This window comes from Zootoca vivipara, chromosome 10, assembly GCF_963506605.1.
Source record: "Zootoca vivipara chromosome 10, rZooViv1.1, whole genome shotgun sequence".
Taxonomy (NCBI): domain Eukaryota; kingdom Metazoa; phylum Chordata; class Lepidosauria; order Squamata; family Lacertidae; genus Zootoca; species Zootoca vivipara.
Window position 1 is genome coordinate 25910162 of NC_083285.1, and position 65902 is coordinate 25976063.

At 41.4% G+C, this 65902-nt stretch overlaps 1 protein-coding gene across 4 annotated transcripts; it reads left to right on the forward strand.

Moving 5' to 3' along the window:
• Nucleotides 1-4974: 4974 nt before the first annotated feature.
• USP15 (ubiquitin specific peptidase 15) lies at nucleotides 4975-59728 on the forward strand. Of its 4 annotated transcripts, none has more exons than XM_060279632.1 (22): nucleotides 4975-5275; nucleotides 14074-14201; nucleotides 14986-15116; nucleotides 17410-17536; nucleotides 18042-18187; nucleotides 28823-28884; nucleotides 37920-38003; nucleotides 43940-44084; nucleotides 44485-44658; nucleotides 45104-45262; nucleotides 46892-47116; nucleotides 49073-49156; nucleotides 49249-49343; nucleotides 49468-49659; nucleotides 50721-50836; nucleotides 52081-52380; nucleotides 54469-54539; nucleotides 55079-55194; nucleotides 57001-57150; nucleotides 58199-58302; nucleotides 58394-58482; nucleotides 59273-59728. In XM_060279632.1, the coding sequence occupies exons 1-22, from the start codon at nucleotides 4995-4997 to the stop codon at nucleotides 59456-59458; spliced, it is 3165 nt and encodes a 1054-aa protein (XP_060135615.1). In that variant the 5' UTR covers nucleotides 4975-4994; the 3' UTR covers nucleotides 59459-59728. The 4 variants fall into 4 exon arrangements, with proteins under 4 accessions (XP_060135615.1, XP_034982750.2, XP_060135616.1 ...); XM_035126859.2 differs by having other exon boundaries at nucleotides 4976-5275; nucleotides 52108-52380; XM_060279633.1 differs by lacking the exon at nucleotides 37920-38003 and having other exon boundaries at nucleotides 4976-5275.
• The last annotated feature ends 6174 nt before the right edge of the window (nucleotides 59729-65902 follow it).

Genomic DNA, 65902 nt, shown 5'->3' on the forward strand with positions numbered 1-65902 from the left:
AAGAAATAATGTATATAAGCAGACATTTTGGGGAAAGAGGCATTCTTCTCTTCTTCTTCTGTTGCTACTACAAGCCTAATAAAGAGCATGAAATTCACTCTCGACTCCGAGTATATTTCACCCCGTTTAAAATCATTTTTGTTGCTGCACCAGAGCTCTTCTCTCCCCTTGCTCTGAGGAAGGGTTATTCTGGGTGATACGGCCTCGAAGAGTGCTTGTGGCCACGATGCTTTAGCACAGCAGGTAGAAAACCTTAAAACAAAAAGCTACTTAAAACTGTTGCTCTAAACTTGAATGTTTTCTACTTCTTAAACTAAAATGTGGGGAAATCAGCCACGGCTGGTGCCACCCCGTATTTGCAGGCCTGGCCAGTCTGGCTTGAGGTAAACATAAGCCGCCTGGAAGCAGTATTGTGCAGTGGTAGCTGGCTCCACAAGGGGGAAGGTGTGAGGGCAGCCACAGCAGCACACCCACGAATCATCTCCATGTTTGCCATTGCACAAGAGAGGATCGAGCAGACTTAGGAGATGAGGGCAGGAAAACCTTTATGGATCAAATAACCCAGAAAGCAGTAATCATAACTGCAGCTACAGGTAGCAGGGAGAACGGAAGGGGGGAGGGCATTAGGGTATATGCAGAACAACAAGACGGAGAATCCAAAGATGAGAAAAATCCTGATCCTCACACAGGAAAAATGTGTCCTTTTGAAACGTAGAGGTTGGGGAGCTGCTGTGAAGGCAAGAAGCATCTTGGAGAACCGGCTAGAGGCAGGCTTGGAGAGAGGGAATCCAAGGCTGGCCTGCTGCAAAGAATGGGCTCTTCCTGAGATGTGGATGCTGTGAAATCCCTCTCCACTGAAAGCTTCTGGTGTAAAGTGTTGTTGGCAGATGTCTGTCTCAAGAGACAGTGGAGTGTGTCTCCACTGGAGAATCACAGCACCTGCTGCGACTGCAGAGACTGGTAATTGCTGCCTCCCATGTTGTTTTTGCTGCATTAGCAGTTCCGAAGTGATCTTGGTGGGGCTTAAACCTAGGTTGGCCAGAGACAACAAAACTGGCTGATGTGGACCAAAGGAAAGCAGATCAATACATTTGGCACCAGCTTGGCTCTATGAATTGCCGGAAGGAGATGTTCAAGACAATACCCAACCATCTATGGGGCTCCACTCTGGATTTGTGTAGGGTTTACACCTTAGGCTTTTCTCCTCCCGAAGATATCCCACAAGGCAGCAGAGGTTTAGCATCAGAGTTTTCCTTCTCTGATGCAAATATGTGTAAATAAATCATATTTCAAAGACACCGCAAACTCTGCCATGCATCACTTCCCCCAAAGGTACACAGACCCTGGTTCAGTTCCTGCAAAATGCACCCCTAATCAAAACATTTTGCGCTTTCTATCTCAGGGCATGGGTCCTTAGTCACATAATGCAGGTCACTTTGCTGAACCTAAGCAGCTCCAACTATGGTCAGCATCTGTATAGAGACCTTGTGGGCATCTCATGTGCTGTGCCTTAAATTCCATGCTGGAAGAAAAGCAAAATATAAGTGTACTATTTATGTCATATATTTGTATTTTACTAGGTAGTAGTGGAGTGGGGTTTGCCTAGCTGAAGCCAGGCCACATTATCGCTAGTCGTTTGTGCTTGCAGTTATTCCAGTCCTGCGGTTTTCCATTTTCCTCCAAGCTTAGAGCATGATAGGGCAGGGAAGAAAGTGTCAGACACAGGAAGCTGGGTATGTAACTTGCATCTCCTTGAGGTACAGCTTGGCACACAGCAAGCTATCTCAAGGACCATTTGGTCCAGCTGGATTATGCAGCAGTATAATACTTCTGAGTAAAAATGGACAGAATCAGGCTGCAATTGTATATAGTAAATGTATCTTCTAAAACACATGCAGTCATCCCATTTAGAATTTGGCCTGCTACAACTGTGCAAGTGTAAATGGCTTGGACATGCTGTTTAGGCATCCTAAAAATGATTCTGGATAACATTTGGTTGGCCTCATATGCACCATGTGGGAGGAGGGATCTTTTGCCATTTATCATCTATTCTAGAAGCTGCTTCTTTGCATGCCTTTCCCCCCTGGACTGAGGAATGGTCCTTCTCTGCTGTTGGTGCCATCTCAGAATGTGTTATTAAAAACGTATGGATTTTTTATTTCCCAGTTGTTGTTTTTAAAAAACCAAGCTATTATGAAATTATTTTGAACACTATTTTATATAGAAGTACTGTGGGTAGAGTTTTATGCATTTACACTTTTGCGAACCACTTTTGAGTAGAGGGTATACAAAGAAAAGTGTTTCAAGCCACATTTACCGTGTTTCCCCTTTTTTAATACGTAGTCAAAAAGTAAGCCATGGCAGGGTTTTTAATCATTTGAGAAATGTAAGTCATACCCCGAAAATAAGCCATACTTCCGCGATGTGCGGAGCAAGACCACTGAGTGCCCCAACCAGCTAGCGGGACCCAGCACGCTGGCTGTAACAGGAGGAGGAAGCCTGCCGGGTCGGGTCGGTGCCCGGAAGTGGCGGCGGCCCGGAAGCGGCGGCGGCAATGCCGATAAAGCATGCAGCAGTGCCGCACGGAGCACCGAGGGCACAAGCTAGCAGGACCCAGCTCCTGCAATGCCGGCCGCGGCAGGAGGAAGAAGCCTGCCAGGTCGGGTCAGCGTCCGGAAGCAGCGGCGGCTGCAGCGCTAACAAAGCGCGAAGCAGCGCCGCACGGAGCACCAAGGGCACAAGCGTCAGGAGGGGCTCGTTGCTTGCGAAGAGAAAAGCGTGGGCTCGTTGCAGGTTTACCTCACAGCTGAGGGGGCAGCAGGGGCCAAGCACCTTCCCACCCCTCCCCAGAGCCCAGCCCGCAGGCTGCTCCCCTCAGGAAATGCGGCTCTTCCCGTCCCCGAGGAGAGCCGCCGGCCCTGGAGCGCCTCTCTGCCGCCCGAGCGAGGCTCTCGAAAGGCCGTCTCAGAAGCAGGCAGCTCCCTTACGCCATCTCCGTATCCCGCCGGCGGGGTTACTCAACCCGTTCGGCAGGACTGCCCCCGCCCCCGCCTCTTTGCAGAGTTTGTGCAGCTTGTGCGGCTCTGCCTAACTTCTTGCGCGGCAGGCAGGCGGGCGTCCTCCCATCGGCGCGGCGAGCTTTGCAGAATCGGGTGCTGCAACTCGGAAGCCGGCCAGGCGAAGCTTAGCTGCCAATCAAAAGGACAGGGGTGTACCGGTATGCAAGACGTTCTCTTTAGTTGCTTGGACCAGTTTGGTGATGGTGATAATTATGCCCTTTGTTGAATCGGTAGAATTGTAGAGTTAGAAGGGACCCTCGGGGGTCATCTAGTCCAACCCCCTACAATGCAAAAATCTCAGCTAGGTCATACATGGCAGGTGGCCATCCAGCCTCTGCCTAAAAGCCTCCAAGGAAGGAGAGCCCTTGACTCAGGATGGGTAGGAGGGGAAAGGGAGAGAATGCATAAGGATCCCAGGTTTAACCGCCAGGTACCCCCAAGTTTGAAATCCTGGAGAGCTGCTGCCAGCCTGGTTGACAGCAATAATGGTAGAGGACACACGTAGCATGACAAAAGAATAATTTTTTTTTAAAAAAATCCCAGTTTCAATTGCTGCCATTGCTTGCTGTGTATTATGTATTGTATTTAAATAATCACCTTATTTTCTTGTTTCATTTAATGGATGTTATGTACATCATGTTGTGCATTATGTTACAAGATTATGTTGTAAAACCTGGATAGCTCAGTTGGCTAGAGTGTGGTGCTGATAATGCGAGTGGAAGAGAGCGCCGAGCATCCTGAGCCAGTGGGACCCAGTTGTACCGGCACTTTAAAAAAAAGAAAGAAAAAAAGACACCCCCTGAAAATAAGCCACCGTGTGGTTTTTTGAGGGAAAAAAGTTATAAGACTGTGTCTTAAAAAAGGGGAAACACGGTATCTGGGAGCAAGCACCAATGAAATCAATATGAATTACTTATCTATGGGGTTGTACTGAAATCCAACTGCCCTTTTTCCTAGAAGCCCTGAATACCGTATGTACCGGTATGTGTGCCTGTAAATAAGCTTGAAAACAGCATGTATACATGAAAAAAATAAAATAAAAATAAATAAATAAAATAAATGTCATTAAAGGACAGAGGAATGGGTAACTTCTCACATAGTAATGGGCAATGGCACTCAGTTATATTTTTAATGTTATGAGATTTTATTGGAGGCTTACAGAAACAAACAGCTTAAAGCAAACGCCTTGCATGTGGGTTCAATTAAAGCCATTACTCATCCCATTTGACGTCAAGTTCGTCGATATTAACTTCCCTAACCACCTCTAATTTAATTTACTTACCACCACTCCCAACCCCGCCACGACCACGTTTTATTAAATGCACATGTCGCACAGATATCACTGTATGAAGCCACCTTAAGTTTTCATTATTATCCGCTTAAAATTAAGAATGAACAGCGCCCGATTCTGCAGGCAACACTGGGATTCCTGCCTTCCAGCGGGGTTGGACTAGATGACCCTTGGGGGATCCCTTCCAATTCTACAATCCTGTGATTCTACGGCAATATATGCCTCCTGCTGCTGGCAGGGCCTGGCATCTACGGGGGCTGCAGGAATACCTCGCATATTCCTCGCTAAAGATCCAACTGCAGCGACCCCAGGAGCACCACATCCATCAGTAGCTTTAGGCCAGCCTTTTTTCCCGACCCCTCGCCCGACAGATTCCTCCAGACTACAACTCCCATCAGCCCGGAGGCTTGGGGCTGATGGGAGTTGTAGTCCGAGCTGCCCGATTGGCGAAGACTCTTCCCCCCCTCATCCCACACGGTCCTGCTCTTCTTGGTGTGCCCTCCGATGCCGCAGGCCTCCCGTCCGCCCGGTGGCGCTCGCGTCCTAGAAGCGCCGTCCTTTCTCTCTCCGCAACCTTCTCCCGCTCTTTCCCTGCGTCCCTTTCTCTCCTCTCTCTCTCCCCCCTCCCCGCGCTGCTTCTGCCGATGGGGTTGCCGAAGTGGGAGGGGGTCGTGGAGGGCGTTTCCCCGGTCGCCGCGCGGCGTCACTCCCAGCATGCAGCGCGGCCCGCTCCTGCCGCCGCCGCCGCTGCCGCCGCCTCTCCTGTCACCGCCGCCGCCTCTCCCGCCGCCGTCACTTTCGCAGCTGCTGCCGCCGGCGCCGCGGGGCTGGGAGACATGGCGGAGGGAGGCGCGGCGGACCTGGAGACCCAGCGCTCGGACATCGCGGCGCTGCTCAAAACGGCGCTCCGCAAGGGCGACACCTGGTGAGGGGCAGGGGAGGGATGGGGGGGGGAGGCCGAGGAGGTGGCGGGGGAGGGGGAGAGGCTGGTGAGGGGCCCTTCTGAGTGACAGGTGCGGGCGGATCCTGCCTGCCTCGCCCACCTCTTTTTATCCGCCACTGGAGGGGTGGGAGGCGGCAGCCCGCCGCCCTCCCTCTCCGTGCCCCCCACCATCACCACTCCCCAAATGCGCTGGAAGCGGCTTCCCCATCGAGGAAGGGGCTCACCTTGCCTCGCAGGTGGCGCCAAGGCGGGGCCAGGCGCTCATAGCCGTCCACCCGCCCCTCCGCGCATCTTTCCCACGACAGGTTCTGGATAGGCAAGGTTTGTGCCAAGGTGCTCCTTCCCTCTGTCACCTGCGAGTGGGAGACGGCGAGAGGAAGAGGCGAGCCGGTCCAGCCGGCTTTCAATTGCAGGCACTTCTCCCAGGTGTTTTCTCCTATTGTTTCAATCAGCCGGAAAACTACCACCACAAAAACACACACACAGTCTAATTTTTCTGTGTATTGAAGGCAACCAGTGATCGAGTGTGAATGTTTCCTGGGTTAAGGTTTCTCATCCACAGCATAGGCTTTCCCCAGAAAGCTTACATATTGCAAGGCCTTTTCTTTTCTGGCTGACTGTTGCTTGTCACTTCTGGATTTCCTTTAGGTTTTCACCTCGCCTGGTTTCTTCCACAACACTCCTTTCTTTTCCTCTCCACCCTCCCTGTAGATTATATTTATCTGCAATTGCAAACCCTATCATTGTTTTATGTTTTTTCTTCTGGTGCAGTACTAGCTGAAATACCTGGGAAATGGATCTTGCCACCTCCTGGCTTAATTGTGCTTAATCTTGAAGAACATTTTGGTATTTGTGGAGTAAGATGTGACTAAAGAGATCAATTATGCACACACCTTCCCCCCGCCCCTCTATTAAAAGAGAAGTTAATCCTGGGTCATGGGGAAATTCTTGGATTTTTGAGATTGAGGATAACTTTGTGCATCCAGCAGCCACTATGTTATCTTGGAGCATGCAGAACTGCCAGTGGGATTGTGGCCCAGATATGTGAAGATTTCATAAACGGGCTGTTGTGACTACGTGTGTCATGGCAGTAACATGTATCATGCAGTGACAGTTCATACAAACAGCTGCACCTTGTGAATCCTATTTAGGCAACAAGCACAAGGGTGACTGCATGGAGGCTGTCAGATGTGTGAGCCAGCCTGATTTTTCATAAGTTGTTTGAAACTTGTTAAAGTGCAGTCCAATGCATGTTTACTCAGGAATAAGTACCACTTACTTAAATGGGGCTTAGAGAGCAATCCTAACTGCTAGCCAGGGCTGAATGGCGCAGTGGAGCTTATATTGCTGGCCAAGGCGCAAGGGGTGGGTGGGTGTGTATGTAAGCAAAAATGTTGATTTTACTGTGCCAGCTCCTTGCTATTACAGCAAACAGGCCTATGAACAGTAATTGGAATCCAGTGGGCCTTTGTCCAGCCCAACTCTGCCGCTACTCCCTTGCTCCTGTTCTTTCAGACCCCTTCCAGTGATCAGGGGTTAGGGTTGCTTTATTACTCCCTACTGATAGGTTTAGGGATTGCAGGGTTAATTATGCCAATTCATTGGGTTTGTTCAACTATAATTTATGTTACCATAGAAGAAGCAAGTGGGCTTGAGTCTGTCAAATGCAGGTGTGTAGGAGTTAAACTCTCAACCTGTTTTTCATTTGTTTTCTATGTCTGTCATTGCACCCTGAAGTCTGAAGTTTCCTACATGTTAAGGCCCAGTTCAAATGTACTGTTGCTGCCAGGAACTGGTAACAAGCTTGAGAACTCTCCCTGTTCCCTCTTCCTCTTTTTTCACTCAGCTTTAGAGGAGACTTCCTGGCTTGCCAAATCGGTTTCCCATTATGTCTGAGCTGGAAATTGTGCTTTAAGTCCTGCCTACACACAGCACAGGTTTATTGTGATTTGCAAGCCAGGGTTATAGGCAGCATTAAACTATAGTTTCCAAATCACAATAATCTGATTTAATACACCAGAAAGAACCTTCCCAAGCTGCGGAAGCAAAGTTAGTTGGAGTGGAAGCATGATGTCTGAACTTGACCTGAATTACATTATCTCATCTCAGCCACAAGCTGCTACTCTCTCAGTAATCATCCTGCAGAATCACAACTGTGCTGGCCTACCTTAAAGAGGTGGTGTGAGAATTGCTGACAGAGTACTGTATATGTAAAGCTTTTTCAGGTCTCTTAATAAATTTTACAGTACAATTCTAAACATGTTTACTCATAAGTAAGGCTTACTAAATTCTGTGAGACCTGAGTTACACATTTCTGTCCCAACCATACTATATATTTTTGAAGGGTTCTTTGAAGTTGAGACTAGAGATGAAGATGCAGCATATTCTTTACAAATTATGAACTACCCTATAACTAGGTGACTAAGTGTGTCCATTGTCACATCTTCCCCCCTTTTCCCCCTCAGAGCTCAGTGCACCATACCCAGACACCCCATTTTATGCTCTCAGCAACCCTGGAAGATACTGTAGACTGAGTGATAACAAGAGGTTCAAGGTCACCAGAGAACTTTATGGCTGAGAGAGGGGCTGAACTTGCCGCACTACACTAGTTCTCATCTGGCTTTCATTGTTTAACACAAATTTGTACACACTTACTCAGAAATATGTTCCACTCTTTTCATTTGGGCTCCCCCCCCCCAGGTGTGTGTATATAGTATAGCAGCAGCCCTAATTAGCTACTGAAACTGGCCCCCATAAGTATGACAGCATGAAAGTAATACAGGTGGTAAGTCCCGTTTAGGGATTCACATATTTTAACTAGGCATAGGTAGACGATCATGCTATAGGAAGTGAGACTCACCTTTCTTCTATCCTGCTGCACAGGCATTCCTTTGATACCCACTCCCTGAAGAAGAATGGTGGGTGATATGAGTATTTGTACCAACTTCTTTCTGCCACTTCATGCAACTGAACCTGATGGCCTGGTACCATTTTGAAAGACTTACTCTCTGCTTCATTGTATTGCTGATGGCTTACTAAAAGCTTCTATGGTGGGGTACACTAGTTGCCTCCTTCATAATGAATTTATGGCTGCCACGAGCAACCTAACAACTGTATTTGTAGAATTCTGGTCGCATTGAACTCAGTGGGATCTACTTCAGAATAAACATGCTTAAGGTTGTACTACTAGATAAAATATCACACTAAATTATTGTGATATATTATATGCTGGAGTATTATTAGAATGTGTATTCTTAAACTCAGAGAGTTGACCATGAAAGTTGTAAGCAAGTGTAGTAATGAGTAATGTTTGTGTTGTTTTAAGATGAATTGAACTTCATTCAGAGGTTTGCTGTAATTTGAGAAGCTATACACATGGTTTCCCCTATTCTAAGCATGGATATTTGAACATCTGATTCCGTTTTTCAAACATTTGTATGACAACATACTTAGTCACAGAGAAGAACTATAGTTCAGAGATAGTGCACATGCTTTGTATGCAGCAGGTCCCAGTTCCAGTTTCAGGCATCTTCAGGGGAAAGTCACCTGTCTGGAATTATGGACAGCTCCTGCCAGTCAGCATAGGCAAGGAGATTGTCAACCTTTTTGGTCCCATGAACATATTTGGAATTTTGAGAGTGCTCAGTGAGCAACAGTGCTCACCACTGTCTCCCTCCCATTCTCCCAGATTGCTCCTTTTCTGTCCAGCTGCTCAGGTCTTCATCTGTATGTGCTTTTCAAGGTTAAGATGAGCAGCTCAGGTGCTAACCCAAGCCTTGAAAAGCACATAGAGCGGAAAGCAGTGTTAGAAACTGAGATATGAAAGCTAGGAGCTAAATGGCACCTCAAACCTGGGTTATGGGCACAACAACGGAATGCCTAGGCGTGCTTTTTTTATAACAAGAATACAAAGCTGAAAATGAATGAACTGCAGCTAAAATATTTGTTCATTTTTCACATGGTCTAGTCCTTCCCCTGCCCGCCCCCTAATATTCTTAAGAGGGTCTCTTCTCCAGTCTTCAGAGGGTAGCTGGAAGTGGGGAGGCAAAAAAGGTCCTCCTTTCCTTCCACTCTGCAGTTTTAATCTGAAATCTTAGGCACAGTACTGCACCCAGAGCTCAGAAACTGTTCACGCTAATGAAAAATGTGCCTAGAGCAATGGGAGTTTCAAACACTGGCTGAAAGAATTGGAAAAGTGTGTTGTTTTTTTACTTTCTCCTTTGGTACTATGCACTTTTCAAGTAGGAGGGGAGTTAATCACCATTTCTGCCTCATAACCAAAGCAGCTGTGAGAGATGGGGGGGGGAGTTCAGAGACTTTGTGGGCAGCAAGGTAGCACTCTTCACCCTCAAGGGTAGCACTGTAGTCAAGAGCTACCACATTGGTGACCCCAGGTATAGACAATTATGAGCTCCATGATCTGATTCAGTATAAGGCACCTTCCTATGTACTAAATATATTTTCTGAAATATTTTTGAAAACTCTAAACCTGCCACATTACATCTGATGGATGGATGGATGGATGGATAGACAGACAGACAGACAGACAGACAGACATGAGACTGCAATGAGCTTCATGACAATGGACCTAGTTAACATTCTTTGGTTAATTTAAGAATCCTGCAAATACCTTTATGTTGCTTCCATCATCGTGGCAAGGTTATATTTACAAGGAGCTTAATTGTAGTGATGGGGCTTGTTCACCCAATATACCATAACTGTAATGCCCATTGGCAGGAGCATGTCATCTCTCTTCATGTATTAGCTTTCTGCGATTAATTATATATGCATGCATGTTTGTGCATATGGAGGGTTTGAGAGTGAGTGTGCCATGCTTAGACAAAGTGGATCTGATTCTACTGGCTCTTCCTGCTCCTTCCTTGTGTTTTGCTGTCTTGGATTACAAACCTAGTTAGAATGTGGAGAGTTTCCGGTGTCCCCGCCCCCCCACTGCTGCTGCCATGGCTGCTACAGGGGGGAAAGCCAAGGTGCAGTAGGCCCAGTTATCTAGACTGAGCTCCAGCCTTCCAGTTATGAGCTGTGGCAGGGAATATGTAATGAAAGTCCTGCCTGCCTGCCTTTTGAAACATAAGCATTTAAGTTCAGGAATGTGGAGGGAGAGAGATAGTTTTTTGAACTTGTAAGTACCCTCCCAGTAGTTGGACACTAGTTTAAAAAAGGTAAAGGACCCCTGACAGTTAAGTCCAGTCATGAACGACTCAGGGGTTGTGGCGCTCATCTCACTTTACTGGCCGAGGGAGCTGACGTTTGTCCACAGACAGTTTTTCCAGGTCATGTGGCCAGCATGACTAAGTCGCTTCTGGGGGACCAGAGCAGCACACAGAAATGCCATTTACCTTCCTGCTCTGGCACTTGCACTTTGACATGCTTTCGAACTGCTAGGTGGGCAGGAGCTGGGACAGAGCAACAGGAGCTCACCCCGTCGCAGGGATTCGAACCATTAACCTTCCGATTGGCAAGCCCTAGGCTCAGTAGTTTAGACCACAACGCCACCCACATTAGTGTGTAATAATTATGTTTGCTTCTGATCCAGATGTGTTTACTACTAGCCAATCACACCTCTAGGCACGATCTTCAAGGCTGTGCATAAGTAGACTCCTATATCGTGTTTGATGTTCACACAGTGTTTCCTAGAATAGCGGAAGATTGTGGCAGTCGCTTTTCTCTGTCTAGGAACATTCTTTATGTGGATAGGACTATGCACCAAACATCAGGTGCGAAAGACAAGAGAACCAGAAGAGTTAATTCAAAAATTACTTAGATATGATTTATAATGGGAAGAAGATAAAAAGCTATTCATTTCGTATTTTTAGTTCAAACTGCATGCTACAGATATTAACATACAGAGTATTAACACAGGATACAATCTTTGTATCTGTTGCTGTGTGTCATAGCAGTTGGGCTATAGCTCTGTGGCATTCATGGTCCATATCTGGCAACTTCAGCCGACGAATCCTAATAGGGCTGGACAACAGCTGCCAGTCATTGTGCAGAATACTGAGCCAGGGTGGACCATTGATTTCTTATGGTATAGTATAGTCCTTAAGTGGTTCGTTCTTGGAGCCCATTTCCCAAAGCACAAAATTAATCCCTAATTTTTAAAACAAAGGACAAAAGGTAGATTCACTTCAGGGTTTTTTGTGCTTAGAGTGATAACACCAGTCAGGGCGTAAAGAATCCTCAGCCAAATATGCATTCAGAAATTAATTCCAGTAGTTCAGGGATGTAGTTAGCTGTTACCAAGATTTTTTACCCTGCCATTTCACATGATAAAGAACCCAAGTGATTGAGTGTGACTTTCATGTGTTTGGTTCTATTTTTCCTGTTAGCTAGTTGAAAGGCATTTAATAGCTTCTTAAATTTTTACTTAACTCTTACTGGATTTTCTTTTATTTAATTTACCCAAGATGCTTGCTGTAATAGCATTTTCAGTGTCATAAGTAGGTCTTGTCCTCTGCATGTTCTTTAAGGTTCTACTGAAATTTGAAGAGTGTATAAAAACAAGGGGATCTATACTTAATAGAATACCATTAGAACGTATTGTTGCATGATTAGAAAGATGCATGCAGAAGTTTAATTCTGGGCATTTGCATTTAAATAGTCAGGCCACAGGTGATACGGGGAAACCCATGCCAGTGACCTTGCAAAGCTATTGCCAGTCAGAATTGATTATATTGGGCATTAGATGGACTACTGGTCTGACTCCACGTAAGGCAGCTTAATGACCATGAGATGGGGTATGCTGTAAATGTAAACATATTGACAGAGAGAATATACTGGTCAGTTTCTCTGCTTTCTTTGTCTACGAACCCAGCTGTAATAGTTAAAAATATCAAACTGCTGGCTCTTCTGTCTTCACTGAAAGGCTTATGAAAGCCATAGAGAATGCACATTCATAACTGCAAAAAGTACAGAAGTGATTTCAGTATCCTTACAATGAATTTGAGGCATAGTCAACTGATATTAAAGTAATGTGTACTTTCTGAATCATGTTCAAGCACAGATGTGAAGTAGAGAAATAAATGGTCTATGTTTTTTGAAGTCTTGAAAAAGAAAGAATAAGATACGCTTTCTTTCCCCTTATCACAACATCCAAATTTGGATGTTGATTGTTGCTATCAATATGTACTGGAACACACAGCAGTTAGAATCCACTCCTGTGCTAGAATAATGTCCCAGCGATTATAGATCAGCATGCCCCCCCCCTTCATAAAGCAGTTTTTCTGAAGGACATTAATATGCATTTGAGAAGAATGCTTCGACAAAGGAATTTGTTGTTGTTGTTTAGTCGTTTAGTCGTGTCCGACTCTTCGTGACCCCATGGACCATAGCACGCCAGGCACTCCTGTCTTGCACTGCCTCCCGCAGTTTGGTCAAACTCATGTTCGTAGCTTCGAGAACACTGTCCAACCATCTTGTCCTCTGACGTCCCCTTCTCCTAGTGCCCTCAATCTTTCCTAACATCAGGGTCTTTTCCAAGGATTCTTCTCTTCTCATGAGGTGGCCAAAGTATTGGAGCCTCAGCTTCACGATCTGTCCTTCCAGATCGACAAAGGAATAAGCACTACTTAATGCTGCTTTTTGATCAGCCTGGTTTAATTATTATTTTAAAATTATCATCTAAAATGAAGACGATAAGTTTTACAGAGCAAAATGAACTGAATTGTGTTGTGTTTCAAAACAGTCTGACGTGAAGGAGTGTAGTCAATAGGTTTTTATAATGGGTTAAATTGTTCAGTTAGCAGCTTGAAGTCTAGGATGAAAATGCTTCTTTGACTATTTCAACCAAAGCTTTGGCTGTATCTGAATCATTTATGCTCACAAGTTTGTGATCTGATGAGATTAAGTGCCAGTATTTGTTACAGTTCATGAGAATGGGTAGAGTCTCTCTTCTGTCCGTAGGAATGTTGAGTAGACAATGTATTTTATAAAGGCTGGCACTCTTTATAAAATACAATTTACAGTGCAATCCTATGCATATTTGCATGCAGTCTACAGTCATTTTCTTACCACGATTTTATTATCAGACTTGTTCTGGTCTTCACTTTGATCACATAGTTCTGTTCTCTCGGGAATCATTGGCCGATGGTTGTCCACAGTGGGTGATGATGAACTACAATTAAAAATATGATGTTGCTTACTTAGAGGAGGTATTAGACAATGCTGTTCATCTGTGGCTTTCTGATATGATGTAGAGGGTGTTTAAAACAACATTGCTAAGCAGGCATCTGTTCTTAACACTGTTAAGAACAAGCCCCAGTTATCTGCTATAGACAGGCATATTTAAAAAGTTAGGGATGAAAGTGGAAAAATCATTTTTTCCTGGTTTGATTTCATGTTTATTTTAAAATTCTGGCATTTACTGGTAATAAATTTAATTATGGTAAGGAACATGAATGTGAGTATCTCTTTCTGAAGGATTTTTTAAATAAGTCTCATTAGATTACTTGTTGAAAAAAAACTCAATAGTCTCTTAAGATGTATGTCTCAGTAGATTTGTGTAAATGCAATTTCTGAATGGTTGGTTGTATTCTTTCTTGTATTAATACATATTTAGTCAAAGCAGTCTTGATCTTAATGCTGGAAGCAGCTCTGCAGGCGTGTTGTGCCTGAATTTTGGGAAATTCTCCTTTCTCCTAAAGTACTACTCAAAATATAAATACAATAAAAAGCCAGTCAATTGCATCATTGGTTAAGACTTTGATCTTTCATATGTATATTTTCCTCCTTTTCAAGTGTGTATTTTCCTCCTTTTCAAGGTATTTAGTGGATAGCCGCTGGTTCAAACAGTGGAAAAAGTATGTTGGATTTGACAGCTGGGACAAATATCAGATGGGAGATCAGAATGTTTATCCTGGTCCTATTGACAATTCTGGACTTCTCAAAGGTAATTACTGTTGAGTGGTTTTTTTAAATAAAAAAAGCAGGAACCTGATGTATCTCTGAATTATAAATACAGTGGTACATCAGGTTACAAACGAACGCTTTGGGTTACAAATACTTCAGGTCACAAACTCCGCTAACCCGGAAATAGTACCTTGGGTTGAGAACTTTGCCCCAGGATGAGAACAGAAATCACGCACTGGTGGCACAGTGGCAACGGAAGGCCCCATTAGCTAAAGTGGTATCTCAGGTTAAGAACGGTTTCGGGTTAAGAACGGACCTTCGGAACTAATTAAGTTCGTAACCAGAGGTACCACTGTATTGCATATTAATGCAATCTCACCCTGTCATTCTTAGGTTCCAGAATATCTGGGAATTTCTTCTTACAAATTAACATTTTCAAATACAGCAGTTCAGATTGGATGATATCCAACAATGTCTGTCCACTAGTGGAATCCATATTGTTTCTGGCACAGATTTCCCCTTCTCCCAACAAACCCTCATGTGCTCCCCAAATCTGTTAGGGAAGAGCATGGAAGAGTAGAGGAGGGGAGATTTCTCTTGTTTGATATTGGCAATCACCCTTTATTCTATCAGGGAATATTTTGTTAGTTTATAAATACATTTCAGTTGTCTCAAACTTGATCACTTGTGATCTTCAGTTCCTTTGTATTAGAGAGTGTGTTAAATACTTTCGTTACTCAAGAAATTTTTTTAATAAGAACAATTTACAACAAATGTGACATCTAAATATTGTCATCCCTAAATATGTAAACATTTCCTCATAGATGGGGACTGTCAGTCTCTCAAGGAACATCTCATTGATGAGCTGGACTACATTCTTTTACCAACTGAAGGCTGGAACAAGCTAGTTAGCTGGTATACTCTTATGGATGGCCAGGAACCAATTGCACGCAAGGTACTACTTACTTTGAATACTAAAATATCTATACTCACACTTGAAATGCTCCACTTGCAGTGCTACCAGTTAAATGTGTAGGAATAATTTGAATATGTCCATATCACATCATGGTTTTTGCAAGTTAACTACCCTAGTATTGAGTCCTGGCATTAATCAATATTAATGGCTTCATTTCTTACTCAGTATTAATGCTACATTCACATCTTTTTAAGCATAAGAACAAAACATTGATGAGAGAACTCTATCATCTTATTTATTATTTCACCAACCTAGTACAGCCCTAGTTACTTATGGGCTGGTTAATGATAAAATATTTCTATTAACTTTTCCTGACAGTTCTGTGAGTAGGACCGAAATTTGTCCTTGCTTTGGCATAGCAAGGCAAGTTCTAACCCAAAACTGTATAGATAAGCATTAAATTAGGTAAATATTGTTTCAGTTTTATAGTGATAGCTGTTTCAACTGCAGCACTGTTAACTGCATGAATTGCTTAATTTTGCATTCTGCTTAAGTAGTCTAATCATATACCTTGACTTTGTACTTAGATTTTGGACAAATGACTCTATGCTGCATTTTGTGCTAATAGCAAAAATACATTGTGTACTGAAATATTTACAGGTGATGCATTTTTTAAAAAGAGAATTATATATCCTATATCGTTGCACTTTCTTCCTTGTCTTGTGCACTCTCTTACGATACATTCAGTAGAATACTCCCTTTCTATGCAATGTTCCTTGCAACAGCTCTCCTGTCTGTTCATGTCTGTATCAGTTTACAGAATAATTCTCGCTTTTTTCTAGTCAGAATGCCTGTTGCTTATGTAATGTGTACTTCGAAAAAAAGGAGAGTAGGTAATATGTTATAATTAGTTATTTATCAATTTCATGTATGAATTGCTTCTTATGAGGTTATCAAAGCAATTTGCAGTATGATTAAAAGCAGTGAAAACAATTGCTGATATAAGAAAAATTTAAAAACATCAAAACAACAACGTAAAAAAAAGTTGCATACATGAAACCAATTTCACATCCAGTACAGTTACAAGATAGGATAACACTCTCCATTTGGAAGAGTACTGAAAGAGGAAAGTCTTCAAAAAACACCTTAAAAAATAGAGATGGCACCCAGACCAAAGCCCACCCCATTCAGTAGGGTCTCCTGACCCTACGTGGAACATTTTAGGGGGCTAAGCCTTGTGGAGGAAATCAGCTTCTACCAGCCCCGATACACATGCTTAAGTCTGCATACAACATAAAATAATATTTGTAAGCTGCTCTGAGAACTTGTTAAATATGTTAAATCTTTAAAATTAAAAAAAATCAAAAATTTGAAATGTACTTTTAAAAAATGATAGCCCAAATTCTTAGCATGCTGAAATTTGATGCAAACATCGTTTTACAGCTTTTCGGTGCTTCTTTGGAATAGTGGCATTCACATACCCCTGATTGTAACCTTAGCAACAAGAATAGCTGTGTTTTATAGTAACACAAGGTGGTATCACTCTTCTGTTGCACTTAAAGCTCAGCTGCAGCAGTACATACAAATAATCTGGCATAAGCAAGTTCTATAGATTCAGTTTCCCCTAAATATCCAAGTCAAGCTACGGAATACCCCGAAAATGTTTATTAATATACTAATACTTCCCTTTAGTGAGTGTTCATTAACTCTGTTGCTATAGCATATAACTTCTAGCAGTTATTTGGTACCTCCTTCTTCACCATATTTGTCTGATGTATCATATATCAGGCTGATAGCTATTTTCAGGACAGTCTACATGGCTGACTTATGCAGTTACAGCATAGAAGATCAGATGGAAGTATATACGAGGTGATTGTGAATATTCTGCTTACTTCAATTTGCAGGTTTTGTCATTTGTTAGTAATATATGGCAAGGAACAAATTAGAAAATCATTTTCCTAGATAAAAGTGAAAATTACCGTATCACTTACTTAGAAAATCAGTTAACCAATGTAGTACTCTTGCTGTTGTTATATATATATATATATATATTATTCATTGTACCGTATATATATTTTGGAATATTGGTCATGTTAAAGAGAAGTAGCAGGAGCTATCTTGTTAATTATAAACATGTTTTTAAACATGAAACAAAAAAGATTATGATCTAACTTCCATGCCTGTTAAAATCATAAAAATTCTCGCAGTGTTATAAAACATCAAACTCTAAAATAAGAACTAAGTATTTGGAAGTGTTCAGAATTTTGTTTTATGCATTTAGGAAGTAATATATTCTATTCAAATAACCATTCTTGATCTGTTTGTATTCCAGGTAGTTGAACAGGGTATGTTTGTCAAGCACTGCAAAGTAGAAGTATATTTGACCGAATTAAAATTGTGTGAAAATGGAAATATGAACAATGTAGTAACAAGAAGATTTAGTAAAGCTGACACAATCGGTATGCCCATAGCTGTTTATAACATGAATTACTGCTTTTAAAACCTTCTTTAAAATGTGTCTTTGGATCTTGTGGGGCTTTGTAGAACATGTTTTATGACACATTTGCAGTATGAATAATCGTATTTGTGTGTAAAACAAGCTCTAGTACAAAGTTCTCCCTAATGTTATAATTTGAATAGAATAAGTGTAAATGTATATAATAAAGATTTTTACCTGACCATAGTCTGAGAAAACTCGCAAAGTTCAGATTCCTCGGTGTAAATGAATGCATGAACAGTGTAATCTGTTTAAAATGCATGTGGTCAGTTCTTTTAAGTCATTGAGTAGGATGAGTGGCTAAATCCAATTTATAGTCTCAATTCATACTGCTGCATGTATCTGTATAATCTTGCTATTTGCTTTTTGTATGTGGTGTGTTGTAACATGGATATTTATATCTTCTGCAACCAAGTAATTATGATACCATGGGTTCTAAAATTTTTTCCCCATTTCTGTCAATATAGACACAATTGAAAAGGAGATAAGGAAAATCTTCAATATTCCAGATGAAAAAGAGACCAGGTTGTGGAACAAATACATGAGTAACACATTTGAACCTTTAAATAAACCAGACAGTACCATACAGGATGCTGGCTTGTACCAGGGGCAGGTAGGCTATATGTAGGAACCTGAAATTCTGGGGATTTTCTACTCTTCTGGCATACATTCATGGTAAAATTGCTTATTGAGGACATCTTATTCTTAATGTTTGGTTAAAGTTTATTTCAGCTTAATTAACCATGTCTGCTGAGGCTAGGAAAATGGTTATTGGCCTATATGAAGATTTGTGACTTGTGATCCTTGAACAGTGTCTTTCCATGCAAGATGGCAAAACCACTCTTAAATGTCATTTCAAAATTAGTTTTTGATATGAACAATAGTAAAAACCCAGTTCCACTGCACATACACTCCACCTTTAAATCCACATTTTCTTGACTGGGCACTAGGACACCAAGTGTGTTGCCATCGTTCAGCCGTCCTTGGAGCAGAAGTTTGTTTTTCCTGCCTTACTTGAAAGAGACCTGATTTTGCTACTTCTGTGTGTATGCTTTGAGAAGATCTAGGTGCAGTGAGCAGATGCATGCCTAATTCTGTGTTACAAAGTTTGGGTAAAGTTATCTTTTGTCCATTTTAGCCTATTATTTTGGAACTACCTCTTTGCCTGGGATTTTCCCCACCTATGTTTGTGTCAGTCTTTCCCTGAGACATTGTCTTCCCCTCAGTGTCTGCATGTGTTGGATTCCCCTGCTAATAAATTCATAGCTAATTGCACCCTTGCTATTGAATTAGTTCTTCCTTTATTCCTCCCCTATTGATCTATAACATACCTGTCACAGTGGCCGGAGTGGACTACTTCAGAGTAACGACGCTACGCAGCTCTGCATTTTATTCTTTTATTGGTGCTGCGTATTTACAGTGCTCAAGTCATTGCTATTTACACGGAGCGATGTTGTCAGTCGGTTTCAGAACCTCCTAATGGCTTTTGGCGCGTCTTTCTCCAACACAAAAGCTTTGGCAGACCCATCCTCTTGCCCCTCCTCTTCCTGCGTAATTCTGGAGTTGGGGGGATGGGTCTTCCCCCCTTACTTGCCCCTTCCTGTCCCACCTGGGACCCTGGCTCCTCTACCTTGCCTGAGCCTCGGACACGACTTCCTGCTTCCCCACTGGAATCGGAACTCTCCCTGCTTTCCCCTTTGCTCGGGGACGGGCTTGAACTCAGGAGGGGAGGGACTTCGCGATATTCCCTGTCCCTCACATCCACCCCCCTCCCAAGCTCTCCTTCACCCCTCCCCAGGCCCCCCCCATGTGTCGGTGACGACTGGAAGCCTAAAAACTCGGTGCTCTCCGATCCCGTTGGTGTGAACACCTCCCCCCAGTCCTGCGAGCCCCCCCCTTCCGCCTGGGAGGACGGGAATCCCAAAAAGTCCGTGGCGTCTGAGCTGGTGGGGGTAAAAATGTTTTGCCAATCTGCTCCTTCCTCTGACTGGGTGGATCTTGGCGACACCCATACCTCATCCTCTGGTTCCTCAAACTCCGCTTCCCAGCGCCATGGTGAGCTGTTCTCCCGTGCCTCCTCCTCCTCCCCCTCCCTTTCCATGTGCCAGGGCTTGGGTCTGTGGGGAAAGAGGGCGTGAAATTCTTCCACCAAGAATTCCTCCTGTATCTGAGTGGCGGGAACCCATTCATTCTGGGACGGTGGAGCATCCTCCCATGCCATGAGGTACTCCAGGCCCCCCACCCCCCACCTTGAATCCAGGATGGCCGTGGCCTCATTGAGTTGCTCCCTGCTTTCCCTCTCCCCCCCTCCCTCGGGGGTTTGTTCGCTGTCCCTGAGCCTGCTGCTTTCCCTGTACGGCGACAGCAGCGATCTATGAAACACTGGATGCACCCTCATGTCCTCTGGCAGTGCCAGCCTGTATGCCACCGGGTTGACCTGTTGCGTGACCGTGAAGGGGCCCAGCCATTTGGGTGCCAGCTTCTTGCACCTCCCTCTGGTGGGAAGGCCCTCCGAGGACAACCACACCTTGTCCCCCACCCTGATGACCTCCCCTTGTCGCCTGTGGCGATCTGCCCCCTTTTTGTACGCTTCCTTGGCCCTCTCCAAGTGTTCTCTGAGCTGCTGGTGCACCGTCTCCAGTTCCTCTGCCCAATCCTCAGCCTGTGGGCCCTCCTCCTCCTCCTCCTCCCTCTCCCTCTCTGGGAAAGATCTGAGGTCGCGCCCGTAATTGGCCTTAAAGGGCGACACCCCTGTGGAGACGTGCACTGCATTGTTGTAGGCAAATTCTGCTAGTGGCAAGCGATCCACCCAGTCCGTTTGCCGCTGGCTGACGTAGCATCTCAGGTACTGCTGCAGAATGGCGTTGACCCTCTCCGCTTGTCCGTTGGTCTGCGGGTGTCTAGCCGTCGACAAGCTGACCTCCACCTGCAGGAGGTTCATGAGCCGCCGCCAGAACCTGGAAACAAATTGGCGGCCACGATCCGAAATAACCCTTAAAGGTAATCCATGCAGTCTGAAAATGTGATCAACAAACAGTTTGGCTGTCTCTTCTGCCGAGACTGCCCTGGCACACGGTATAAAGTGACACATTTTGGACATGAGGTCCACCACCACCAACACTGCAGTCTTACCCCTGGACGAAGGCAGATCTGTGATGAAGTCCATGGACACCACTTCCCACGGCCTGTGTGGTGTGGCTAAGGGCTCCAGCAACCCTGGTGGCGCTGCTCTGACCACCTTCGCCCGCTGGCAGGTGGTACAGCCCCTTACATAGTCTCGAACATCTTCCCGCACCCCTGGCCACCAGAAGTGTCTCATGACTAGGTGAGCGGTTTTGTCCCTTCCAAAATGCCCCGCTGTAGGGTTGTCGTGCATCTGCTTGAGGACCGTACGTCGAAGCTGGGTGGTGGGTAGGTACAGCGCACCCTTGTAGAAAAGCAGCCCTCTGCGTTCTGCAAAGTCTTTTGCCTGCTCCCTCCCCCCTCTCAGTTCTCTGAAGATGCGGTTGGCAAATTCATCCGCTGCCGTCAGTGCTGTGAGTTCTGCCTCGCTCACCACAGCTGCTCCGCAGGACCATGCCGACGGGGGGAAAATGTGCCTTGGGGCTGGTGGCGCCTCCTCCTCCATGTACTCTGGCTTGCGGGAGAGGGCATCCGCCCTGACATTCTGCTCCCCCGGGATGTAGTGGATGGAGAAGTTGAAGTTCGAGAAGAACTCTGCCCACCGTATCTGCCGCTGGTTGAGCACCCTGGCAGTTCTCCAGAACTCCAGGTTCTTGTGGTCTGTGCACACCTGGATGGGGTGCTTTGCGCCCACCAGGAAGTGTCGCCAGTGCTGGAACGCAGCGTAGATCGCAAGAAGTTCCCTATCAAACACTGTGTAGTTGCGTTCAGGCTGTGTCAGCTTCCTGGAGAAGAAGGCACAGGGTCTCCACTCCCTGTTGGCGTCCAGTTGCAACAAAATTGCGCCCACAGCTGTTTCAGAAGCATCTGTCTCAATGCGTAGGGGCGCGTCCTGCACCACATGGAACAGGTTTTGGTCTGAGGCGAACACTCTCTTGAGGCTTTCGAACGCGGCTTGCGCCTCTGGTGTCCACTTGAACTTCTGCTTGCCTCTCAGGCAGTCCGTGATGGGAGCCGTAACGCGAGAGAAGTTCTTGATGAACTTCCTGTAGAAGTTAGCGAAGCCTAGTAGGCGTTGGGCATCTTTGCGCGTCCTGGGGCTGTGCCAGTCCAGGATGGCCTGCACCTTGTCTTTGTCCATCGCCAGCCCCTTGTCTGACAGCTTGTAGCCCAGGAAGTCCACCTCTTTGGTGTGAAACTTGCACTTCTCCAGCTTCACATACAGGTGGTTCTCTTTCAGGCGTTGCAACACCTCTCTGACATCTTTCACATGCTGCACTGGGTCATTCGAGTAGATAAGGATGTCATCTAGGAAGACCAAGCATTTCCTGAAGAGGAGGGACCCCAGGACGTGGTGCATGAAGGCCTGGAAGCATGCTGAGCCCCCTTGCAAACCGAAGGGCATCACCAGATATTCAAAAGAGCCCAGAGGCGTGAACATCGTGGTTTTCCATTCATCTCCTTCCCGGATCCTGATCAAGTTGTACGCCCCCCTTAGGTCCAGCTTGGTGAAAATCTTGCCCCTGCGTGCCGCTGTCAGGAGATCATCCACTCTGGGCATGGGGAAAGCCACTGGCTCTGTCACCGAATTCAGCCGTCTAAAGTCCACCACAAGACGGCGCTGTTGCGTGTCTTTCTTGTCCACCCAGAAGACCGGGCTGCCCCCTGCTGCCTTGCTTTCCCTTATGAACCCCCGCTTGAGGTTCTTGTCGATGAAAGCGCGCAGATCCTCCAGCTCCTGGTCTGACATGGCGTACAGCTTGGCTGGGGGTATCGTCGCCCCTGGCACCAGGTTGATCTGGCAGTCAAAAGGCCTGTGCGGGGGTAGGTGGTCGGACTCCGCTTCGCTGAAGACCTCCTGCAGGTCCCAGTACTGCTTGGGTATTGCCTCACCCCCTTTGATATGCATGGTGGCCACCGTGGCTATCGGAGGCCCCTCCCCTGGTTGGTGCTGCATGCAATGTTCCAGACAAAAGTCCGACCCAAACGTGATGCACCTCTGGTGCCAACTGATGGAGGGGTCGTGGCGCGCCAGCCAGCTCATGCCCAAGACAATGGGGGGGTCTGAGATGGTGGTGACGTTGAACGCCAGTGTCTCTGAGTGCCTTCCCACCGTCATTCTCATGGGGGGGGTTTGATGTGTGATGGCCCCTCCCAGCAGCTCCCTGCCGTCAATGGTTGCCACGTGCAGAGGAAAATCCAACTGCAAAAGCTGGATTTGGTGCTCTTCTGCAAAGCTTCTCGAGAAGAAGTTGGCGGACGCCCCACTGTCAATTAAGGCGAGGACCGTCAGGGGATAGCCATTTGGGAGCGTTAGCGTCACTTCTAGAACCACTCCTGCTCTGGGAGGGGTGGGCTGGCTCTGCACCTCTCTGTGCGGGTGGGCGGGCTGGGGCTGTTGTCTGCTGACTGTGCCTGGCTGCTGCCCCTTGTCTCCTGCAGCCAGGCTTTCCCGTTTCCCTGCTGTGGTGCTGCGTCAGTGGGGGAGGGCACCACCGTTCCCGCCTTTCCTTGCCACTCCCTGCGATGTGGGCAGTCTCTGACGAGATGCTGGGGTGAGTTGCAGAGAAAGCAATTCCCGCCCCTTCCCTCCTTGCGTCTTGGCGCCGCTGGGGTTTGAAAAGCCCGCGCGCGCGCGCTATCAATCTGCATGGGCTCCTGGTCCTGGCTGGCTCCAGGCGTGGCTTGGAAGGGGTGTTGAGGGAGTGGCTTCTCCTGCGACCGTGGGAACCAAGCCCGCTTTGCGCGCGTCGCTTGCTTGTCGTTCCACCGGGATTCCTGCCTCACCCCCACCGCCAGAGCTGCTTTGCTCAGCTGATCCATAGTACTGGGCTTTGGACCTCTCGAGAGTTCATCCTTCACCTCCTCGCTCAAACCCAAGTAAAACGCAGCTTGCATGGGAGGCGAATCCAAAACCCACCCCAGTCTGTGCACCAGCATGGTGAATTTCGCCCAATATGCGCGAACTGTCATATTTCCTTGGCGTAAATTATGCAGTTCCTCCTTAGTCTGGTCCAAATGACTATCGGACGAATACATCGTCCTCAAACCTTCTAGAAATTGTTGGACATTTTTCATGCAAGGATTCTTGGTTGCGATTAATGGTCTTAGCCACTCCCTGGCTGCTCCGGTGAGATGTTCCACAATAAACGCTACTCTGTGCTCATCATCGGGGAACTCATTCTGGTGCAGCTCAAGAGCATACACGATCTCAGTCTCAAAGCCCTGAAACTCCTTCGGGTCTCCATTGAACTTGCTTACAAGGGTCCCTGCTCTCCTTCCTGGCAGCACTTGGACTTGGGGGGCCCCTCCCGCCTTGTTTTTCTCTGCATCCAGCTTGTTTTGGAGGTCTACCGCCACCGCCCTTAAATGCTGCTCTTTTTCCTGGAGCTCTCTCACCTGTTCCGCAAGTTGTAGCCGGTCGTCCTGGACCGTCTTAGTCTCCTCTTTAGCTGCCTTCAATTCTCCCTGCGCCTGCAGCGACAGCTGTTGCAGTTCTAGCTGGGCTTGCTCAGCGATCTGCCGCCACTTCTCCGCCTCGGACACGCTCATCCCGGCAACTCCGAAGTAGCCCAAAAACGATTAGGAGGTTGCTGTCACAGTGGCCGGAGTGGACTACTTCAGAGTAACGACGCTACGCAGCTCTGCATTTTATTCTTTTATTGGTGCTGCGTATTTACAGTGCTCAAGTCATTGCTATTTACACGGAGCGATGTTGTCAGTCGGTTTCAGAACCTCCTAATGGCTTTTGGCGCGTCTTTCTCCAACACAAAAGCTTTGGCAGACCCATCCTCTTGCCCCTCCTCTTCCTGCGTAATTCTGGAGTTGGGGGGATGGGTCTTCCCCCCTTACTTGCCCCTTCCTGTCCCACCTGGGACCCTGGCTCCTCTACCTTGCCTGAGCCTCGGACACGACTTCCTGCTTCCCCACTGGAATCGGAACTCTCCCTGCTTTCCCCTTTGCTCGGGGACGGGCTTGAACTCAGGAGGGGAGGGACTTCGCGATATTCCCTGTCCCTCACAATACCAATTAATTATAAAATAATTAAATTGTAAATTATAGAATTTTGATCAGGCCAAAAACCTTGGCCTGATCAACTTCTAAATTCTTTCCCTTTGAAATCAATTGGGCTGACCCTATACTATTTTTCCTGAGCCAATGCTTGCTGCCCGTTTAAAAAGCCCAGAGTTGCTGCTTGTTGCCTGTTTTAAGATCAGGTCTCAATTTACTGGACTAATTAAGCAGCAGTGTGTCAGGAGGATAAGAGAAAAGTGCAGCTGAGGCCAGGAGGGCAGGCAGAGTATCTAGATGGCAAGCCTGAGGGAGGAGAGATATGGTGTGAAAACAGGCACCCACAATTTGTTTAGATGCTGTAGGCACTGCAGCAGCACAGCACAACCTGATTGGGCCTCCAACACTGGACATGAGATGATGATGATGATGATAATAATAATAATAATAATAATAATAATAATAATAATAATAATAATAACAACAACAACAGTCATACCTCGGGTTAAGTACGCTTCAGGTTGAGTACTTTCAATTTAAGTACTCCGCGGACCCGTCTGGAACGGAATAATCCACTTTCCATTACTTTCAGTGGGAAAGTTCGCTTCAGGTTAAGTACGCTTCAGGTTAAGTACGGACTTCTGGAACCAATTAAGTACTTAACCTGAGGTACCACTGTAATAACAACAACACCCCGCCCATCTGGCTGGGTTTCCCCAGCCACTTTGGGCAGCTTACAGCACATAAAAAATTGTAAAACATAGACATAAAAAATTTCCCAATACAGGGTTGCCATCAGATGCATTCTAAAAGTCAGATAGTTGTTTATTTCCTTGACATCTGAAGGGAGGGTGTTCCACAGGGTGGGCGTCACTACCAAGAAGGCCCTTTGCCTGGTTCCCTGTAACCTCAATTCTCGCAGTGAGGGAACCGCCAGAAGGCCCTCAGAGCTGGACCTCAGTGTCCAGGCTGAACAATGGGGGTGGAGACGCTCCTTCAGGTACACTGGGCCAAGGAGGTTTAGGGCTTTAAAGGTCAGCACCAACACTTTGAATTGTGCTCAGAAACGTACAGGGAGCCAATGTAGGTCTTTCAGAACCAATGTTATATGGTCTTGGTGGCCACTCCCAGTCACCAGTCTAGTTGCCGCCTTCTGTATTAGTTGTAGTCACCGAGATCCCTGCAAAACCCAAATGGGCCCATATTGGCAGTGGTGGCAGCAGACAGCCACATTCCAAGTGGTGGCATATGCCCTGTGGCAGCAGTGGCAGGCAGAAGAGAGACCATCTACTGTATAGTGATGTTGGAGAAGTGCCATGCTCATTATATATAGGATAGCAGCAGCACTGTTTGGACTCTAGACAAGATGAGCAGCTGTCGGGAATGGATGAAGGGTTTGGGCCAGCCCACCAGTTCCTTCTTTCACTCCATTTTATCTTCGGGGATTAGTTTTTGGGGGTTTTCAAGGGCACTCCATGGCCTATTCTAATACTATATTGCTTAAGGGTTTGTTGCTCCTCTGGCCTGTTGGTTACACAGCAAGCCACTGCTACCAAGCCACAAGTAAGCTTCCCTCTTACTGCCACCTCTGATCAAGCAAGTGTTCTACATCAGTCTCGGCATAGAGATTCAATGGTTTCTAGCTTGCCATTCAGTACTGCTCCTACTGCTGCCACCCTGGCTAAAATGTGGTTGTGCAACAGGAAGAAAGTGTCACATTTACTCCTCTTGTGATGAGGCAGTTGAAAGATGCTGCCAAAAATACCAATATGTTTGATACCATTCAATCTGTCAGGGCGAATGTCCAGCCTACCATGGTTTCTCCTAATGTGCCTTCCCCACAGCCTTCTCCAGATTCACATGCTGTGGCAAGAAGGCAAGTGGGACTGCAAAGAGGATGTTGTTAGGGTTAATAGACATTTTTTAGGATCCCATATCTTTAACCAAGAAGATATTAAGAAGTTGTTTCTAACTAATGTATATCTATAAGTGCTATCTCCTAATAGTATTTTATGCAATGGTGATTTTAAATTCAGCTTGTAAGATTACAGACTCAGCTTCTAATATTGGGTGGCTAAAAATAGATTTAGTGTTACGTATACCGACCAGAAGTATAAAATATATGAATGTAGTCTTGTATTCATATAAGGGCCACAATGCCCAAAGAAAAATATATAGTCATCTACCTGTAAATTATTGCTTGTGTTATTATTGTCTGTTATTTATGTCTGTTACCTTTATTCTCTTTTGGGGCAGTATATATTCTGTTTTATATTCAAGTTTTGTATGTTTGTTTCTAATATCCATCAGAGAGTTTATACAGCTTCTTATAGAATTTAATTTCATATACAATCTTCCTTTAATACAAACAGCTTTAATTGCTGTTTTTCAGTGCTCCAAATAACTCTCAACAGAACTTATTTCCTCTGTTTAATTTGCTGATTTGAGCTATAATCTGCTATCAGCTTTTCTACTTCTGACAAGGACTGAATTAGATTTGTCATTGATGTACAGTTATGTTTTATCATTGTTTAATTTCATGCCTTTTATCTTTTACCTTCTTTTATTTTTATGTCAGTGGTTCCAAGGCTAAATCATATAATAGTGCTGTCAGAGAACACATTTGCATTGTGCTTTTAGTTAATTTCAAAATGGATAATGACATATCACTTATACAAATTTAAGCTTATTACTTTGTTTAAGACCCAGCTTCTGTACTTGATTCCAAAATTAAACAATATAAGGGTCTCAAATAGAAAAGGCCATTCCAGCTTATCAGAGGCCTTTTCAGCATCTACATTTTTATTCTATTCTATTCCATAATAAATGTGGAAGAAATGACTCCTCTTACTCTTTGGTCCATTATGTGCGATGAAAGAATGTTGAATATTCTACAGAGGCTCGAAGATAATGCTGTATGTGACAAGAATTTAACCTGTATAATTTTCGCTTGTAACCAGGCATAGCAAAATCATGCGTTAAATGTGTTAAAGTTTAAAATTAATAAAACTTGGCTTCCATCTGCAGTGACCACCTGCTACGTTTAATTACCAGAAATGCACTGCCTAGGCCTATAGATATATATAATATGTAGTCCTGGTCCCACTGGGACCGTAGGGGTTATAGCTATAGTAGATCCACTGAAATTAATGACCCTAAGTTAGTCAGGTCCATTAATTTCAATGGGTCTACTCTGAGTATGACTAACATTGGACACCCCAGGCCCATGGGGTCACGAAGAGTCGGACACAACTAAACGACTAAACAACAACAAAAAAAAATTTTTCCTGGACTACATTAATATATAGCAAACCACTGTCTAACAGTGATACTGATACATGTTTTGAAATATTTCCCACTATTTCCAAAGTTTCTCAGAAATTCTCACTCAATTCTGTTGAAGGCTCCAAATAGGACACATTTAGAAAGAGCAGAGCTTTTTGTTTGATAGTATTGGTGTTTTGCATTTTTGAAATTCGTTATATCTGCTTATAATAAAGGAGTGTTGGGGAAAATGCAGCGGGGGGAGTGAGTAAATATCCACTTCGAAATATAGCACTGTCAGTTTTAAGGCATGAATCCATTTGTTGTTTCTGCAAGAGTAAGGAGTGATAACCAGCTGTGCCCAGTTCCCAGAAGAAGGGACTTCTGCTTTCATAACTGGGCTTCTGCCACCTCTCTGCAGCCCCCTGCACATCCCCAAAAATTGCTCTGGAGAGTTGGCAGAGATTTGAAACCAATTGAGAGGAAAGAAAAGTTTGTGTGAGCAAAACTTTGCTCACACAAAATTGACTCTCATCTGTAGATGTAAGTTTCATTAGCCCATTCAATAATACAGACATTCAGTTTTGGGATGTATATTTGCCACCTCTTCAAGGTGCGGGCAAGGTGTGTGTTGGTGTATGTCTATATATGTGCTCAAGGAGAAGGGTTTTTTGTTCTGATTTTAAATGAGCGATAATCTCAGGAAAATCTTGAGATGCATACTGTTTTCGTAATGGATGTTATATCATTTCTAAGTGGGCTAATGTCCAGTTGATAGTCTTAAACTGTACTCCCATTTTCCTAAACTGTAATGAAGTTAGTTTTTCTCTTTAAATTTTATTCAATATAGGTATTAGTGATAGAACAAAAAAATGAAGATGGAACATGGCCAAGGGGTCCCTCAGCTCCAAAGTAAGTTATTAAAACAAATCAGTGCTTCCCGCAACATGGCTTATTGGATTTGCTTCTATACCCCAAAATATTGGTTTTGGAAACAGTACATTCATGTTAGTAATATATGCCTTTCCTTGGAAGAACAAGAATTATATTCTACAGGTTTATGTGGCTGGTAACTGTTCAGATGTCATTAAAGAGCATGTATTTCTGTATACCTGTGGTTAAGTCATTATTGCAATATTAGGATTCTGGGCTAAATATGAATAGATTCTTTTATATGGGAAAGATGTCAAAACTAACTAATCATTGCTTATGTTATTGTCCTTATGACCTTTTTAAAAAAATACTATGATTATTGATTGTCTTCCGTCTTCTGTCTTCTGTCTTCATTGTATTACAATAATAGGATTGAATAAGACCAATCCTGTGACTTATTGTATTTCTTGGTCACATTCTATGTCCATGGGCATACAAAGCAATGTACAGAAAAAGCCATAACATATTAAATTACGATATACAGAATATAGTTAAGGAGGAAGCTGGCGAAGGTCACTTTAGGAAGCATATTCCTAAACGGGTTATTATCCATTTCCCCCAAGGGTGCCTGGAACTGGCCACCATCACCACTTGACATTATTTATTTTTAAAAATGGTATGTTAGAAACAGGTCCATTTTGTACATCTGATAGGTCTAAATAAAAATGTGGCTTTTAAAAGCCCAGATTTCACTCCACAGTATGAATAGAAGGGCATCTCTTGAAGTTCAGTATCTACTTGTATATTTTGAGTTTCGTTTCATTATTTACTTATTATTTAAATAGAATGTTAGTGTCCTAAAATCTTTAGTGTTCTAAAATAAGCCCTTTTGCTCCAATCAGTATATCTTAGTAAAGTACTAAAATATGCTTTAAAATATTTCATATAGCAGCTTCAAATAATTTTCATAAGGGTAAATGTAGCAAAAAGAACACCCCACTTTCTAATTAAATACTTCAAAACATACCTATATTGCCATGTGATCCTGCTGAAGGCAAAAGGGAGAAAAGGAGAAGAAAATTCAAAAGATGTTGAAGGAGGCGTGGGGGGCGTGGGAGAGGAGAGAGAGTGGAACAGTTTCCTTTTCTATAGAAATGCTGTAAATATAAACTGAAATGCAGAAGCTGATTCTGCATACTGTATCTAGATTCAGATTAATAGATAGCAGTTGTATAAGCATGAAGATGTGTGAGAATAATTGGTAAAATTGAGCAAGTTTCCAAATTCAGCAGAATATGCTGCCAAGCAAACTTTGGATGCTTAAATACTTCCCCTAAGTGATTGAAAGCAATCCGACTACAGTACTTTTAAGATTGAATGCTTATAGCTACAGGTGAAGTACCTCTACAAAATAATGTTTAATATCTGTAAGAATTTGCCGTTTAATATTTACATTTTCAAAAATCCTTCAAAACTTGAATCTTTATAGCGAAAGTTATATATACTGTATTTGGTGTTGGTATTGAAATACATTTGGAGAAGGTTACAGTAGCCCGCTACTATGCTGTGTGCTACATTATTCATTTGTATACTCAGACAAATGAATAAGACAGTGTTCATCTGGGCGTAATGATTCTGCACTGTGCAGTATACCCATTCTAATCTAAGGGAAATTGCACCCTAGAACAGGGGTAGGGAACCTCTGACCTTCCAGATGGTTTTGGACTACAACTCCCATTGACCCCAACCAGCACAGCGAATGCCCTGGAATGCTGAAAACTGGAGTACAACACATCTTGAAAGCGGCCACAGTTTCCCACCCCTACGCTAGAGGGGTTATCTGGTTAGCCACCAATGGTTTGTCGGTTATGTGACAGCTTAAATCTTGGATTCCATAAAATGCACTTTTAGCAGTCAAAAAGTTGGAGGGAGGAATTCCATGTAGCACTGAGATCATTCCATCAGCGCAAGCCTTTTGGGTTGCAAGATGGATCGATCTTTCATCCCTGTGTGCTGTTGTGGGCGTTTCCCTGACACACACATTTTTGGGGGGTGGGGAGAGAGGCGAAAAGCCCAGTTGTGCTAGCCGAAGTCTTTGTGCTAGCTTCCACTAGTGGGACTTGTTAGTTGAATCTGGTCCTTAAGGCACATTATTGAGCCATCCTACTGAAGGTTAGCAGGTTTGAATCTGGGTCTGGTCAAACAGGAGTTCCATGCATATTATTCATTTGTATACTCAGACTTGAATTCCATTGTGGGAAAAGGTGGGATATAAATGTATTAAATAATAATAAATAATATGTCAGTACATCAAAGAGAAGAAGCCATTGGGCCTTGCTTCAACATGTTAGCTATTTTTAGGTGCTAATATTTTGTTGTGCTGCTGCTTTGTTACAGGCAATTCCTTACCTAGATGCCAGACATGTGTACTTAAACATATTCAGTCAGCTTTTGTCTGCATTCTTCAGATACTTCAATCAGTCACATCACTGATGAAAGTTGTTTTAGCTCTCTTTCCATGTTGATAACTCATCTTAATTCATGCCAATTCTTGGGTGTTCATATATTCTTGTTTCGCTATTCTTTTTAGTTGTGTGACCCATATTTTAGGTTATGTTATAGGTATGGAATTGTTTGTTACTTTTACATTTTGTTTAGCTCATAATTGAAGTTTTAGATATTCGACTAGTAGTAGAAGTAATGGCTTGTAATGAATTATTTACACTTTATTCCACTCAGTATGAGATTCCATAGTCACTTTGGTTTACATTGAGGTCCTCCATTGCTATTAGAAAACAGATAAACAGAGGACTCTCAAAGAATAATATTAATTGTGAAATGAAAAACTTCTTCAGAAATATCTTTAAGCAGTAGCTTAATCAAAGCAAAAAAAGAATTAAAAGTTTTTATTTTCAAAAATATCCTGATTAAAGCTTTTTATTCACATGAATATTTACTTTATTAAATTAAACATTTTCATGAAGTCATGGAGGGCATACACTCTCTTCAAAAATTAGTTTTACTGTTAATTGTTGTTATATTGACAACAAAATCAAGAATCCTCCAATCTCTTTGAAATCAATAGGAGTTCAAACACAACTGGTTTAGTTGGTCATTATTCTTTCTGACAATGGGTATGCAAGATGTACTCATATCCTAATATCTATGCAGTCTCATGTAGCCAAATACTTTTCTTAAATACTTTGCTCCTGGGCCATCTAGCTAACTCTTCTGAGGATGGGATAGGTAGCTTGGGGTAGAACATAATCTTTTTGCACATAGAATAACCTAGGTTCAATCTCTGACATTTCCACATATAGCTAGGAAAGGATCTGTCTGGAAACCAGATCTAATTAGTCTATGCAATGATGCGCTATGTGGGCCATTGTCATGACTCCGTTTAAGGCAGATTCCTACGTTTCTGTAATAATTAACAATATTCAAATTAGCTTCTCCTAATCTCGAATATTTGGACTGTTGAAGTCAGTAACTCTTGGATCCAATGTTCATTTTCCAACCTTCCACATGGAAGGCTGTTAGAAACTCTTTCCTTACGTCAGGAACGACTCCATACCAACCTGTATATTTTTTCTAACTGCTTACTACACTATTGAATTATATTGCATGGGTAGTCCCAGGACGGCATGTTCCTCACAGCCTTTAACCAGGCATATGCATGTAGCACGGGGCTTGTAAATGTTATTCCTTTTTTGTAATTCTATGTCAAAGCTAAAAGCTGTGCTCAAGACCCCCACACCCCCGCCCGGTGTCTCCTCATGTGTTGGATTTAATGTAAGAATTAATGTCAGATAACATGAAGGAATCATTCATTATGAAACCTTACCAGTATTTGGTTATGTCTCATTTAGCAGGACTGAAGTTTATTATAGGCCAGAACTCTTTTAGTGCACTTCATTCTAAGGCATACTGTGTTTGCTTTCCTTTTTGTGGATTTAGCAATTGTTGAGGACAACAGATTGTAACTGGCAATTTCTCCTGTTGGCATGGTTTCTCTTAAGTTCTAGCATCTGGTGACTAAATGTGAGCAAATTAGCTCGGTAGACTAAGATGAGATGATTCAATTTTGACATGGGATGTGATCCAAAATCCTATGTATACAGTGACACTGCTTTTATGAAAGAAAGTAAAACATTCACCCAAGTATTATTCATCTTATGTGTCTCTCAATGTTTGTGGTACATTCTCTTGTTAGCTGAATATGCTTTGTATGCCATGAGACCCATTCAGGCGTGGCTACGATTCTTTATATTGGGATCCTTTAATTGACTTTAATATATTTAAATCTTGCAAAAGCAAGCTTCAATGTCTGTATACCTAGTTTTGTCCTCAGTTTCCTCTTTGTTTTGGTATACAGACAAGGAATCTTGCTTCTGTGAACGTTGCACCCCTAGATGGATTGGAAGTCATAGAGATATATTTGACCAGCAAATTCTTAATATACTGCTTTCAGTAGTAGGGTAGTACCGTAGTAGTGTGGTTCTTCTATACAAATGCAAAAAATAGTAAAAAAAAAAAAAAAGACAAAACACCAAAAGACATTTCTTAAACTAGTTGATGTCAAATAAGCAGTGCTTTTTTTTCTGGGGGCATGCAAGGATACGCATACCCCTAAACATTTTGTGAATCTAGGTTTGGCCTCATTGAGGGGCAGTATTTCAGTATGAGTAGGAAAATGAGAGTACCCCTAAACATTTTTTAGAGGAAAAAAACACTGCATAAAAGTATACACATCAGAAAGCCGTTGTTCTTTTTTCACAAACAGAAAAAAATAGTAAAAACTATTTTTTCTCTGTTTGTCTAGAGGGGGGAAAGTAAGATATATAGCTATAAAATAAATTATCTTGGATTAGGGTTTTAGAATTACCTAAATATCTTCAGAGGAGGTGTCATAGCACAGTAATAGAAAACAAACATTTCATGCAGTAAATGCCAGGCTCCTGACACCCCAAGTTAACCCTTTGTCCCCAGCTTTGTCTCAGTCTGAATTGAGGGGCCCATGCCTGCTATTTTCAAGGGGAAGAAAGCTATTGGCAAATATTTTAGTAACTCTGGGATTAACTCCTTGGAATGAATCCTAACTCCTAGACCAGATGCACCAACAATGGAAGTGAATAAAAGGTTCCGTCTTCTGATTTTGCGATAGCTGACTGTGTAAAACTGTGGGTTAACTTGACCATGTACAGTTTTGTGGGTCACCTCAAAGATCCAAGAGTTGCCAAACTAATTGTGTGAGTTTAGCTATTCTCAGCTAAAACAATGTAGAATATTTCCATGCTGAGGTAGGGTTGTTTAACCATCCCTGTATAGCCACACATTTCTGATTAAAATAACCCCATGTGTTATTAGTCAGGTGTGCTAATAGGGCATTTAATGACCACAGTCAAAGGAAGTGTGGCACTAGTTCCATGATTCCTGGAGGCATTTGAGCATTGCAAACTACTTTGAAACTGCATGACATTTTAAAAGCAGATTGAGTCAGCATGGGTATCAGTTGTTCAGAAAGGTTGCTTGATCCCATACAAAACACCCCTTTGTATCCTCGTCATGATTTGTGATTAGAATGTTAATACAAAGTTGATGAACTAATCCAATGAATTATTGTAAGTGGGTTATAATTTCTGTATTTCCTTGCTTGCTCCCTCTCCCCCCCCCCGGCATGCACATAATTTTAATATATGCTTATCTATTATTGTCAGTTCATTTTATGGTGTGTAATTATTTAGGGGACCATAGCACATTATTACTATTTTTGTTTTTCTCCAAAGCTTTGTACTGCTCATTTCAGTTCTATGGTATATAATAAATTACATTTTCTTTACACTCAGAAGGGATTATTGCTTCCTATGTCAAAGTATTGTGAAGATTAAGAATATATTTGAAACATAGCTGTTAATTTGACTTTGAAGATGGAATTGATCGGAACATGGAAAAATAAAATCCCACTCCATACCAAGACATTGAAGGATTGTACTTTCACATTAAATGTTATTATTATTATTATTATTATTAATACCCTGCCCAACATATACAGCCTCCAACACATACAAAAACATAATAAAACATCAAACAGTATCAATCTGATCCAATATAAAAAGTCACAATAACTTTAAAAAAACTTATATCAAATAAAGCAACATTCAACGCTATCAGAATCTAATTATAAACAGTAAAATTAAACATCAGCAAATAATAATAAAATAAAAAATAAAATAAAAGAATTGTCCAGTAGCACCTTAGAGACCAACTAAGTTTGTTCTGGATATAAGCTTTCATGTACACGCACGAAAGTCGTGATGCACACAAACTTTCACTTGCCAACTTAAAATAGTTGGCAACAAAAAAAGCACCCAATGAATTTCAATGGGAATCTTTTGTAGGTGTGATTTGCCAGATGTCAGTCTTACATTTACTATCGATGTGTGACCCTCTTCCCCCAAATACGATTCTTATCTGTAAGAAATACAGATGAGACTTCTTGTCAAGGCTACAACATAGAGCAGGGGTCCCCAAACTAAGGCCCAGGGGCCGGATCCGGCCCAATCACCTTCTAAATCCGGCCCACGGACGGTCCGGGAATCAGCATGTTTTTACATGAGTAGAATGTGTCCTTTTATTTAAAATGCATCTCTGGGTTATTTGTGGAGCATAGGAATTCGTTCATTTTTTTCCACAAAATATAGTCCGGCCCCCCACAATGTCTGAGGGACAGTAGACCGGCCCCCTGCTGAAAAAGTTTGCTGACCCCTGACATAGAGGATACAGATGAGGACTGCTCCAAAATGTTGCAGTCTATATTCCATCACTTTGAGTATTCCATCCAGCCGTGGCCGCTCAGAACGCTAATGGCTCAAGTGTGCCTTTTCGTGAAGATTTATTAAAAATTACTTCCAATAATAAACTTGCATAATAAACTGCAAACATATGCAGAAACTACTATTTTATTTTGCAGTGGTCCTGATTTGCTTCGTTAATTGTAGGATGATGGAGGGAACTAGCAGGACCTGAAGTACAATGTTAACACTGTTCCCAAAACCTCTGAGAGGGAATAGTCTTGCTCAGAACTTCATTAAATCTGGAATGGAGGCATGTTTAGGCCTCTTTGTAAGGTTGGGTGGAGAAAGGTAGGCAACTTCAGAAGTGATTAAATGATTAAGGACTCCTTTTCTCTTCCCATCTTTCCCTGGTGTGCTAGTGTCAGAGGGCTGCCAGCCCCAAACCTGAGAATTTGCTAGCTGCTTAGTTAGGCAGTTTGGGATGGGAATATATGCAGATTTCCCTTTTTTCCTCCTTATTTTTCAATGGACAAGAGCATTTCATAGCTTAAAACGGCTCTCAACCATATAGTGGTTTGATATATTCTCACAGTCTGCCTACCTTATTTTCAATACACCCTTTCTTTGGTGGAATCTACACACACATATAAAAACTGTTCTGAAAATGCTTTTTTAAAAGCGTTTTTAAAATTACATTAAATTTTCCATAAGGCTCACTGTCACCATCTAGTGTCACATTGTATATTGCGCTTAAAACACACTTATAGCTGAGTCCTTTCTCTCTATGTGTAACTACTATCAGGATTCTTTAAACTCAGGTGGGTTTTTAATTTTATTTACAAACTTTGATACTCCTGTGTACCTAGAGAGTTCCCCAAGTATGTAGGAGTTACCATCTTCTTTTCATCCCATTTTCAAATGATAGGCCTTCAACCACCTGATTTCACTCTTCAAGGGAGTGGTTAGTGGTGATAGAAGTTACTGGCTAAAAAACAAACTTAGAACAGAAGAGCCTTTTTATGAGTGTTTAAAGAAAGAATCAGAATGTGGCTGTTCCCTGGATGTAACATTCTAAACTCTCTTGATGAGTGATTATACTTTATTGATAGAGGCACTTTGATAAGTTGGTGCTATTTATCTTTAACCTCTTTCAGAATGGGTATTTCCATGATATGGTAGTATCATCACTTAGTTCAAAATGATTGATAACATTTTGAATACTGGATACTAATATGTATAAAGTTTAAATCTTCTCATTGAAGGTGGCCTTTGTTCTAATTATCAGTGCTGATGTCATGCTTGGTGCGTTTTCATTGTGGATCATGGAAGGAAAACTGCACATTGACATAGGCCAGACATAATTCTTTTGACTAGGTAGCATACCAGGTTAGCTTAACTTTATGGTCCAAAAGAGCTGTTGTGCTCTGTTTGGGTTATACTATTTTGAGGAACCGGATTGTAGCATTTTACCTTTAAAAAGGATGAATCATAGAGTTGGAATGTTGAGGTATGTATAACCATCCTTTTGTGAACCTGTAGTCTTCTGTCTGACTTTGTTGCATGAAATGATGTTATATGTTTAGATCTTTCCCAACCATTGTTGGAGTTTATTTGAAATTGGTGCACTTTTGGCTTGGCTTCCTTGGTTAATAGTACTAAAATGCAGCTTCGTAGTATACATTTTCATAGTTGGTGTTTTTTTTTAAAAAAACCAAGACTTCAGCATTTCTTATATAGATAGCTGAATATGAAATGCTGTTTTGATCATGCTTTTTTAGTGTAGTGATGGTCATAAGTTGGCTTAAAATAGTGAATTGAACTGGTGCTTTAAGGTGCTGTTAAACTTGCTTTCAGAGTGCTTATTGTTAATGTACTGTTGCACCTTCCCAACTAATCTTAAAAATTATTAAAAGCGTCATAAAATAGTGACTCTTGCCATTAGGGAGAAGATGCATTTCATTTGTGAGTGACACAATTAACTTGTGATTTTTGGTAAAAGTATATCTTTGCCAAATGTTAATTGTGGCTTTGGCTGTTTCAATTCTTGTTTTTGTGTTTTTGTTTTTGAGATAACTGTGAAGAATTACAAGTGGAATGTTTTTTTAAAAAATGTTTGGAGGTTGGACAACTTTCCTTGGCTGTTTGTTGCTCTGATCATGAAAACCTTATTTTTCATACTTATTTACCTACATTGTTCATCTGTTAGCTTTTCCTTTTTTTCATTATTAATTTTGCAGTCTCAGCATTTTTATCTAATTTAACATTTTCATATTTTTAAAGGTCCCCAGGTGCATCCAATTTTTCAACTTTACCAAAGATCTCTCCATCTCTATCAAATAATTATAACAACATCAACAACAGAAAGTAAGCGACACATCTTAAGAACTTTTAATATTAATCATCCAAGTATAATTTCAGGGCAAAACTGTTTTAATTCTAGATAAATAACTTGGATGGACTGTATTGCTGTGGAACTGCAGTGATGCCAAGTCTTAAAGGTCACCAATACCCTAAGGTGTTGAGAGAGAAACTAACAGAAGATCGTTTCTGCTTTACTTTTTCTTCAGAACCCTGATATTGCATAATCACCCTGATACTATATAGCACCACATTCTGATTTGAAACCATTGCATTAAGAAAAGACTTCAGCAGAAATGGCATGCATAGAACAAAAGTCACATAACATTGCTCAGGCTTCTCAAATCTTGGGGCTTGACATTCAAGTTCAGAGATTTTTGTAATAAATAAAAAAAATTTAAAAAATTGTTCAGTAGCACCTACTGGACAATTTTTAATTTTTTTAAATTTATTTCGACTGCGTCAGATCAACATGGCTACCTCCCTGAATCTAGAGATTTTTGTGACCGCAGGAAGTTTTGGGATTATATGTTACAGCAAGTAAAACAATTTTACATCCTGGATCCTTTTTGTTATAAAGACATAATTCTATATGTGTCCCTAACAGATATTTAATACGCTAAACCTGTTTTTAAAAACTTGGTTAACTCATCAAACAGCCCTCTTAATTCAAAACACATACTGCAGGTGCATTGCATTTTCTGCAGTCCGTTACAAATAGGAAAGTGTCTGTTAAATAGTTCACATAGAAGCTTTCTCGTAGAAATACTGGAAAAAATAACGGAAGTTACAAATTCAACTTCCCCTTTCAGTCTAAAAATCTCAGTTTGTGGCTATGAATCGAATGTGAAAATGTTTTAAGTATTTAAAAGTAATATAATTTCTAAATATTTTATACAATATCTTCCAGTTAAATACTGCATTTATGAGAAGGGAGTTTTCGTAAGGGGTGAAGTGGCACTTGTGCTTCTGCTAATTGTGAGTAGCCCCAACTCTCTCAGTTAAACAAATACATGTATTTAACTGCAGTCTATTGTAGTTTGTTTGTGTGTATATAGTAAGTACAGAAAAGTTTTCTTTTTGGTGTGTATAAACAACTTAACCACAGCCTAAACTGATCTTATCCTTTTATTAGAATACTGATAGCCTATGTTAAATGAAAAAGCATATCATAATCTCTGAAGCCATGGGACAGTGGCCACCTGCTTTAAAACTCATTTTAAAGTGGAAACTAAAAATTTTCAGAATCAACAGAAGTGCCCTGGGCTTGTATTAAAAAGGGCAGCTACACTTCCATTTCATGGAACTGTCCAGCAACTGGCAGGCAGGTACTTTTTATATTTTTGAAGTTCAAAGATGAATATGCACTTTTAGAAGGAAAGATTATAGAATGTGCTTTTTTAATTCAGCATATGTAAGGTTTAATTTCTAAATCTCAGGGCCTATTTGCCTAGCCTTAGGGAAATACGTTACATGTTACTGTAACTCAATATTTTAGCTTAAACAAGGGCTGGGGAAAACTTACATTGCTAGCTACCTTGGAAGGCAGGTGTAAATGTTTTATTTACTTGTTTCTTAAAATATTTCTAACCCACCCTATATCAAGTGACCTTAGAGTAGGATACAGTACAGTATGTATATAAAGCAAGCGGGACTAGCCTGTGGCCCTCTAGATGGTGTTAGAATCCAACTCCCACCAGCTCTTGCCAGCATGGCTTATAGCTGAGCGGAGAGGAACTGGTTTAACTTTTTAAGCATTTGCCTGTGCACTCAGAAGTACTCTTGAATTCCTCTTTTCTTTTCTTTTTTTGGTCTTAAGTTCCTTATGTTATGTTGAAAATCTTCTGACTTTAGAAGCAACTTTTTGGATTTGCTTGAGTAAGTGGTGGACTGCTGACCAGTCCTGTTTTGGATGAAAACAGTGGCTCCCACGTTAATCCTCTGAGTAGCCCATTAGTAAAGCAAGTGTTGTTTTCCCCGCCCCACCCGGATTTGTCCCTTTTCAAAAAATGGGAAAAATTATTTAGGTTAGATTCCTATACCAAGTTATTTGGGAGAAAGAACCGCTGAATGCACTGGGTCTTACTTCTGAGTAAGAATGTCTAGAATTCCAATGTCAGGAAGTTGTGATTATCCTACTACATTAAACTCTAGTTTTGAACATACTTGAATGCATTGTACTGAGCTCAATCGGTGCATTTAATTGTAAGCCTGGGAATAGAAATCGTGTTTCCCATTTAAAAACCTTAGGATATCTGTAGTTTGACTCTACAGTTAAAATGTTACTTATTTCTAATACTGACTCCAAAATACATACTGCATGGCATCAGTAAGGGGGCGGAGTTACAGAGAACAGCCCCCCCATCATAAAGTCCAGCTCCTCAACCAGTCAGACCTCCAGCAGCGGGTCCAGTGAAGGGCAAGAGGAAGTGAGCAGGTCGGTACAAGGCTCCGGCAGCATCCAAGAGCCGCGACTGCAGCCTAGAGCTCCCATACAGGAAATGGCCAGCGGAGGAGCATCGGACAGGTGCCCTTTTTCCCCCAACACCTGATTTGAGGCGTGCCAGCTCCTGTAGGAGCAAGGGGCGGTGCTTTGGGGTCCCCAAACTACTTTGCTGGGCGCGTAGCCGGAAAGCGCCATTGTGAGATTCTGATGAAGACTGAACAGTCATGCTTCTCTTATCTCTTGCACTGTGAATAAGTATGCACCAATAAGAGTCTTAAAGGCACGACGGTGTGGAGCGTCGTTACTCGAGGGTAGCCACCAGCATCCCTGACAGCATCTTTTGAAAGGGGGTGAACTTTTATGTCATTACTTTTTACCCTACGGTAGTAAATTAATCTCTTATTTTAGAGCACTTAGAGCACTGTCTTCTGTGCCTGTGGACCAGCTAAATATTTAAAATATCACTGATATCTCTTTCCCGTAGAACATTGATTTTCCTGGATCAGGAGTTGGAGTGCACATATTAAAAAAAAAATACTTTCAAGGTTCTGCCCATTTAAGAGCATGCCTCCAAATACATAAATGAATTCAGAAATCAAAAGTGAAGAAACCTGTTTGTCAAAATATGTTAGTTCATTATTAAAGTAAGCAGACAGTTCCTGCATTTATTTATAAATTCATTTTGTAGTCTGACGTACAGTATTCAATAAAATTATATCCTATAAATATTCATTTTCACAAATCCACATAAAAGGGGAAGAAAACCGCAATGCATGCAACATCATTCATTGACAAGAGGCGACAGCTCATTTTTCTATCCATTCTTTTATTGCCAAAGAATCTATAACCTTCTGACACTGTTGTAAAATCTATTTTGTTTGAGCAACTCAGTTATCACAAGCTTGCACGTTTCCAAATTCGATCTATCGCTTATAACTTTCGTGAGTCATGGATATGTTTACTCATTACCTACAATCTTTAACAAGGATCTCACAGGATAATGTGATTGACAGGACAACTTCATAGTAACATGAGGCAGTTTGAGCAGAGGTGATCTGTGAACAGAAAGAAGAGCACCTGCCTAAACTTTTTTGTCCATTCTCATATTTCTTAACCCTGGGTTGTATCCCACTGAGTTCTACTCAGAGTCGACCTATTGAAATGAATAGACTTACCGTAAACTAGTCATGCCCATTAGTTTCGGTGGGTCTTCTCTAAGAATGACTAATGCTGTGTAAAACCCAAAGGGTGGGATTCACCTAACCAGGCCCGTCTGTGGAAGCTCAGGCCAGAACTTCTGCATGCATATTGGAGCTTCTCTTACCCCGGGTACCCCCTGAAATTGGCTTAAGGGGTTCAGGAGAATCCCCAGAACAGAACAGCCAAAAATGGATCACAGATGGAACAATTAGAAGAGTGAAATGTTGAATTCCACCCATAATGTAGAAAGGAATTGGGGAAAGTAGCTGCTGTTTCCAGGAACTTGAACAAGAGCCCACCTCTGCTTCTCTAGTAGAATATTTTTTTCAATTCATGGTTGTACAGAAGTGATAGGTTTTTACAAACATCTACATTCTATTGTGTTACAATTGCCATCAGCGTTAAAACACATCTTCCCTTACATTAGTTTGATTTCTGCTTATTTATTGGGAAGAAATCAGAACCACTTCCATTAGCTTGATTTCTCAGGAATGCATCTGCAGTACTTTGCACTCAAGATTATGGACATACCTTAAAACTAGTGTGACCTTTCAGTGTTACGGTTTTGAGCATCTTAGTGACTTGGCAAGTATTCTTCCTTAAGCCTGGTCACATGATTCTGTAACATATCTCATTGAAATTCAGATTCTCCAGGCTGAAATACGGGTAAGGCGGCTAAGGGTAATGCATGTAGGGGTTTCATGCATACTACCTCATGTTTAAACTTGCCCATGCTGGCCCTTTCATATGTATTATTACATCATTGTGGTGTGCCAATGGTACCTATGAACTTGACCCATTGCATGTGGTAAGTCCACTTAAACATAATGGACTACACATGGATCATTGGATAAGCACTTTACCAAGTTTTGTTTCTTTGTGGTGGTTGGTGTTGGCTAAAGTGCTTTCCTAGGAAAGGCAGTGTGCTGAATGAAACTGTTACAAAGTGATATTCTAATACATAGATTAAAACAAATAAAACTAAAAGCCCTCTTCTAGTTTCACCCCTTTCAGACTGGGCCCTGAAAGCCTCTAAAATCACGTATATTGAGGTGGGATTAGACTGTTTCAGCTTTGGATAGCTAATGAAATAATATAGCAGCAGAGTGAATTTATGCATTTGAAGGCTGTTCTGCATCTTGTGTGTGCTCTAGCGCATACATATTCCACCTGTGAAAGGACACCCCTGTTATTTTCAGATCCACATCTTGCATATTCATCCTACAGGCTACATGGCTGGAATTATGTGTGCATATGTTACATTAGTATCATTGGCACATCAGTGAAACATAGCTGAACTGATAGACATGTATGCAAGCAAAATCGTGGTAGTTCCTGAACAATCTGGTGCTTCGTTGTGATATTTTTGCCCTTTCATTTCTCTTAAGTATGCTTATTAGTCCTTCTTAAATACATTACCCTTCAATTAGCAAGCAGGTTTCCTGTTAGGAGTCTGTTCTATGCAGGCAAAGAAGGCTATAATAATGCGAGTTAAAATGCATTACTAAAAGGCATTGTACACATTCTTTGTCACTCCAGGCTGCCTTCCGCAGTCTGCTGGCTCATGCTGTCCTAGTGGCAAATCCAAAAATAGATCCTCATTGCATTGGGCCAGTGGTGGCCTTGGATATCTCAACTTCTACCTGTAATTGAAGTATAACTTTGCTATTCAATTTTTTCTTATTTATTTCTAACGTAAAAGAAATATGTTCTATATTGTTGCTGTTCATGCCTAAAGTCGGAATGTGTTAAACTTGTTTGAAAAATGAATAACTAAGTGAGCTGTGGATCTGTTCTTGTTGTTCAAGGGTAGAAAGAAAACAAAGGTAGCAGCCTGTACAGCAGTACCTTGGTTCCCAAACTTAATCCGTTCCGGGAGTCCGTTTGACTCCTGAAACCGTTTGAAAGCCAAGGCGTGGCTTCCGATTGGCTGCAGGAGGTTCCTGCACTCAAGGAGAAGCTGCGTCGCATGTTCAGCTTCCGAAAAACGTTCACAAGCCGGAACACTTCCGGGTTTGTGGCGTTCGGGAGCTGATTTGTTTGACAACTAACCCCTTCAGGAACCAAGGTATAAGGATTGTGTTGTTTCCCCCAGAGGTTAAGTGGTGGAAGAGCTTAAGAGCCTTTTTAAAATGAGTTTCAAGTACAGAATTGGCATTCTTCAACTACACATACAGTACTTACTTAATCTAGACAGCCATTTATTTGTATTTTACTATGTAAATGTACAATTATACACATACATCGCAGCTACAGATAATGCAATTACATTGTGAACTGTTCTGTTTTCTTCCAGTGTGAAAAACTCAAATTATTGCCTCCCCTCATATACTGCTTATAAGAATTATGACTACTCAGAGCCAGGAAGGCACAATGAACAGCCTGGACTCTGTGGCCTAAGTAACTTGGGAAATACATGTTTCATGAACTCAGCAATTCAGGTAGATGTTTCAGTGTGCTTATTAGGTTGGAAAGGGTTTTTAAATGATGAAAAAGGGTTATTGGTGGAATACTATCAAAAACCCAAAGCTGAATTTATATAGGTAAATGCCATGTTTCCTTGGGGGGGGTGCATTTTTAAACCCTTTTATACAGAATGGCTATTGACAGACAAAAACATAGCTGGAATCCTGCTAAATTTATTCAGTTATATGAGCAGTGATAAACTATAGGTTTTGGAAAGCCAGTCACCTCGTTAAGCTTACAGAATACTTTTGTAGTGCTATGTGATGAGTGTGAAAAAGAAATGGGGACTAGATAGGAAACCATAAAAACCGAGGCTGAAATTAAATGGCTAGGCCTGTCTTGTATACATAGTATTTCATTTACATTTGTTTACAGTGTCTGAGCAACACCCCTCCACTCACAGAATACTTCCTCAATGATAAGTATCAAGAAGAGCTGAATTTTGACAATCCTTTAGGAATGCGAGGTGAAATTGCAAAATCTTATGCAGAACTCATTAAACAGATGTGGTCAGGAAAATACAGTTATGTCACTCCAAGAGCCTTTAAGGTAAGAAGTAGGTCCTGGTATGTTCAGATTTGTGTTTATAGATGGTATATGACTTTGCAATAGAGTGAGACTGTTAAAAAATGGAAATGTATTAATTATTTTTTTTAAAAAAAAATCAATGGACACTGAAATACATTTAAAATGTTTTAATTCTGTTGTTGCTCTCCTTGTGTCTTTCTCTAGACACTCATATCCAGCCATAATAATTTCTGTTCTATCTGTACCTCAAGTTGGTAGATATGAGACTCTTAATCTCAGGGGGGAAATAATTCCTATAGTCAACAGCAATCCCCTTTCCTTGCCCCCAAGTCCTATTGCACACTACTTCAATAGTGTATTTTAACAAACTATGAGAGAGAAAATATATTTTTACCATCTGTTCTTAAAGCTCAGTTACATTATGTCAAGTGGCACCAGCATAGCAATCTTGTGGTGTTATCTCTAGACACAGGTAGGACGATTCGCACCACAGTTTTCTGGATATCAGCAACAAGATTGCCAAGAACTTCTAGCTTTTCTTCTTGACGGCCTACATGAAGACTTGAATCGTATTAGGAAAAAGCCTTATATTCAATTAAAAGATGCTGATGGTAGGCCTGATAAGGTAAGTGGTGATTTCATTGCAATATATTTAGAATATTAATCCAAAAGTATATAAAAATATATTGTCAACCCTTAAGCAGCTGACATTTGGAATAGAAGTCAAAGAGGCATACTATATTGCTGTCACCAAACTCAGACAATTATTTAAACTCTCAAAGGTAATTAAAATGAACTAATTAAAATGAACTAGAATGTGTATACTATTGATTTTTCAAAAAAGGCAGTTGCCGCTTTTCACAGTTGTGACTTGTATTTTGTTGCTAGACAAAAGCGAACCTGCTGGATGTAGCTTAAGCTTTGAGTGATCTGGTTAAAGAACAAGCAAGCTGTGAACTCTACAAAGGAGTGCTTGCCAGTACAGTCTTACCTTGGTTTTCAAACAAAATGCGTTCCGGAAGTCCGTTCGACTTCCAAAACATTCAGCAACCAAAGTACGACTTCTGATTGGCTGCAGAAGCGTCCCGCAGCCAGTTGGAAGCTGCGCCAGATGTTTGGCTTCTGACTACTTCCAGGTTTGCAACGTTCGAGTTCTGAGTTGTTCGTGAACTAAGCTGTTCGAAAACCAAGGTACGATTGTAGATGAATTTAACCAAGAGAGTAGAAAATGAAACCTATAGGTTATTGGCAGGCTGCTTAGGGGGGCATTAAGTTACAGTGGTACCTCAGTTTATTAATTTAATTCGTTCCGGAGGTCCGTTCTTAACCCGAAACTGTTCTTAACCTGAGGTGCGCTTTTGCTAATGGGGCCTCCTGCCACCGCTGCATTCTCAATCTGAGGTACTACTTCCAGATTAGCGGAGTTTGTAACCTGAAGTGCTTGTAACCTGAAGCGTTTGTAGCCCGAGATACCAGTGTATTTCAAAAGGGCTAATTCCATTTAAAATATTTGGTATTTTTATTCCTGTAATAGAAATCTTAGCCAAGGCTCTAGTTTCCACTGATACTTTCCTTTTAATACCTTGACATTTCTATACAGGAAATAGCTTATTTAAAGCATTTGTGCCCCACTCCCAGAATGACTTAGAGACCAATAAAAAAGCAAGTAGACTAAGGTGCTATGGTCATGATGACTATACTACAGTACCTCCAGAACCAGAGGCAGTATTCCTCTGAATACCAGTTGCTTGTGAATCATGAATCAGTGGTATTGTTTTGCTAGTCTCATGTCCTGTTTGGGAGGGGGACTTCCCAAGGGTATCTGGTTGGCTACTGTGAGAACAGAATGCTAGATAAGATAGCGGGATCTCTTACACTCATTAGTATTAGAGTGGCATTAATATGGAAGAGAGACACAATCTTAAGTCTGGATTACTCTGCAGCTCTTTTATTTCCTTGAGACTTTTCTGTTTGAAAAACATTTGGACGTTTCACATAATAAAAACTCCAGATAATTGGGAGATGGTAAATGCCATATCCCAGCTTTCTGCTAACTTGAGGAAGCCCTACCATTCTTGCCTTTCATATTATTTTCTAATACCCTTTGCTTAAAATAACTTGGCCCTTCTCATTCATGTGGTCCCTGTCGGTTGGTGTTAATCATTGCACACCCATGCTCTGTTCAATACATTCAAGTGTTATAAAACAGTTCAAGGGGGGGAATACATTATTTCAAACATTTGCTTTTACTTAGGTGGTTGCCGAAGAAGCTTGGGAGAACCATTTGAAGAGAAACGATTCCATCATTGTAGATATATTTCACGGACTTTTTAAATCAACCCTAGTTTGTCCAGAATGTGCTAAGATCTCCGTAACATTTGACCCCTTTTGTTACTTGACTCTTCCGCTACCCATGAAAAAAGAACGCACTTTGGAAGTTTATTTAGTTAGAATGGATCCGCTTGCCAAACCTATGCAGGTGAGAAGTATAGTATTTACGCATGTTCTGACTTTCATGGTCTATTAGGCAATAAATTGTAATTTGCTTCTTTCAGGTGAATTAAATATACCTGCCTTATGTAACAGTTCAATGTTCCTCATGGTAGACATGTGTACTCTGCCTGTACTATCTTGAATAGCAGCAGAGTTCATGAAGCCCTTGAAAGCAACATTTGACCAATATTTTGTTTCCTTGGTTTTAGTGTTTAAATTGTTCTAACTTTATTCTCTAACCTCTGGCATTTTGTGTCATTGGATTTCTGTTTTGAAGTTATGTACTAATTATAGTTGCACATTACAGCAAAAAAATATTGCAGCTGATAAAGGAAATTGATGGGTCTACTTATATTATGAAAAAGAAGAGAAGAAATGTAGCAGGTGTTCTGGGTCAGGCACCTTTTGATTATTGGTAGGGCCCAATCAATTCTTGTGTTGATTGTTGTCAGTGTTAGAAACTGAGATATGAAAGCTAGGTGCTAAATAGCACCTTAGACCTAGGTTATGGGTGCAACAACGGAATGTCTAGGCACACTTTTCTTTATAACAATAATACAAAGCTGATAATATTATGTTCATTTTTTACATGGTCTAGTCTTTCTCCTGCCCATCCCCCTAATATTCTTAAGAGGGTCTTTTCTCCAGTCTTCAGAGAGTAGCTAGAAGTGGGGTGGCAGAAAGAGGTCCTCCTTTCCTTCCACTTCACAGTTTTCATCTGAAATCTTAGGCACAGTACTGTGCCTAGAGGTCAGAAATGGCTTGTGCTAATGAAATTCCCTGTTGCAAAATGCGCCTAGAGCAATGGGAGTTTCGAACACTGATCGTAGTTGTTCAGTTTGTATGTAATTCAAACCTGCATCATTTGCCTGCATTAAAAAATTCTGCTGCCATAGTCACCAGATACAACCATTATAAATACGGTAGTGCAAGTTAAGTGTGTGTGTGTGTGTGTGTTTATTTTCTACATTTATGAATATCTGCTTTTGTTCATTAAATTGACTTGTTTGACATATAATTTCTCAAGGAGGCAGAATTTATAAATAGCCACACAATGAGGCTGGATGCATAAACACAAGCTATAAAAAAGGATGTGTGGAGAATCGTCAGGTAATCTAGTAGATGATAGCACTTGTTTATAAGTGAAATCTACAACAAAGACAGATGGTAATGCTTGACTACAGGCTGGAAAGGAGCAAGAAAGAAAATGCAACTTGGAAGATGACAGCTTTGAGATGTGTGATGGGACATGGCCTGCTCCTTACATCCGAAATGCAGCATTACAGTTGTCCCCTGCAACACACACACAAGCTTTCAGAGATTGGTGTCCTAGGCTTCTGGGTGACCCTTCCCTCAGTATCTCAAAGTCAACTGAGCTCATAGGCTATGAAAATGCATTTATAAGGGGAAATAATGTGGTGATTTATAGCAGATCAACTATCATTTCTTGTTATATGGAGACCTTAGTTGCACCAAGTTCTAGATAACTGGAAAGGTGGAAATTATTTTGGAATCTCTGGTTTTCCACTGTAGAAAACTGAGTTTGGCTTAACCAATAATCTTCCAAAAAATCAGCACTTGGCATTTAGCATGGATGCCTCTTAGTTTGGCTAAATATAGGTTTGCCTGCTTCATCTGTGGTTGCTCAGTAACCGATTGTTCATGAGATCGTAGGAAATTTCCTGACTAGTTGAACCATTTGGTTCTAATCAAAATTCTTTCCCTTTCCAAGTGTGGAATTAGACTCTTTGAAACTTGGATATAGATATAAACGACAGCTTTATAGTATTCATATTGGCAAATCTCAGCTACATACGTTTCTTAGGGCACTCTTCCTTCTCATAGCCAATCTCATAGTCACATCAATGTATAAAGTTGGAAGTTATATTAAGTTGCCTTTCTGCTTTCTTATTAATGACACTGTTTGTATTTTATTTTTTAGTATAAAGTAGTAGTTCCAAAAATTGGAAATATACAGGATCTCTGCACAGCATTGTCAACTTTGTCTGGTGTGGCCGCAGATAAGGTATGATACTCCATAGGCAATTGTAGATCATGTTTAATGCTGTCTGGCTTTCTAAGCAAATTCTAGTGATACGTATTCTATTTCTTTTTTAGATGATAGTTACTGATATATACAATCATAGGTTCCATAGGATATTTGCAATGGATGAGAATCTGAGTAGTATTATGGAGCGTGATGACATTTATGTGTAAGTAGAAAATGAACTTAATCTAAACAGTATTCCGTTTGTCATGATTTCATGTGGTTTCACCTACTAAATTGTGTGATTTATGTCACTAAGTTTAATTGTGTGGGTCTGTATTTTGCCTTAGATTTGAAATTGGCATCAACAGAACTGAAGATACGGAGCAAATTGTAATTCCAGTTTGTTTAAGGGAGAAGTTTCGGCACAGCGGTTACAGCCACCACAGTGGTTCCACACATTTTGGTCAGCCTTTCCTTATAGCAGTGCCTAGAAACAATACTGAAGATAAGCTGTATAATCTTCTGCTTTTGAGAATGTGGTAAGCGTACATGAGAAATGCTGGGAATGCACTCCTAATTGCACTAAGAATGTATATCACGTATTTGGACATTGCTAACTTAGATCCCATGAAGGAAATGCAGGGCTGTGTTAGGTCACCTGGATGCCAGAACAAAGCTAATGCTAGCAGGGATGATCAGAATTGAAAAAGACCTTTGATAAGATATCTTTATTGTCATTGTCCCCTTGCGGGAACAACGAAATTACTCCGTTGCTACATCCACTCAGATAAAGCATTCCGCATAATCCAAAATTACAAAACCTAATTAAAAACAGTAAATATAATACAAAATAACAAGTAAAATAAGATGACTTCAAAGTCCAGGCTTTCCATTTAAGGCCAAAATCGCTCTAGAGAAGAAACTGTTCCTGAGACGGCTCGTTCTTTGATCCTCCCTGCTTATCATTCGTTACACTCCTGACACGTTAGAGGAGGCACGGAGGGATAGCAAAAAGTAAATAGTCTGAGCATATGCAGATTCACTTTAATCCAATCTCCATCATGGCTTAAGGAATAACATGGAGGTTGCTTCTAGTGCTTCTCTGCTAAACACGTTTACTTTGGAATAAGCATCATTTTGTTGCAGACAATGATATATTTTAAAAGTAAAAACAATAAAAGGGGCATCTATAATTATGCACATTGTTTGGATTGTTTTGGGTGGGGTCCTAGGCTTTTTAGCCCTGGACTTTGGCGATAGTTGCACAACCATTAGTGTCATAACTGTGCCTGATCCACTTAATTTTTTTCCTTGCAAATACAGTAACGAGTTAGAATAAATGTAAAATGTTTCAGAAGGATATCTTGGTATAGTAAGCTCTTGTGTTTCTACAGTAATAGCAATTATTGTTCTCTTACACAGCTTTATGAAAGAAGAGCACTAGCCACATTGAGGATGGGAGGAAAGTTATATTGTGCATCACCTTGTTTTGTTTTGTCTTGCGATGTTTCGCTATTTGTTACTTTGAAAAATTCTGAAACTTTTTTTTAAAAAAAAAGATATTTTTTTAAAAGTTTGTGTAACAATTGATGTGTTTCAGCCGATATGTGAAAACTTCTACTGAAACAGAAGACACCGAAGCATCCTTGCAGTGCTGCAAGGACAATGGTATCAATGGTAATGGCCCAAATGGAATTCATGAAGAAGGATCCCCAAGTAAGTCCTGAATTATCAATAGCTGCCTAAAGCTTTGGTTTAGTTTTGAAAGGTGCTCTGAAACCTGCCTTGATTGTTGTAAACCTCCCATTAAATCTCTAGCATTTTTGGATCTCAGGGACCACATTACAGAAACAGACAAAACACTTGTGGTGGGTCCATATTTCTTGCATGTCAAGGCCCTCCCCCATTTGTTGAATAATAAAGCACATGGACACCAGTATTTTAGGTTAATAGGCTAATTAAGGCCACAACTTTATTGGTTACAGAATGTGAGTGGTATTGGCTTAGGCATTGGAATTGAACCACCTGTATCTGACTCCTGCCCGCCGGGCAGGTAGTTCAGTAAGGGTCAACCACCAGTAGGGGGAGCCCTGTTGGTGTACATCAACTGAGAGCTCCCCCAGGGTCCCCAATGGGGTCGTGGCATGGCCCTAGCCCATACCCGGGCTTCGGATGAGATCCACACCCCCGGATCCCTTTAATAGAATACGCTTAAAGAGGAGAGGCAGGTGATGGCCACAACCTCCCCTCCCATAAACCAGGTTTTACCAATGGATAACCACCAAACCTTACAAAGTTGTGACAATTGCTTTGAGGTAGGCGAAAACCACATGGCTGGTGCCAATTTGCCAAGAGGGAAAATTCCTACCAGGCCCCCTCAACAGGCAACCAACCGAGGTCCATAGCAAGGCCAAGATGTCGAACGTATGAAAAAAGGATGGGAGGGCAGGAGATCCGCTGAAGCAGGAACCAAGAGGGAGAACCCCCGGCTGCGCAGCTGCTTTAATACAGTAAGCCACGCCCCCGGCTGGCCAGATTGGTCAGGCGGGGGCGTGACACAGCCGGGACTCCTCTATGATGCTGGGGCACTGCCATGCCCCCACAATACCACCACCCCAGAGAGGGGGAGCGGCCTTCACCAAGGACAATGGGCAGGTATTCAATCTACTCTGTAGTGAGGGTGAGACTGTAGCAGCTTCAAGCAAGAGCAAAGTACAGGATATTAAATGATGCTCAACTTTTTCTGTAGCGATTTTAATAGCTCTTTTTGTGAGTGGTGGCAGAGCCAAATTGTGCTTAGCAATTTTATGTGTTTTCCACGACTCTGGCATATGCCAACAAGAGTTTCCCTGTAGACCAGGGAGTCTTGCACACTCCTAGCCATGGTTCTGCATTACAATGCCTCCTGTTCACTAAATTCATAATGATGTGAGATGTGTAACGCTCTGTGTAAATGACAGGCAATGCCGCTATATCCTCCATCCCAGGTGAAATGGAAACTGATGAACAAGATGATGAATCCAGCCAGGATCAGGAACTTCCTTCTGAAAATGAAAACAGCCAGTCAGAAGACTCTGTTGGAGGGGACAATGATTCCGAGAATGGATTATGCACAGAGGACTCCTGCAAGGATCAACTTATAGGGCACAAAAAGCGATTGTTCACATTCCAGTTTAATAGTTTAGGCAATACTGACATCAATTATGTTAAAGATGACACCAGGCATATTAGATTTGATGACAGGCAACTTAGGCTAGATGGTAAGTTGTTGTTTTTTTATAGTGGGGTAGCTTTGATTCTACTCCATTCTGTTGTTAACATTTCCTGTTAAAATGTTGTGTGTCTTTTGTTGCTTTGCTATTTATTTTTATCCTTAGTTTGGGGGCAAGCTCCTGAATGTCAATTATGATTTTTAAAAAAATCAAACCATCATATAATAAAGTGGAGTTAAAACAGAAAATAGAGAAACAGCAGTAAAATAAAATAAAAAGCTTGGTGGAATAAGGAAGTCTTTAGGGATCACAGAAAGCCCGCAAGAAATGGGGCCAAGCACGGTTCTTGAGTAAGGGAACTTCAGAAGTATGGGGCCACTACTGAAAAAGCCCTGTGTCAGGTAGTCCTTGCCAAGGTGTTTGAGCACAGTGAAAGGTGAGAGATCAGGCCTCCAACACTTGATTTTGAGTCATGGGCAGGTTCATGTGCTTGTAGGTGGTCCTTCAAATAACTTGTTCTATGGGATGAAGCAGTAGTCTTCCAACAGCTCAGGCAAGGACCATCGTCGCCCTAAGACTGTGCCTCCAAGTCCTACTCTGGGAAGACAGCCTAGAAGGTGGTGTCAAAAGGCACAAGAGGCTTCCCCCCCCCCCCCCGAGAACTTCTTTATGTCCATTCCCAAACATACACGAGTTTTCAGGCTGCCTATGTTGGTTTGCACCATTTTTAAAAATTATTATTTATGTCCCACCCTTCAAATAAATTCGAAGAGCAACATACACTAGATTTTTTTTAAAAAAAAAACCATTTTAAAAGATAAAAACATTACAGAATAAAAGCAGTTTCTGAGCTGTCTTCAAAGACTGTCTTGCATATAACTTGTTATATCACAACATTAACACATTAAAGGTAAAGGGACCCCTACCATTAGGTCCAGTCGCAGACGACTCTGGGGTTGCAGCGCTCATCTCGCTTTATTGGCTGAGGGAGCCGGCATACAGCTTCCAGGTTATGTGGCCAGCATGACTAAACCGCTTCTGGCGAACCAGAGCAGCGCATGGAAACACCATTTACCTTCCCGCCAGAGCGGTACCTATTTATCTACTTGCACTTTGACGTGCTTTTGAACTGCTAGGTTGGCAGGAGCAGGGACCAAGCAACAGGAGCTCACCTCCTAATCTAGAGCATGGGTAGGCAAACGAAGGCCCGGGGGCCAGATCCAGCCCAATCGCATTCTCAATCCGGCCTGGAGGCGGTCCAGGAACCAGCGTGTTTTTACATGAGTAGAATGTGTCCTTTTATTTAAAATGCATCTCTGAGTTATTTGTGGGGCATAGGAATTCATCTCCCCCCCCCAAATATAGTCCGGCACCCCACAAGGTCTGAGGGACAGTGGACTGGCCCCCTGCTGAAAAAGTTTGCTGACCCTTGATCTAGAGATTACCAAAGCCTGGATAGCTGAGGTTTGGCTACTGTGTCTTAGTTTGGTTGCAATTGATACCTAAAGTGGATACAGTACTTGGCAAACGGTTAGCAAGTCTTGGCCCTTTTAGACAGTACAGTCGTACCTCGGGTTACGACCACCTCGGTTTGCGAACAGTTCGGGTTACGAACTGCGCAACCCCGGAAGTGTTTTCGCCGCCCGCGCGCGCGCATAAGCCGCCCGCGCGCGATCGCGCGATTTGCGCATGCGCAAAGCGCGAAAATCGCGAAAATCGCGCTTTGCGCATGCGCAAAATGGCGGCGCCCATCGCGCTCGGTTTGCGAACTATTCGGGTTACGAACTGCGATCCGGAACGGATCGCGTTCGTAACCCGAGGTATTACTGTACAGTATTCTAGAGATGACTGTATACTCCTAAGTGCCTACATTGTATCTAGCGGGTGAAAAGCCCAGGACAATGTACAACAAGGATAAACAACAAAACAACACACATACAAAATTACATATGTGATTAAAACAAACGCAGAACAAAAATATTCATAAAGAAACTTTTTAAAAAAACTCATGTAAACTAGTTAATATGTTAGGGTTAGAACTTATAGGACAATTATTATTATTATTATTATTATTATTATTATTATTATTTGAAATAAAACAGCATTTTTAAAGGAGGTTTCTACTCTTCTGTTTAGAAAGATCTTTCTTGGCTTTGGATTGGGATCCCGAATATAAAAAGCGATTCTTCGATGAAAATGCCGCTGAGGTATGTGATTTTTTGTAAAAATATATATATACTGGTTGAATTAAGGAGTAGGCTAAAATGGCCATCACTAACTCGCCACCCTGTTCAGCGGTGGGTAACTGGGGGCATCCAACTCGGGGGCCACAACTTGAGAACCCAAAAAGGTTTCAGGGAATGTAGCTTATTGAGCTGGTAGCAGATAAGATTCTTCCCTCTTTTTTGCTTTCATCTTCTGTACCAGCATAGTAAGCTCCCTCTCACCCAAAGCAGCAGAAATCACTTTGCGCCACCACCTCTGATCATTCGATTTTGGGGGTTCTCCTAAATGCTCCCCTCCAAATCGGACAAATTCCAAAACAGGGCAAAAGGACACCAGGCCTAGGGGAAAGTAAATTATTTCAAAATAATTTAGCATAGTTCAATATAGGGAAAGTTTGTTTTCCATTGGGTTAGCTTTTCCAGATTTGGGAGCTTGTAGACCTTGTTTTATAGCAAGACAATATCACTAAAATGAGTTTTGTTTTATTTGTTCTCTTAACGCAAGAAATACTTCTCTTTAGGATTTTGAAAAACATGAGAGCGTGGAATATAGACCTCCCAAAAAGCCCTTTGTGAAATTAAAAGATTGCATTGAATTGTTCACAACAAAGGAAAAGCTAGGTGCTGAAGATCCATGGTAAGAGCAATTGCTTAATGAGTGTGAATGGGTAGAAGGAAAGGGGTTAGAGGGGGGAGATTGCACAGCACTCATCAGAATGTATCCCGGACAATACAAGATGCACAAATTTTACCCCAACTGCAGTTTTGAGCCCTGCTCTAAAGAGGGCTAAGCCTCAAGTATGGGGTCTCCTACCCATAGCTGCGAAGAGTCGGACACGACTAAACAACTAAACAACAACAACAACCCATAGCTGCCAAGTTATCCCCTTTTTAAAGGGAAATTCCCTTATGCTGAATAGGCTTCCTTGCGAGAAAAGGGAAAACTTGGCAGCTATGCTCCTACCTGGGTCATTCCATATCAAGTGATTCAACTTTTTTTTATCTTGTGTCATTCAATTTTCTTAATATTTTGTACACTTGTTGACTGATCAAAACTCAGTTTAAATCTCATCCTATTTGTGAGTTATGAGGGTTTGAAATTTCAAAGAATTGACGATTTTGGCCTTGCCAGACTGTACAGAAAAACCTTAAAAGCTCAGCCTAGAATTGAGATACGTCAAAACTAAAAACACCAATCTCTTCATGGGCTTTAATATGATATGTCACATGATGGACTTACTTTAAAATTTAAATTTAAGTGACAAGATTTAACATTTTTAAAAGGGGTTAAAAATTAATCTGATTAAAAATTTCCCAAAAAAATTGTGTTGGTTATTTAATATTTCTAATAGCTACCTGCAAAATTCCATGTTCAGATATCAATGGGATCACATTTTAAAAAAATATTTTGTACATACATGTCTGCCTTATTGGGTTCTATTTAGGATAAATTGGAGTAAAACATTTCTTCTGTAACAAGACTTCAAACTGTAATATCAGTTACGTAAATTTCTTTAAAAAGTCACTCAATTAAAAGGTATCTGAAAAGCTAGTCAGGCTTTTCTTTTTAAAACGTGTTCCAAAGCCGAGTGAAAGCTTGCTATATTGCATGTTAGAATTAACACTTTGAAAGAATTCTTGTTAGTACGTCATTTCATGAACAGGAGAGATGGGTCCACATATTTCTTCCATTAGCGAGAGAAGTGAGGCCAGAAACACATGAGCCTAAGTCTTCTTCTTTTTCTTAAGAAAAAAACTGAAAATATCTGAAGGGTCATGTGTCCCCAAATCCATAAAGACTTCAGTCATAAATGCAACTAACCACTTTTTTTTTGTTAGCCCTTGGACAGTATAGATATGCTTAAGAGTAGAGGAACCTTCGCTAGCTTGATGCTTTTCCTATGTTTTGGACGACTCCCATCAACCACTAGCAAGCATCATACTTATAGGGATTGATGGGAGTTGCAGTTCAAAACATCTGGAAGCCACCAGCTAGTGAAGGCTGAGCAGAGTGTAAATGCAGGCAAGAAAGAAATTATGCCTGAATGCTAGGATTAGTTACTCATTTACCCATAACCTTTTATGTAACCCTATTAGGAGTGGTAAAGCATTCCGCTTGCATAGGTTTCAGAAGAAACAGCAGCAGGGGTTCTCTCCAGATCACACTGTTAATTAGTATCAAGAATTTAAATAAGTAGATGTTTTGTTTATTAAGTATAGGTCATAAAGCCAGTGTGTGGAACATGTGCCCTTGGACTCCCAAATCCCACCAGCCTCTGTCAGGATGGAATCTGGAGTGCCCCATGTTCCCAACCCCCGATCTAAAGAATACCTTCGTATTTGTCAAGTTGAGCTTTATTTAGACATGGAGAAGCATTAACTACATGATGTTTTAATTTCACTGTGATGCCAAGCTTTGACTTGAAGTGTGTTTTTCTTGTAGGTATTGCCCAAATTGTAAAGAACATCAGCAAGCTACCAAAAAACTAGACTTGTGGTCGCTGCCACCAGTACTGGTAGTGCATTTAAAACGTTTTTCTTACAGCAGATACATGAGAGATAAGTTGGATACTTTGGTTGACTTCCCTATAACGTAAGAAAACCATGTTTAACAACAATTAAATAGTTTCGGTTTTTTCTGTTTTGTTTTGACAGTGATTTTAATTATGCTTTTGGGAAAGAGCCCATTTATTGATTATGTAGGCTTAACTCAGTGTGAAAACAACAAAGCATTTTCCAGGTGCCCTAAAAGAATAATTCACTTAGCACAAGTTGCATTTGCCTTGTTTACGCTCACGGTTACTACAGCTAAGACATTTTTAGTGCTGTTACATAGCTTTCATTGATGTTGCACTACCCGGTCTTTCACTCCTCCAAATTAAAAATGACCTCTGTGTTTTCCTAGCAGTGGGCTGCCATGGTAATTAGTTTCTGTCCAAACAGTTCCTCAGATACTAATGTACAGTCCTATCATTCTAATCTGAAATACATTTTCAGTTGTGACTACAGTAAGGCTTGGAGGAAAGTTCTTATTGATAGTGTTGCCTAGAGTAAAAATGCCCCTTTAAAAGTTTTCTACATGAATGAGCTGTTATTATTTGAGGATTGTTTAGTTATTTAGTACATTTCTGTCTTTGAAGAAACTCAAGGTAGAATACATTGCTCTCCCAGATCCCAATTTTATATTCACAACATCCTGTTGAGATAGGCTCGAGTGAGCTTCATGGATTTAGCTGTTCTTTCTAGTCCTAGTCTGACACTCAATAGCAGGCATAGGCAAACTCGGCCCTCCAGATGTTTTGGGACTACAACTGCCACCATCCCTGACTACTGGTCCTGTTAGCTAGGGATCATGGGAGTTGTAGTCCCAAAACATCTGGAGGGCCGAGTTTGCCTATGCCTGCTCTAACCACTAAATAGGCTGGCTTCTCCCATTTTTTATTTAGCAAGGGCACCCAGTAAATATAAGTGTGTATGAAAATGCCTTGATGAATACGGGCCAGTTAAAAGACCTACATTCGTTGCTTTGCATAAGGTTTGGAGTGAGTGCTTTGTCTCAGTTGTGTTGAAATCAAATGTAAAACCTACAACCAGTTCTTGAATATAAATCCAGAATTAATGAGATATTTTCTTTGAAACAGTGATTTGGATATGTCGGAATTCCTTATTAATCCAAATGCTGGGCCTTGCCGCTATAATTTGATTGCAGTTTCAAACCACTATGGAGGAATGGGTGGAGGGCATTGTAAGTAATTTAGTTTGTTCATAAGATAATACATTTTTTATTGTGGCCTGTTATTAGCACTTTAAGGGAAAATATTCTTGTCCTGTCCTAGACACTGCTTTTGCAAAAAATAAAGATGATGGGAAATGGTACTACTTCGATGACAGTAGCGTGTCCACTGCATCTGAGGAACAAATAGTGGCAAGTATATTTTGTTTTCCTAGAAACAAGACATAACATGGACTTGCATATATATATTAGTAAGAAAATAATTTACAACAGGGATAATCAGGAGTTAAATAAGGATCTCCTGGTGGATTTCTGAGCAAGGATTTCTGACTCTCAACATAATAATGGCAATGACAAAATTACTTGCCCACCCCACCCACATTACATTTCTGAAATAGGAATTACTGTACCAGAAGTGCGGGTTTTGTGTGGAAGAACTGTGAGCTCAGTTCTGTTCTAAACTCAAAACAAATTTCTGGTCCCAGGATATATATTTTTTAATCTGAGAGTTGAATCCAACAAATTTTTACTTACAGTAGGCCTATCAAATAATGGCATGACATAACTTAGGTTCACTCATTTCAGTGAATCTACTCTGAGTAAAAGTTTCCTACAGTTAGTTATATTTTTTAAAAAGCAAAAGAGCTCCCACAAACCTGAAGTCTGCCCACCCCGATTTACAGTATAATTTGAAATAGCAGTATGCCAAAATGTTATGTATTTAGTACTTTAGCTTGAAGAACAGCCTTGGAAATCTAGAAAGGCTTACCAAATGAGTACTACATTCTTCAATAGAAAGCAGTTGCGGAAAGGATTAATGATGTCAGTTCATAAATACCAATGTGAATTTGGGTGGCTTAGTGAAAAACAGTACAAATACAGAATCCCTTCAGTGAATACCATTGTCAGCTTTCTGGGCCCTTGTTTTTCAACCTATGAAAATGGAGATGATACTAAAACTTGGTTGTTCCTTATTTTGCAGTCCAAAGCAGCATATGTGCTCTTCTACCAGAGACAGGACACAATAACTGGAACTGGCTTTTTCCCTCTTGACCGGGAAACTAAACAAGGTGCTTCTGCCGCCATAGGCATCCCATTAGAGAGTGATGAAGACAGTAATGAGAATGACAATGATATAGAGAATGAAAATTGTATGCACACTAACTAATGGAAGACCTAGAAGCCATACAGAGAAAAACTTTCTTGTGGGAGATACCTACTAAAGCATTGAAATTACCCACCAAATTAAAAATAAAATCTGAGATGGGAAATTTCAGATGACAGAATGTAAATCCTTATTACATTTTAACTTGTGCAGTACTTGAAGTGAAACACAATGAAAACGTTAACAGAATTTGTCTCCTATTACCTTTGCAATCTTGTATTCACAAGCTATATACGTATAGGAAATCACAAATAAACCCCTTTACAATTTCTGCTGCAGTTTGGATGAATTATGGATTTTTTGTTTCGGATGCGGGTTATTATCAACAATTTGTGGATTTGGTTTTTGTGTAACACCATAAGAATATTACTGCCAAGCCTTTATTTTTGGATGGGTGTGTCCATATACATATAACAAACTTCAATTTGCCTAGTATATGTGACTAAAAACTGCAGCAGTATTCTTGCAACACCAAATTTTCAAGTTTATCCCTGAAATAAACGTTGATTAAAAAGCAACTTAATCATGATAGAAAATAACTTGGAAAAGGTGTTTTAACCTTTTGTGGTATAAGTAAATTTCCAGAATATTATGTTCATCTTACTGCTGCTGTGGAACAGGTTCTGGATTTCATGCTGCATTAAGGAATTGAATTTTTCAATTAAATGTAAGTATCCCTCATTGCTTGTTGGATCTACTTTGTAAACATAATTCCTGTTACCTTGCTTATAAGATGTGCGTAATTTTAATCTGGTGTCAGTCCAAAAATTTTAATTGTGCTGTAAAAGTCCCCACCCCACCCCATTTTTGGTAGTTTGGCAATTTTGCAAACTACATGCCGTGTAATAGGGTCCGATTTTTAATAGTATACTGTATTCATAGTAACGACTGTGCATCAAGCTTAGATGACTTTTCCATATAACTTGCCTTCAAATTGTTAATGGGCAACTGGTTTAAAGGTAGGTCTGTTAATTTCCATGTGCGTTCTTGGTGGAATTCACCATAGCCTTACATCTTATCTCAAAAAAGGTAACTTTATTATAGAAGATTTGGCATTTGCATGTTCAAGAGTCAGAACCTGTACAGTAAGTAGATAAAGCATACATACCTTGAATTGGATTTTAATTAACTGTGTTCAAGAAGTCTGGGATGCCAAAAATAAGTGTAACGGTTTGAAACATTTTTTATTATTATTTGCTGCTTTCCCTTTGATATAGTTGGAAGAATGTATTGTTGATTCATATACAATACTGCCTTTGATAGGAACTCCCTAAGTGTGGAGTCCCACTTCACATATCTACTACCTGAAGTCCCACCATTGTTAAAAGCAAAAAGTATGATCTTCACTTGAACTAATCAAATACAATAAGTTATAAATTGTGTATTGTAAATAAAGTTCACTCTGTGAGTGCACATTTTGGTAAATTATTTATTTATGTTAGCATTTAAAAGTTTAAAATTGCATTTGACCAGGATAAAAAAAATTAGGTTTGTGGACATGGCTTTGCTTTATACTTTGATATTAAAAGCTGGTGTTTCATCCTGGTATTTTAAAGCTGCTTTCTGTTTTTTTAAATGTAAGCTTAGCCTCCTGCATGACAGAGGTTTAAAAAATTGTCTGCACTTGAGTTCACTTGGGTTTACATTTGAAATGCGCATGTTTTATTTATAAAAATTTCAATAAAGCTATTCAAGGCCTTATTTAGTCTTTTCATTTTTCTTTTACTAGGAAGTTTTGGTAATAGATCACCACATGTTGTCAAATATATTATATTACCATGGGTTGTAAAAAAAAAAAAGGACACTGGCGATAGAATATCTAGTTCCTACTGCAGGAACTAGATAAAAAAATACCTATAACTACCAAGTTCTGCCATCTTGAAGTACTAGCAGTTCAAAGAGTTGACAAACATTCTGAAAAACCATGTGGGCAGAGTTCTTCCTGAACTCTTCAGCATGCATGGAAGGGTTGAATATCTAAATGGTCCCCATGACAGAAACACTGCCAGTGATGTGGGGTGGAAATTTTCTGTAATAAAGACTAAACTAGAACACTTTACTACTAATTAGTTTTACAAGTACCTAAGTTTTTCAAACATGCACTACTTCCATCCAATATAATAAACATTTTTTTAAAAAAAAATCAATCCAGCATGTTATGGTTGCTCAGCCTTAAAGGGACTGTACGATAACCTTTTGAGTAAATTTAAACTTCCACAGAGGTTAAATCAGAATACAAAAGGTCACAGATGTCTTACTTTTAGTGAATTCCACTTGAAAATCTTCCTTATTTATCTGCATAACTGGTCTATTATTATTGTTTATTACATAAATATTTATTACTGTAGTTTTCTAGAGAGTGTGATTGTGATTTCCTTTTGGCATGTGGACTCTACATGTGGGTGGAACGCAGGAGTCTTTAAAACTTAAATCACGATTGCTTGCTTTAAATTGGGGAGTGTTTAGATTAAATAGGTGTGTGGTCCTAAAATGTTGTATACAGTTTTTTGTTCTGTAGATTCTACAGCTGTACAGTAAACTGAATGTTTCTAAGATCTATTTGTAACAAAACCTTGAGGAGGATAGTGCCTTCTACCAAGATACAGTGAGAGGTATATTTTATATTGTGTATAAAAACCACACACTGTATTTATTGGGCATAATATAATAGTATTTTGGGGTTTATTAGTACTTTCACACCCCTGGACAATACTGCGGTCCAAAAGACATATGAGGCTCCCCAATTTATAGTGGAGCTGGTAGGATAAGATGCAGCAACACCCATGCTGTCTTATTTAACTTGTAGTTTTTGAAAACAATTGTGATGTACTAGATCACTCTAGTATCATCTAATTTTCATTCGCTTACCTTTTTGCCTGTAGCAGTAATGTGTTATTAACCATTTCATCTATATTATTTTTTTTATCCCTGTTATGGCCTATGATCAATACAGGAACTGAACTGAAAAGAACCAGAGGAACTCGTGAAAACTCTTTGCATCAAAATTAAGCTTGAAATGGAACATACTGTTTGGGTAACTTGTGGGCTGCCAATAGAATGGGTATGATTTTGGGGGGTAGCCAAAATCATCTACTGTGGTTCAGTCCAGCGAGAGTCTTGAGAGCGAGAGTGCATGAAAGCAGATAATCATTTTATCATATCCTAGGTGATAATAACCTGACCATATAGATGTATGAGTTGGATTGGCCCAGAATTTACAGACCTGTTAAGATCCCAAATCATAATTTTGGCTGCATTTGACCTCTAAAATGAGGTACTACAAGTAAGGAACTAAGAACTATCTTGAGCCTTATCCCCTTTGGCCTGTATCACAAACTTCTTATAGCTGGTTTACTCTTGGATGGTAATACCTACACTTTGCTTAGTGACATTTTCCCTTTATTCATCTCATCAAACTTATTTATCTCTGTCTCTTTCTCAGACCTGGTTCTTGGAGGGCTCATGTATTTGGTATGATCACGAACATAAGGTCTTGCTAGGTCAGGCTATTGGCTCATCTAGTCTGACATGCTATTCCCACAGCGGCCAACCAGATGCCTATGGGAGACGCCAAGCAGGACCTGAGCACAACAGCACTCTCCCTCCTTGTGATTCCTTGCAACTGGTGTCCAAAGGCATACTGTTTCCAACCGTGGACGTAGAACATAGCCATCATAGCTAGTAGCCATTGATAGCTGTATTTTCCATGAATTTATCTAATCTTTTAAAGCCATCTAAATTGGTAGGCATCACTGCTTCTTGTGGGAATGAATGCCATAACTATACACTGTGTGGAGAAGTATACACAACATGCTGCTGCCTGACTTCAGCCCTTTGCACGAGCCTAAAGGATCAAGAAAGCAGGATGCTGATTTGCCCATGTGATACAGAAATACGGGAGTTGACGACTTAACAAATTCCATGAAACTGCAGAGTCCATCCATGCGTTCTTATAGGTGAATTAGTAATGGTACATCGGCATTGTTTAAAATTATTGCTGGATTAATCCAATGTGAAATAAAATGGTGTTACCTTCCACTTGTGATGGAAGGGGGTGAAAATATTTCAAAGCAATATTCAGTAGTACTGGAAACTAGAAATGAGAGAAACAAGCTGTTGGGTTGATCATGAGATAAATGATAAAGTACTAGGTTGCTCTAGTATAAAGAAAACAATTTGAAATTCCTAATAAGCTAAGTGTCTCAAATGTTTTACATCTGTATTATAGCTATCTGTATGAGACACAACTGAGGTATCTGGAGTTCTTGGGATGCTTATAGGAATAGAGAAAATATTATATGCAGATGGTATTAGAGCTTGGTTGAAGTAAGGAGTGGGGAAGCTGTGGTCCTACAGACATTTATGGATTGGCTTTCATCATTCCTGGCCATGCTGGCTGGGAGCAGACGTCCATCAACAGTTTGAGGACTAGAGGTTCACCACCACCGGTTAAAGTGTTTTAGGAATACAGTAGCTTAATTTTTGAATTTTCTGGACCCGTTTTCTGTGTATGCCGTGTACCCTTGCAGTGCACTATTTTCCCGTTCCTATTCTCAGTCCATGGCATACTGTAATCTGGATTATACTGGTTGATCATTTGGTGAGCTAATGTGTAGATACAGTGGTGGATTTTACTTGAGATTGAAGCTTTTTGAGCCCTTGGGATCTCAAACAATGCTAATTTTAATACAGTGAATACCTGGTGGTGTTTCAAATATTTTTGTACTACACTTTATCAAATTATCTCAGGACACTTTACAATAGCTTAAAGCAGTGGTTTTCAACCAGTGCGTCGTGGCACCCTAGGGTGCCTTGAATGATGTTCAGGGGTGCCGTGGGCAACACTTGCCTCCGTCCCTCTTCCCTTCCCTCCCTTCTCTGATGCCATCTTGCATCTCTACCTCCCAAAGGCTTGCACAGCTGTTCTGTGCATCAGCCCTGGCTACAAGCACCCCAGGCGAATGGTGCCTCTGGGGCTAGCCAGTGGGTGCTGGTTGCTAGGAGCTGAGGTGGCCTCAGAGTAAGCAAGCAAGCGGGTGAGGGAGCCCAGCCCACCAGCCCTTGCTGTTGGGAAATGGAACAGACAAGCGGGAGGGTGGGCAGGCAGGCGCTGTTCTGGTCTTTCTTGTACTTGCTGTGTGCAATGCCTGCCTGGGAGCTGAGTGCCTGCTGCTGCCACTGCTGCCTCCCAAGGTAAGATCCTGGCCTCATGTTCACCTTTGGCCAGTCTCCATTGCGCCACTAAGGCTGAGGGTATCCTACTTTACAGGCCCCTGTGGGACAGTGTGAGGAGGCACCTCACTTGAGCAGGAGGTGGGACAGCTCAGAGACGAGGGGTGGCAGCAGCAGCTGCCCAGAGGTCACCCAATGATGGGTGTTGCTGATGGCACACTCCACAAGGGGGTTTAAAAAATGGTGAGAAGCAGCCAGCTCTGCAGGCAAGGAGTGATGTAACTTGTTTCTGAGTCCCACAGGGGTACCGCAGAAAGAATGTGGTTGGTCAAGGGAGCCGTGGACTCAAAACGGTTGAAAACCTCTGGGTTCAAGTAATTATATATATAGTTGTTTTAACATTGCACCTTCTTATAACTTCAGCTTTTCACTGCCAACAAAGAGTTAGCTAACTCTCTTATTTGATGTGCATTAGTTTGTATTTTCAGAAGTATGCATTCTTAAACCAAGAAAAAGCCAGATCCCAGTACAGTGGTACCTCAGGTTACAGATGCTTCAGGTTACAAACTCTGCTAACCCAGAAATAGTGCCTTGGGTTAAGAACTTTGGTTCAGGGTGAGAACAGAAATCACACAGCGGCAGCACGGCGGCCCCATTAGCTAAAGTGGTACCTCAGGTTAAGAACAATTTCAGGTTAAGAATGGACTTACAGAACGAATTATGTTCTTAATCCAAGGTACCACTGTATTCTGGCTATATTCTGTATTTCCTTAATACTGAAGTACAGTGGTGCCTCGACTTACAAATTTAATCCGTTCCGAAGGCACCTTCGTAGGTCGAAAAATTTGTAAGTCGAAAAGCACCATTGGAAACGTGATTTCTCATAGGAATGCATTGGAAACGGAAAAATTTGTAAGTCGAAGCAACCTCATCTAAAAATTCGTAAGTCGAAAAAATCCTATCTAAAACCGCCGCGGTTTCCATTCGGATGTTGAGAAATTCATAAGCGTGCGGCCATTTGCCCCATTCGTAAGTCGAAAAATTCGATTGTCGAGTCGTTGGTAAATCGAGGTACCACTGTACTTGAGTGTATTCTTACCTCAGCATACATTTAGGATCGGATTGCAAGGTACAGTTAAAGGCTATGTGGCAGGATATTGCAATTAAAATATTTTAGAGGCTATGTATTTTGAGCATGTGAGTAGCCATGCTAAAGGCAAATGCTTTAATCAATCGTGCATAAATGTAATCTTAATCATGTACATGTCTTACAGT

Excerpts from the sequence above, each read along its gene's own strand:
- USP15 (XM_060279632.1), top strand. The coding sequence starts at position 4,995 with ATGGGGTTGCCGAAGTGGGAGGGGGTCGTGGAGGGCGTTTCCCCGGTC. Across the intron at positions 5,276-14,073 it reads CTCCGCAAGGGCGACACCTG|GTATTTAGTGGATAGCCGCT; the intron begins GTGAGGGGCAGG and ends CTCCTTTTCAAG. Across the intron at positions 58,303-58,393 it reads AGGAATGGGTGGAGGGCATT|ACACTGCTTTTGCAAAAAAT; the intron begins GTAAGTAATTTA and ends GTCCTGTCCTAG.